The 70,766-nt window shown below is 51.1% G+C and overlaps 1 protein-coding gene and 1 non-coding gene across 2 annotated transcripts; one reads left to right on the top strand and one right to left on the bottom strand.

The window, feature by feature from the left end:
- Positions 1 to 16,575: 16,575 nt before the first annotated feature.
- On the bottom strand, positions 16,576 to 16,713 carry LOC114813460. Its single transcript, XR_003761179.1, has one exon. It is a non-coding gene; the product is annotated as a small nucleolar RNA SNORA7 (small nucleolar RNA).
- A 19,507-nt stretch (positions 16,714 to 36,220) lies between these two features.
- SLC45A3 (solute carrier family 45 member 3) lies at positions 36,221 to 64,237 on the top strand. The gene is made up of 5 exons (XM_029069591.2): positions 36,221 to 36,367; positions 55,374 to 55,776; positions 56,653 to 57,456; positions 59,266 to 59,531; positions 63,059 to 64,237. Exons 2-5 carry the CDS (start codon positions 55,605 to 55,607, stop codon positions 63,473 to 63,475), a joined length of 1,659 nt encoding a protein of 552 aa, XP_028925424.1. The 5' UTR covers positions 36,221 to 36,367; positions 55,374 to 55,604; the 3' UTR covers positions 63,476 to 64,237.
- Positions 64,238 to 70,766: the final 6,529 nt, after the last annotated feature.

Here is a 70,766-nt window from a genome sequence, read left to right as displayed (position 1 = left end):
CTGTGTCTCCTCCCCTCCTGAAGACAATCAATCCGTCAGTGGTATTTATAGGGAGGTTGTTTGGTGCAAAGCACTCTACTAAACACTTAGGGGACCTGAGTTCTTCCCAGCTCTGCCACCTGTCTGCTGTGTGACCTTGGGCAAGCCACTTAACTTCTCTTTGCCTCAGTTAACTCATCTGTAAAATGGGGATTTAAGACTGGGAGCCTCACGTGGAACAAAGACTGTGTCCAACCTAATCAGCTAGTATCCACCCCAGTGCTTAGTACAGTGTATAGTTTCTGACGCATAGTAAGCACTTAACAAAAAACCAAAAACAAAACAAAAACCTGATTAGCTTGAATCTACCCCCGTATTTAGTATAGTGTCTGGCACATAGTAAGCACTTAACAAATACCTTAAAAAATATCCCTACCTTAAAAGAATTTACAGTCTACTTACAATCTAGTGGGGGATTGGTAAAATGAAGATAAAGGGAGTAAGTAACAGGGTGATCGCTGTATGGGAAGAACCAGGAAAGGACAGTTGCTTTTGAAAGTGATAATAATTGTGGTATTTAAATGCTTACTACCTGCCAAGTGCTAGAGGAGATACAGTACAGTCAGATCAGACGCAGTCTCTGCATACATGGGACTCACAGTCTAAACCGGGGTGAGAACAGATATTTAATCCCTTTTTTGTAAGAAACAGAGGCACAATAATAATGGTCATATGTGTTAAGTGCTTACTGTGTGCCAGACACTATACTGAGCGCTGGGGTAGATACAAGACAATCAGGCCAGTCACAGTCCTTGGCTCACATGGGACTCCTAGTCCAAGTAGGAGGAAGAACAGCTATTCAATTCCTATTTTATAGATGAGAAGCTACCAAGAAATGAAGTGACCTGTCCGAGGTCACACAGCCGGTGAGGGGCAGAGCTGGGATTAAGGCCAGGTGTTCGGATTCCCAGTCCCATGTTCTATCCACTAGGCCAAGCTGCTGCAACATGGTCTAATAATGTTAATAATAATAATGTTGGTATTTGTTAAGCGCTTACTATGTGCCGAGCACTGTTCTAAGCGCTGGGGTAGACATAGGGGAATCAGGTTGTCCCACGTGGGGCTCACAGTCTTAATCCCCATTTTACAGATGAGGGAACTGAGGCACAGAGAAGTTAAGTGACTTGCCCACAGTCACACAGCCGACAAGTGGCAGAGCTGGGATTCGAACTCATGAGCCCTGACTCCAAAGCCCATGCTCTTTCCACTGAGCCATGGAGTGGATAGACAACACAAGACAGGGAGTCAGAAGGACCTGGGTTCTAATCCCAACCCCACCACTTGTCTGCTGTGTGACCGTGGGCAAGTCACTTCACTCTCTGGGTCTCAGTTACCTCATCTGTACAGTGGAGATTAAGACTGGGAGTCCCATCTGGGACAGGGACCGCGTCCACCCCGATTAGCTTGTATCTACCCCAGGGTTTGACACATAGTAAGCACTTAAGAAATACTATCATTATTATTAATTATTATGATTCTCAAGTTGCCGAAGGCAGAGGGAATCAAAAGCAATCATATCTAAGGCCAAGGCACCTTGGTATGGAGCCTGGGGGCTATTGCCCAGGACCACCGATGTCCTGCCCTGTAGTCCAGCAGCCCAGGCACAAGCCCCAGCCTGGAGGAAGCCATCCCAGTTCTTCCACAGTCTCTCTCGCTAGTCCAAATCTCTCCTTTTCCTCCCCCTGGCCCAGGTTGCCCCAGGACCCCCCACCATGCCGATCTCTGGGCTCCCCTGGGGCATGGAAGTCTAGGCTTCTGCTTGCACGGGATGAGCACTTGAGATTAAACACATTGAGAAAAATTTTAGCCATAGCTGGGTAAACAAGATTGTTTGCTTGAAGAAAATATCTTTTTATCTGTTTGTCGCTATGTGTTTTTTATTATTATTATTATTATTTTTGCAGTCTGACAGAGTTGGAGCTGATCCAGACCCACTGGTTGGATAACAGATTTCTTGTGTATAAAGATTTTCTGTATGAAAGTTAAGGAAATCACCCAAGTTGGACAGGGAACTCTTGACATTTTTTTGGCGACTCCAGTTGCCTGTTGGAAAGACCGTTCGAAGAGCCAGGAGAAGCTTGGCTTAGTCTGGGGGACCCTCATCACCCTTCAACCCAGCCTACCCTTCTGCCCCTGCTTCCCATTTCCCTCTCCAAGGAAGTTTATGGCAAACCCAGGGAAAGCTGCCCAACGTTTAGTGAATGATTCTGGAGTCAGGTGTCACAATCCCTAAGCTGCAGGGACCTACTACTAATCGATCGATCAGTGAAATTTATAGAGCACTTACTGTGCGCAGAGCACTGTACTAAGTGCTTGGGAGAGTGCACTATAACACATTTACTAGACATATGCCTCACCCATAAGGAGTTTAGACTCTAGAGGACTGTGGGAAAGCACTGGGATAGATAAAATCAGATTAGACTCAGTGGCTATCCCGCTTTGCAGGGGGGAGGGAGGCCAGGTATTTAATTCCCCCTCCATAGATGGGGAAACTGAGGCACCAAGAAGTCAAGCGGCACATCCAAGACTAAGAGCGGTGGAACCAAGATCAGAATCCAGGTCCTTTGACTCCCAATGTTGGGCTCTTTCCTGCTATGCTGCTCGCCAAGAGCAGGATCCATGATATTAGTAGGGGCCAAGCGCTTCACTAAGCACTTGGGTAGATATAATAATAATTTGTTAAGTGCTTACTATGTGCAGAGCACTGTTCTAAGCTCTGGGGTAGATACAGGCTCATCAGGTTGTCCCACGTGAGGCTCACAGTCTTAATCTCCATTTTTCAGATGAGGTAACTGAGGCGCAGAGAAGTTAAGTGACTTGCCCACAGTCACACAGCTGACAAGTGGCAGAGCGGGGATTCGAACCCATGACCTCTATAAAATCATCAGGTCAGTCCCTGTCCCACATCAATCAGTCAATCAATCAATAGTATTTGTTGAGCTCTTACTGTAATAATTAATGACAGTTATGGTACTTGTTAAGCGCTTACTATGTGCCAAGCACTGTTCTAAATGCTGAGGTAGATACAAGTTAATCAGGTAGGACACAGTCCCACACTCTAGGTAGGAGGGAGGAGGATTTAATCCTCATTTTACAGATAAGGTAACTGAGGCACGGAGAGGTTAAATGACTTGCCCGAGGTCACACAGCAGATAAGTGGCAGAACCGGGATCGGAAGCCAGGTCTCGCGCTCCCAGACCCGGGCTCTTCCCACTAGTCCACTTGCTTCTCACTAGGCCACACTGCTTCTCTTTACGCTGTTTCAGTACAGAACACTGTACTAAGCACTCGGTAGATTACAATGCAACTGACTGTAAACCCCTTAAGGGCAGAGAATACGTCTGCCAACAATGAGTTTATAGTTGAGAGCCCGCGTGGGGCTCACCGTCTAAAGGAGAGGGAGAGCAGGTATTGACTCATCTTACAGATGAGGAAACTGAGGCACAGAGAGTTGAAGTGGCCTGCCCAAGGTCACACAAGCAAGCACTTGGCAGAACTATGGCCTGCTCTTTCCCCATCTGAGAGCCAGGCCCTTCCTGTTAGTTGCAGGTGTGGCTGGGAGACATTGTCCTGCTCTTTGGCGGCTCATCTCCTTAAGGCAGCCTGCTCTGGGAAGTTTCCAGAGGTCAGAGCTTCAGGATTATTGCGTTTTCTTCTGTCATCTGCAGTCCAAACTCCTCCCCGGCTGTCCTGTGGAGATGTGGGCTGCCCTCATGCTCTTTCTCCAGCCTAATTCCATGCTGCATAATGAAAGGAAATCACTCTTCTAGAACTTCGCGGAGCATTTGGTGCCCCTGGCTGGAGTGTCAGGTGACAGGCCGGGCAGGAAGCAGCTGCATTCTCTCCTCCTGTTCATTACCCCATTGTCCCCAACTCTTTCCCAGGCTGGTGACTGACCATTTTCCCCTTGCAGCGGAAGTTGGTGAGGAATCCCAGGCGGACAACGTGGCTCTAGGGGAAGTTGGAGCAAAGGCAGGAGGGAGTCCTTTCCCCTCGCAGGCTGTGAGATCTGTGTTCCCCAGAGAGGCCCGGGTTTCCGTTCTACTTCTCCCACCGGGTCACGCTCGAGGGCTGCCGGGAAGGTCAAGGCAGCCGCCCCCGAGCGCATTGAGAGCTGGGCCTGGGAGGTGGCCAGGTCCCTTCCCTCGTGTCCAGCTGTCTGCGAGGGAGCTCGCTGCAGGGGCTGCTTGGAGCTGGGCTGGGAGTGTTGGCTCAAATCCCGAGCTGGGGATGACCACGGTTTCAGGGCCTCCCCAGGCAGCAGAGCCCTCCTTCCTCTTGGAGGCTGGGAGCTGGTAGCGGCCGGGAAAACCCTGGATGGCCTTAGACGGAGGGGAGGAAACAGCTGGGGTGCTCGGCTCTCCAGAGCAAGCATGTTGGCAAGGCAGAATCCAGGATGCGAGAGCTCAGGCGACTTCCCCACTTCCATTCGCTGGCAGTGGCTGAGACTCCCAGACTTGGTCCCTTGCCATTCATTCATTCATTCAGTCGTACTTATTGAGCGCTTACTGTTTGCAAAGCACTGTAGCGAGCTCTTGGGAGAGCACAATCTAACGACAAACAGACATATTCCTGCCCCTAATGAGCTCCCAGCCCTTGTGGTCTGTCTGTGGGCTCCCCCATGCCCACGGGCACCCTCTGAGGCCTGGCCACCCACTGAACTGGTCACCCAAAGGCTCATCCAGAGAAATTCTTGGTTGGCTCTCCCTCCCAGTTCCTGGTTACTCTCTTGGGGGCAGGGAGGGGGCTGTCAGACTGTAAGCTCCTAATTGGCATGGATCAAGGCTGCTCATCCTGTTGTATTCTCCCAAGTGCTTAGTATAGTGCTCTGAACATAGTAAGCACTCAATAAATACCATCGATTGACCGTCAGGATCCCCTACAGGGGGTCTGGGCTGGAGGGAGGTGTCAAGAGGAGGTCAAACTGAATCCTCCACCTTTACCAAACCCCCATTCCGCTGACCAGCTCCCTTGCCTTGATTTCTGCTCTTCCTCACCCAGTTATCTTGAAGGGACAAATCAAAGCTATAATTGTCTCCGGTGTTTCCGGACAACTTGGCGTGGGTCACGGCCTCCTGAGTCAAAAATACACAGCGTGGGCTCTTGGGAATCACACTGGCACTTCTGCCCCAGATTCGGAACTGGAACAGACCCCTTCACCCGCTCCGGACACCCCGCTTCCTCCCTTTCCGAGCAAGAGTTTGGGATGGTCAGGCAATGGGACCATAGGGAGAGCGAGGGTCTGGGATCAATCAATCAATTAATGTAAGCCTGTCACTGGGCAGGGATTGTCTCTATCTGTTGCCCGAATTGTACATTCCAAGCACTTAGTACAGTGCATTGCACATAGTAAGTGCTCAAAAAATGGTATTGAATGAATTAATGGTATTTATTGAGGAGAGTTTACGGAGGATTGCACTAAGTGCTCAGGAGAGCACCACAGAGTTCATTTGTTGCATTCATTCGATCTCATTTATTGAGCACTTACTGTGGACAGAGGACTGTACTAAGGCCTTGGGAGAGTTCGTTATAGCAATAAACAGATACGTTCCCTGTCCACAACGGTTTACAGTCTAGAGGGGAAGACAGGCATTAAAATGATTCCGGATATGTGCATAAGTGCTGTGGGACTGAGAGTGGGGTGAATACCAAATGCCCAAAGAGTACAGTTCTAAGTGCCTAGACACAGAAGGGAGAGGGAGTCGGGGAAAAGAGGGCTTAACTGGGGTCAGGAATCCTACGTTCTACATCCAGCTCTACCCCCTGCATTCTCTCCTTCTGTTCATTACCCCCATTGTTCCCAGCTCTTTCCCAGACTGGTGACTGACCATTTTCCCCTTGCAGCAGAAGCTGGTGGAGAATCCCAGGCAGACAGCATGTCTGCTTAACCTCTCGGTGCCTCAGGTTCCTCAGCTGTAAATGGGGATGCTTGCCTTTTCCTACCTCACAGGGATGTCGGGATGATAAAATTAGAGAGTTGATATGAATACGCTTTAGAATGATAGACGTGCACTGTGAATTCAAGGTAGTGTTGGCCGTAGCCTTCTCGCTAACCAAATTGTACCTAGGAGGCTTCTCCCCTTGGAGAGGGTGAGGAAGGAGAAAAGGAGGAGAGAGCCCAGGCAGCCTCTCCAGTGCCCTCAGCCTATCGATTCTGGCCGCCATTACATCTGAGGGCTGCCGGTAGTCATTTGAGTAGTGCCAGCAGCTCAGGAGTGAGGACCCCCACCTCACCAAACTCAACCCTTTTCAGCCCAGGCTCATCTCCAGCCCTGCCACATTTCAGCTGTCGACCCGTAATCCCCTGGACCAAAATGGTGGGAAGAGGTGTCCTGTTTATTCCGGTCTGGCCTGGCTCCACCAGCTGGGGTCTGTCAACAGGTCAGACCGTCCCTTGATGTTTTGGCAGAACCGGACCTTTTTTGGGACCTGTGGAGGGAAGTCACTGCCAAAGCAGTGTTTGTTCTCCCTACTTCCGGCTCCTGGTTGGCCCGGGATGGTTTACTGAGCTGGGGCCTCTTCTCCAAATCCTCAGGGCTGACCAACCCGAGAAAGGGCTGTTTGTCCTGGTCCTGATTACACATTAATCTCACCTCCACCTGTTTGATCATTAACTTCCTCCTGCTTGCTCTTTCAGGGGGGTTGAATCACAGCCTTACCTGGGCAGGAGAGAAGGGAAAGCTGGAGGGGGGAGTCATAGAAAAGGGACATCCTCTCCGTCAATCCTGGCTACCAAGGCAACTGACATCAGGTAGTTGGAATCACCATTTTTCATCAACCCTCTTCCCAACCCCACTCCCTGTGTCGCTCCTACTCCGACCCTCAGACCTGGATTTTTGAGAGCTATCCAACTCCTCCCCTTCCTGCTGGAAGACTACAGTGTGGTGAGCTCTCCTAGGCCTTGAGGCACAGGAAGCCAGGTTTCTGTGGGAATCCGAGGCTGTGACCCGGACTGGGCCGAACATGAGCCAACAGGAAGTGGGCTGAGGGGTGGGAGGGTGGGTGGAAATTAAGGTGGCCGTTTGCCCTGTTTCCCACCCAGGTAGGTCTGGTTTGAAACTGGCCCGACTCTCTGCCGGGTCCTGTGAATGAGGACAGAGTCAGAAAAAGGATGTGTGGTATTCTCGAGGGCTACCAACAATAATGATGATTATGCTTTTCGTTAAGCCCGTACTATGCGTCAAGCGTTGTTCAAAGCAGTGGGGTAGATATACAAAAAATCAGGTTGGACACCAACCCTTTCCCACGTGGAGCTCCTAATGTAAGTGGGAGGGAGAACAGGTACTGAATTCTCATTTACAGATGAGGCCCAGAGAAGGTAGGTGACTTGCCCAAGATCTTATAATTCGGCAAGTAACGGAGCCTGCAGATGAACCCAGATTGCCTGATTCCCAGGCCCAAGCTCTTTCTATTAGGCCCCGTTAGTGGAAAGAGCCATTCTCTTGTATTGTTCTCTCCTAAGCACTTAGTACAGTGCTCTGCACATAGTAAGTGTTCAATAAATTGGTTAAGAGAGTGGGAGGGGGAGGAAGCAACCCTCAACTCTTTCCCAGGGCAAGGGAAATCCTGAGATATCTGAGGATTAGGACCAGAGCAGGCTTCTCAGTACAACCGAGCAAAGGTCTTGTGAGAGCAGCCTGGCCTCAAAGGGAATCAGCAGTGGAAAGAGCACAGGCCTCGGAGACAGAGGATCTGGGTTCTAATTCCAGCTCTGCCACTCTTCTGCTGTGGGACCTTGGGCGAGTCGCTTAATTTTTCTGTGTCTCAGTTTCCTTAGGTGTAAAATGGGGATTCAACACCTGTTCTCCCTCTTATTTAGACTGTGATCCCCATGTGGTATGGGGGCTGCGTCTGGCCTGATTAACTTGTATAATAATAATAATAATAGTGCTCACTATGTGCCAAGCACTGTTCTAAGTGCCAGGGTAGATACAAGTTAATCAGGTTGGACCCAATTCCTGTCCCACAAGGGGCTCACAGTCTCAATCCCCTTTTTTACAGTGAGGTAACTGAGTCCCAGGGAAGAGAAGTGACTTGCCCAAGGTCACACAACAGACACGCAGCAGAACTGGAATTAGAACCCATGACCTTCTGACTCCCAGGCCGGAGCTCTACCCACTGCTTCTCAAGTCTGAGTGCTTGGTACCTGTGCGAGGGACACCCAGCAGTGCCCCAGACTGTCGACCAAGCAATCAGTGGTATTTACTGTGTGCAGACCACTGGTCTAAGCGTTTCAGAGAGTACAATACTTCACTGTTGGTAGTTGGCATAGAGTTGGAGACGCAGCATGGCCTAATGGATAAAGCACGGTCCTGGGGATCAGAAGGTCATGGGTTCTGTTCCCCGCTCCACCTCTTGTCTTTTGTGTGACTTGAGCAAGTCACTTAACTTCTCTGTGCCTCAGTTCCCTCCTCTGTAAAATGGAGATTATGTCTGTGAGCCCCAGGTGGGACAGAGAATGTGTCCAACCCAGTTATCTCGTACCAACTCCAGTGCTTAGAACAGTGCCTGGCACACAGTAACTGCTTAACAAATACCATAATTATCAGTGTTATTATTAGACACATCCCCTGCCCACAAGGAGCCAGGGCTTCTGGCTCTCTGGATGGCCTGGCAGTGGGAATGGGAACAAGGACAGGCAGAGGTGCAGGTGTTTTCCGGAAGAATATCGAGGGTTAAGCCCTAGGTATCCCGCCCTCGTACCCCTGTCCAAACCACATCATCCAGGCTGGTCCCACAAGCTCATTTTGTTTGCTCTGGTGGCTTCTCCTAAAAGGTACTTTGGACAGAATTGCCAAGCAGAGGAGGATATTCTGCTCTAAATGACAGGTCTTGGGGAAGAACTTGTAATCAGCTCGGCGACTCTAGGTTCTGGGGCTCTGAGGGACAGGTACTAAGCCGTTCTTAGAGAAGAGGAGTGTTGACTCGGGAGAGACGGCTCAAGTGGCTGAGAAAACCTGGCCTGGTGGGTTCAAATCTAAGGGTTTGGTCACTTCTCTGAGCCTGGAAAATGGGGAGAATCTGATCTTCTGGCCTTGTATCTAGTTATATTACAAAGACTCTGCCCAACAGAAGCACCCTGAAAGTCAATCCTTCAACAGCAGTTATTGAGAACTTACTGTGGTTGCTTAGGAAAGTATAGTGCAAGAGAATTGGTAGATGTGATCTTCATCCATAAGGAGCTTAGAGTCTGTAAGGGGAGACAGACATTAAAATAGATTGTAGATAGGGGAAATAGCAAAGTGTGAGAACTAACTCTCTTCCCCTCTTCAAAGCCCTACTGAGAACTCATCTCCTCCAGGAGGCCTTCCCAGACTGAGCCCCCCTTTCCCTCTGCTCCTCCTCCTCTCCCCACTGCCCCTACTCCCTCCCTCTTCTCTACCCCCTTCCCCTCCCCACAGCACCTGTGTATATTTGCACATATTTATTACTTTATTTTATTAATGATTTGTATATATCTATGATTCTATTTATCTATTTTGATGGTCTTGATGCCAGTCTACTTGTTTTGTTTTGTTGTCTGTCTCCCCCTTCTAGACTGTGAGCCCGTTGTTGGGGAGGGATTGTCTCCATCTGTTGCCGAATTGTACTTTCCAAGCGCTTAGTACAGTGCTCTGCACACAGTAACCTCTCAATAAATACGATTGAATGAGTGAATGTTTATAATAATGTTGGTATTTGTTAAGCGCTTACTACGTGCAGAGCACTGTTCTAAGCGCTGGGGTAGATGCAGGGTGATCAGGTTGTCCCACACGAGGCTCACAGTTAATCCCCCTTTTACAGATGAGGTCACTGAGGCACAGAGAAGTGAAGTGACTTGCCCACACTCACACAGCTGACAAGTGGCAGAGCCGGGGTTTGAACCCATGACCTCTGACTCCCAAGCCCGGGCTCTTTCCACTGAGCCACCCAAGTACCGTGGGGATGGGGTGAGTATCAAAATACTTAAGGGGTACACAGGTAGGCGCATGGATGACACAGAGGGGATGGTGGATAGGGGAACTGAAGGGCTTAGTCTGGGAAGGCCTCTTGGAGGAGATGTGATATTAGGAAGGTTTTGAAGGTGCCGAGAGCAGTGGACTGTCAGGGGGATGGAATTCCAAGTCTCATGGGAATAATTATGGTTATAATAATAATAATAATAATGTTGGTATTTGTTAAGCGCTTACTATGTGCCGAGCACTGTTCTAAGCGCTGGGGTAGACACAGAGGAATCAGGTTGTCCCACGTGGGGCTCACAGTCTTAATCCCCATTTTACAGACGAGGGAACTGAGGCACAGAGAAGTTAAGTGACTTGCCCACAGTCACACAGCTGACAAGTGGCAGAGCTGGGATTCGAACTCATGAGCCCTGACTCCAAAGCCCGTGCTCTTTCCACTGAGCCACGCTGCTTCTCCTTATTAAGCACCTATTACGTGCCAAGCACTCTTAAACGCTAGAGTAGATACAAGTTAACCAGGTTGGACACAGTCCCTGTCCCACGTGGGGCTCACAGTCTAAGTAAGAGGGAATAAGGATTTAATCCCCATTCTACATCTGGGATAACTGAGGCTCTGAGCAGTGAAGTGACTTGCCCCAAATCATGTAGCAGAGCTGACATTAGAACCCAGGTCCTTTAGTTCCTAAGCCTGTGCTCTTCCCACTAGGCCATACTGCTTCTCCCGGCTTCCATTCTCTGCAATCCCCCAACTACACAGTTATTTTTTTTAAACATATCTGTTAAGTGCTTATTATGCTCCAGTCACTGAACTAAGCTCTGGGGTAGATGCAAGCCAATCAGGTGGGGCACAGTCCATGTCCCACAGTCTTAATCTCCATTTTACAGATGAGGTAGCTGAGGCACAGAGAAGTTAAGTGACCTGCCCAAGGTTGCACAGCGGACAAGTGGAGGAGCCGGGATTAGAACCCAGGTCCTTCTGACTCCCAAGCCAGTGGTCTATCGGCCAGGCCACATGGTTATTGTGCTTTTTTTAATGGTATTACTTAAGTGCTTTCTATGAGCCACGGCCACTGAACTAAGCATTGGGGTAGGTACAAGCTACTCAAGTTGAACACAGTCCATGTCCCAGATGGGACTCACAATCTTAATCCCCATTTTGCAGATGAGCTAACTGAGGCACAGAGAGGTTATATGACTTGCCCGAGGTCACCCAGAAGACAAGTAGTTGAGTTGGGATTAGAACCCAGGTCCTTCTGACTCCTAGACTCATGCTCTATTCATTAGACCCCGCGGTTTCTGCCTTCTGGGGTAAATGTGGCGTTTGGGAATGGTGAGCCAGCACTTACAGCTGCTGAAGGTGAGTTCAGCCAGGTCAAGATTCCAGTTATAATAGGATCAACCCACACCTGTTCAAACTCTCCATCAGTGGTATTTATTGAGCACTTACCGTGTACCGAGTGCTGTATTAAGTGCTTGGGAGAGTACAGTGCGATAGGGTTGGTAGGCAGGATCCCTGCCCTCGGTGAGTTGACAACCTAAGTGGAAGGAAAGTGAAGTTTGTGGACATAGACAACATTGTAAAAGAATCGGAACAAGAGAGGAGGGAAGGGGGAAGTCGGAGAGAGCGCAGGAGGACCTGTGAGATGCAGAGGCCGTGTTAGTATAGAGTAGGTTAGATTATGAGTATCTTTGAAGACTGGGGGAAAGGGAGCAGCGAGCGTGGAAGCAAGTGTTTGTAAGGGATGAGAAGAGGTGGAGTCAGAGGGCAGGTGGAGGTGATCGAATGAGCCAGCCAAGTGGGAGATAGACTGGAATGGCAAGCAGGGTATTAGGTTGCAGACCAGAAGATATTCAGAGCTCAAGTGCCATCTAACCGTCTCTTATCGCTGAGACGGAGAAGTCTGTCTTCCCACACCCACTTCGCCTCATTCTTCGGGCAGTTCCATCAACATCAGTTAGGGGCTACCTCCTGGATTAGGAGCCCTCGTGTGGGGCAGAGACTATGTCCTATCTATTTAGTATCTACCTCAGTGTTTAGCAGAGAGCAGGCACTTGGTGCCATAAATACCCTCCCATCCTTTTCCAGGCTGGACTTCCTTCTGGCTCAAATCCTGGGAGATTGGGAGGAGTAGGGAAGAATAATAATAATAATGTTGGTATTTGTTAAGCGCTTACTATGTGCAGAGCATTGTTCTAAGGGCTGGGGTAGATACAGGGGAATCAGGTTGTCCCACGTGAGGCTCACAGTCTTCATCCCCATTTTCCAGATGAGGTCACTGAGGCCCAGAGAAGTGAAGTGACTTGCCCAACGTCACACAGCTGACAAGTGGCAGAGCCGGGATCTTTCCCCCAACGGAATGGGAAACAGCACTAATGTGCATATCTATAAACTGTATATATGTTATATTAAGTGCTTAGAACAGTGCTCTGCACAAAGTAAGTGCTCAGTAAATACCACTGCTATATTTATAGCATTCGTAAACACTTGCCATGTCCCAGGCACTCAACTAAGTGCTGGGGTAACTACAAGCTAATCAGGTTGGACCCAGTCCCTGTCCCACATGGGGTTCACAGTCTTAATCCCCATTTTCAGATGAGGTAAGTGAAGTGACTTGTCCAAGGTCACACAGTAAACAAGTAGAGGAGCCGGAATTAGAAACAACATCCTCCTGACACCCAGCCCGTGCTCGATTCACTGGACCATGCTGCCTCTCTTTCTATATGTATGTTCATTCATTCAGTCATATTTATTGAGCACATACTGTATTTTTATTAATGTCTATCTCCCTCATAGACTGTAAGCTTGTCGTAGGCAGGGGAGGGGCCTACTATGTTGACTTTGACTCTCCCAAGTGCTTAATACAGTGCTCAGCACACAGTAAACACTCAGTAAATATCACAGAGCACGGGCCTGGGAGTCAGAAGGTCATGGGTTCTAATCCCGGCTCTACCACTTGTCTGCTGTGTGGCCTTGGGCAAGTCATTTCACTTCTCTGTGCCTCAGTGACTTCATCTGTATAATGGGGATGGAGACTGTGAGCCCCATGTGGGACAGGGCCAGTATCCAACCCAATTTGCTCGTATCCACCACAGCGCTTATTTCATTGCCTGCCACAGAGTAAGTCCTTAACAAATACCATAATTAATTATTCCTTCATTCATTCAATAGTATTTATTCAGCACTTACTATGTGCAGAGCACTGTACTAAGCGCTAGGAATGTACAATTCGGCAACAGATAGAGATTGGCCTAAGGTCATCCAGTGCCCTGGGGACAGACCAGACCCTGCAAGCAGACCCTTCCAGCTCAAGGCCGGCCCTCTCCCGGCCCCCAGCCCCGTAAACTCTGCAACTTTTTTCCAAGCAGAGCTGCTCCAGCCTTGGCGCATCCAAGCGGCCTCCCGCCAATCTGTCCTAATCCCAGTTCAAGGATAATTAGCAGTTAGTTTTCCTGGGGGGCTCAGAGCTCTCTGCTCCTTCACCCTGACTCTGGCTCCACTCCAGATGACCCCCGGGATTTCCCCGACCCGTAAGGCCCAGGGGCAGGCCCCTCCGGTCCCACATCTTCTACTGCTAATGGCCGGCTCTGGCTCTGGCTCCGGTCTAGGGAGCTGGAGAGGAAACGTGGAGGGTTCAGGCTCGTGACTTCAGGCAAGGCCCCAAGGAGGATAGGCCTGAAGCCCTATCTCCCATCTAACTGCCACTGCACGAGACAGGAAGGCTGGGCCTCCTATCAGTTAGGTCTGTTGGGTAGGAGGTAGTGGGAAGGCGATTGGGGTAGGGTCTGGATAGCCAGGGAGATAGCGTCTTCTCGGGTTCTTCCTGTGAAGGGGCAGCCCTCCTCTCCCTTCCAGTTATCTGAACTAGGTTTTACTTAGTTCTTCAATATAGCCCCCCACTTCTACTGCTGGAAATCTTAGCCGAAGTTCTGACCGCCCCCACCTCTGCTCTGGGAAGCTGAGCTGCAGTCCCGACCACTGTCCCCCTCTTTTTGTTTAATGGTTGCATTAAGCACTTATTATTTGCCAGACAGTGTCCTGAGTGCTAGGGTAGATGCAAGCTAATCAGATTGGACACAGTCCATGTCCCACAAGGGGCTCACAGTCTTCATCCCCATTTTCCCCCCACTGGTGACCTTGGACCAGGTTCCTGACATCTCTGAGCCCCAGTTTCTTCAACCATCCCTGGGGCGATTCAGCCCCATCCCCTCCTGGTCTCTGTCAGCCAGGGGACCTCCACGGGGAAGGAATGGGGCTGGCTGCAAGATACATGGGGGTGGGAGTGGGAGAGAGTAGGGCAGTGGTAGAAGGTGGAGAAAGAGAGGAATGAAGGAGAGAGTCGGGGAGAGAGACAGGAAGGGGAGGGAAAGGGAATTGGGAGGAAAAGCGTGAGCGGGAGGTAGGGTGAGATAACAATGATGGCATTTGTTAAGCGTTTACGATTGTGTCAAGCACTGTTCTAAGCGCCGGTATAGACACAAGATAATCAGGTTGGACACAGTCCCTGTTCCACATGGGGCTCACTGTCTTGCTCCCTCCATTTTACAGATGAAGTAACTGAGGCACAGAGAAGTGAAGTGACTCGCCCACGGTCACACACCAGACGGGTGACAGAGCCGGTATTAAAACCCAGGTCCTTCTGACTCCCAGGCCCGTGCTCTACCACTTAGGCCATGCTGCTTCTCTGTGAGAGAGAGAAGGGGCAAGAAAGAAGGCAGCCAGAATGGTCCAGAGGAAAGACTGGAAGAGAGCCAGCCTTGATCCAGTGTGAGCAAGAGGCCTTTGGCTTCACAACTCAAATTTTAGCATAGTGTTTGGCACAGAGTTCATACTTAACAAATACCGCAATGATTGTTATTATTACTTCCATCTCACTCGCCCCTAGAAAATGGGTAAGACCGGGTTTCTGGAGAGAAGAGCCGGGGGTGGGGGTGATTTAGGGGAGCAGGGGAGGAGGGGAAACTGAGGCTTAGCTCCCACCACTGCGCCCTCCAGCTGCCAGGTCCCCCAGTGATCCAGGAGCCGCAGACACTGAGGCTCCGGCTCTGTCTCGCTCCTGCACCCAAAGCCCGGGCATTGTGGATTGCGCAAAGCCGGGTCTCCGCCCATGAGGTTGAGGTGTTAGCTCACAATCCAGATATTAATTACTCACTTGCTAATTGCCTTCTTACATTGCGTCAGGACCGTGAGAATGGCTCAGCCATCATTTTATCTCACTTTTCAGCCACCTTCTTTCTCCTTTATCTACCTTTCCCTCCCTCTTGCCCTCATCCCTGTTTCTAGCTGGCAGGAGTACGTTCCTTCGGCTTCCGGCCTCGCGCCCAGCCCGGGCGCCCAGCCAGCAGCTGAAGACAAACATCATCGTCATCATCATCTATTATCATCATCATCTTCGTCACTGTCTCCATGGAATTCTTGGGCCAGTACCGGCCTCCAGAGGCTACGGCTGCTTTCTCTAGCCTCCTATCCTTGCAGCTATCTTGGGAATGAGATTCTACACCTCTCGTCGTCTGTTTGGTGTTTTTAAATGGCATTTATTAAGCGCTTACCTAGTCAATCGTATTTATTGAGCGTTTACTGTGTGCGGAGCACTGAACCGTTTGAGAGAGTACAATGTAAAGCAGCGTGGCTCAGTGGAAAGAGCACGGGCTTTGGAGTCAGAGGTCATGGGTTCGAATCCCAGATCTGTCACTTGTCAGCTGTGTGACTGTGGGCAAGTCACTTAACTTCTCCGTGCCTCAGTTCCCTCATCTGTAAAATGGGGATTAAGACTGTGAGCCCCACGTGGGACAACCTGATTCCCCTGTGTCTACCCCAGCGCTTAGAACAGTGCTCTGCACATAGTAAGCGCTTAACAAATACCAACATTACTATTATTATTATTATTATAATAACAGACACATTCCCTCCCCACAGTGAGCTTACAATCCAGAGCTTACTATGGGCCAGACTCTGTACTAAGCACTGGGAGTACTGATGACTAAAAATCCTGATGGACAAGGTATTCTTCTAGAGGTTTAATCTCAATCCTTCATTAGTAATAATGAGTAGTATTTATTAAGTGCTTACCATGTGCCAAGCACTGTGCTAAGAGCAGGAGTAGACCCAAGATAATCCCTATCCCACATGGGGCTCACTGTTTAAGCAGGAGAGAGAAGGCTCGGACTCGTTCCACTAGGTCACACTGCTTCTCTTACCAGAAGAATTACATTCATTCTTCCCAGTTTCTTCTGCAAAGCCACTGCTTTATTCTGGCTCTGTGAGAGGGTAGGAAATGCGTCTAACGCTTCTACTGTACTTCTCAAGAGCTTAGCATGGTGCTCAGCACCCAGTGAGTAGTCGATAAACTGATTCCCATGAGCTTTTCACTCTAGTCTTGTCTATGCCGTTGAGTCGTTTCCAACACATAGCGACACCACGGACACATCTCTCCCAGAACACCCCGCTCTCCATCTGCAATCGTTCTGGTGGAGGATCCGTAGAGTTTTCTTGGTAAAAATCCAGAAGTGGTTTATCATTGCCGCCTTCCAAGCAGTAAACGAGTCTCTGCCCTCTATTCTCTCCCATGCCGCTGCTGCCCAGCATAGGGGAGTTTTGACTTGTAGGAGATGGCCTTCCACTCGCTAGCCACTGCCCAAGCTAGGAATGGAATGGGTAGGCCTCTGCTTGACTGTCCTTCCCGTAGCCAAGACTGGCAGAGTACTGGAAACTCTCCAGGCGCGACCTTGAGAGGGAACACTGCACTCAGGAGATGCTAAATAAATACCATTATTCCTATGTCTGAAGTGTTTATGGAATGCAGTATAATTTATTTATTATTAGTGTCTGCCTCCCCCTCTAGGCTTAAGGTCATTGTGAGCAGGAAGTCTGTTTACTAACTCTGTTGTACTGTACTCTCCCAAGAGCTTAATACAGTGCTCTGCAGACAATAATAACTGCTCTCCCGGCTCTGCCACGTACCTTTTCTGTGGCCTTGGATGAGTCACTTCATTTCTTTGGGTCTCAGTTCCCTCATCTGCAAAATGGGGATTCCTCCCTCCTATTTAGACTGTGAGCCCCATGTGACACCAGATTATCTTTGTATCCACCCCAGCACTTAGTATGGTGCTTGGTACATAGTAAGTACTGAACCAAAACCATTATTATTACTATTATCATTAATAATAAATATTATTGATGTTGATAATCAGAAACTCCCTTCTTAAGGTCCCCCTCCTACTCTTCTTTTTCCTTTCCTGTTCTGCCTCCTCCTAATTTCTGTTTTTCTCTATAAGCTTTGTGATCACCATATATTTTTGCAGTAGTATTTGTTAAGCACTTATCATGTGCCAGGAACTGAACATCACCAACATCCGCCCTTTCCTCTCCATCCAAACCGCTACCATGTTACTAAAAGCACTCACCCTATCCCAACTGGATTACCGCATCAGCCTCCTTTCTGACCTTCCAACCTCTGCCTCTCCCCACTTCAGTGCATTCTTCACTCTGCTGCCCGGATTACCTTTCTACTGCAACGTTGAGGGCATGTCATCCCTCTCCTCCAAAATCTCCAGTTGTTGCCTATCAACCTCCTTATCAAGCAAAAACTCCTTTCTATTGGCTTCAAAGTTCTCCATCGCCTTACTTCTTCTTACCTTACCTCTCTTCTCTCCTTCCACATCCCAGCCCACACACTCCGCTCCTCTGCTGCTAAGCTTCTCATTGGGCCTCAGTCTCGCCTGTCTCGCCGCCGACCCCTGGCTCACGTCCTATCTCTGGCCTGGAAAGCCCTCCCTCCTCAAATCCGCCAATCACTCATCCCCCCCTTCGAAGCCCTACTGAAGGCTCACCTCCTCCAAGAGGCCTTCCCAGACCAAGCCCCCTTTTCCTCTGCTCCCCCTCCCTCCCCATCACCTTGACTCGCTCCCTTTGCTCTACCCCCTCCCCGCCCCACAGCCCTTATGTACATCTTTATAATTATAATTCTATTTATTTTTATTAATGATGTGTATATATCTATAATTCTATTTATTTATAATGATGCTACAGATGCCCGTTTACTTGTTTTGAAGTCTGTCTCCCCCCTTCTAGGCTGTGAACCCAATGTGGGCAGAGAGTGTCTCTGTTGCTGATTTGTACTCTCCCAAGCATTTAGTATGTGTGCTCTGCACACAGTAAGCTCTCAATAAATACGATTGAAAGAGTTGAATGAATGAAAGGAAACGAGCTGACTGGAGAGGGGGCTGGGGTAGAGAGCACCCTCAGAACTGTAGAATCTGAGAGTCTGAGAAATCCTAAACTTTGAGAATCATCGGGTCCATCATCCCACTAAAAGCTTCTGGAGGGCAGGGATTGTGTCTCCTAACTCTTTTGTTCCATTCACTCCCAAGTGCTTAGTACAGTGCTCTACAGACAGGCGCTCAATAAATACCAATGATTGATTGATTAATCGATCCTGCCTCAGGCAGGAGTATAGGCAGTCAATAAATGCTATTGCAGTACCACTACTCTTAAATACTATTTCTACTATTGCTCCATTACAAACTCCAACATCTATTACTACTATCTCTGCTACCAAGATGAATGCCTAACCCTTCCAGAACAGAAATGTGGTTGTATGTGTTGGGGAGGGACCGGGGAAATTTTAAACTGAAAGTTGTTGTGGGCAGTGAACTTTTCTGCCAACTCTGTTGTATTGTACTCCCCTGAGGGCTTAGTACAGTGCTCTGCACATAGTAAGTGCTCAATAAATATCACCGATTCACTGTCATATTTATTGCACTATGTACTATGTGCACTAGGTACTAAGTGCTTGGGAGCGTGCAATATAACAATAAACAGACACATCCCCTGCCCACAATGAGCTTAGAGTCTAGAGGGGGAGACAGACATTAATATAAATAAATTACAGATATGTAAAAAAGTGCTGAAGGGCTGGGAGGGCGGATGAATAAAGGGAGCAAGTCAGGGCAGTGCAGAAGGGAGTGGGAGAAGAGGAAAGGAGGGCTTGGTCAGGAAAGGCCTCTTGGAGGAGATGTACCTTCAATAAGGCTTTGAATTGGGGGGAGAATAATTGTCAGATTTGAGGAGGGAGAGCGTCCCGGGCAGAGACAGGACGTGGGTGAGAGGTCAGTGGTGATATAGACGATACTGAGGTATGGCGAGAAGGTTAGCATTAGAGAAGCAAAGTGTGCGGGCTGGGCTGTAGTAGGAGAGTAGTGAGGTGAGGTAGGAGGGACCAAGGTGATTGACTGCTTCAAAGCCAAAGGTCAGGAATTTTTGCTTCACAAGGAGGTGGATGGGCAACCGCTGTAGTTTCCTGAGGAGTGGGGAAATGTGTCCTGAACGTTTTTGTTTAAAAATGATCTGGGCAGCAGAATGAAGTATGGACTGGAATTGGGAGAGACAAGAGGTTGGAAGGTCAGAAAGAAGGCTGACACAGTAATCAAGGCGGGATAGGATAAATGATTGTATTTACGTGGCAGCAGTTTGGATGGAGAGGAAAGGGCGGAATTTAGCAATGTTGTGAAGGTGGGACCGACAGGATTTATTGATGGATTGAATGTGTGGGATGAATGACAGAGAGGAGTCGAGGAAAATGCCAAGTTTAGAGGACTCGTGATACAAGAAGGATGGTGGTGCTGTCCACAGGGTTGGGAAAGTGAGAAGGAGGAGGACAGAGTTTGGGAGGGAAGATAAGGTGTTCCGTTTTGGACATGTTAAGCTTGAGGTGACGGGAGGATGGCCAAGTAGAGATGTCTTGAAGGCAGGAGGAAATGAGAGACTGCAGAGAGGCAGAGGGATTAGGGCTGGAGATGTTGATTTGGGTATCATCCTCTTAGATGAAGATGAGGTGGTAGTTAAAGCCATGGGGGTAAATGAGTTCTCCAAGGCAGTGGGTGTAGATGGAGATTAGAAGGGGGCCCAGAACTGAACCTTGAAGGACCCCTCAAGTTAGGGGGTGGGAGGCAGAGGAGGAGTCCTTGAAGGAGACCGAGAATGAGTGGCCAGAGAGATAAGAAGAGAACCAGGAGAGGACAGTGCCAGTGAAGCCAAGGTGTCCAGGAGAAGGGGCTGGTTGACAGTGTCAAATACAGGTGAGAGGTCAAGGAGGATTAGGATGCAGTAGAGGCCACTGGATTTGGCAAAAAGAAGATTACTAGTAACCTTTAAGGTGCAGTTTCTGTGCAGTGAAAGGGATGGAATCCAGATTGGAGGGGTCAAGGAGAGAGATGATGACGAGTCTACTCTTTCCTTAGACATCTCCAGAAATGTAGGCTCCCGCAAACTCATATCAGGGTTTAAGCACCCCGAAAGTTAAAAAGTTTGAGGTTTATAATCTCTTCTGCTTTAATTTAAACTTAATTTCTCCTGTTTGCTCTGAAGAAGAGCTGGTCAGAAGTGATGTTGCCCAGTGAACAGAGCCCGGGCCTGGAAGTCAGGGGACCTGAGTTCTAATCCTGACTCTGCCACTTGTGTGATGTGTGACCTGGGGCAAGTCACTTTACTTCTCTGTGCCTCTGTTTCCTCATCTGTAAAATGGGGATTCAGCATCTGAACTCCCTCCAACATACACTCTGAACTCCATGTGGGACAGGGACTGTATCCAACCTGATTGTCCTGTACCTATCTCGGGGCTTAATACAGAGCTTAAAAATAGTAATTGTTGTGGTCGCAACCTCCCGAAAAAGCCCTTCATAAACCTTGGAGACAGTTATGGCCTCCTTCTAGCCTTCTCTAGGCTCACCGGCCCCAATTCCCTTAAGCTTTCAGTCAATCACTGGTATTTACTGAGCACTTCCTGTGTACAGAACACCATACTCAGCACTTGGGAGAGTATAATACAATAGAGTTGGTAGACATACCTGACCCTTGGTCACAGAAAGCTTACAGTCTAGAAGGGGAGACAACTGAAACCAATTTTAGATAGGGAAAATGGCAGAGTGTGCTTAAGTGCTACGGCGTGGCAGGTGGTGGTGGAGTGAATATCAAATGCTTAGAGGCACAGATCCAAGTGCCTAGGGGACACACAAGGAAGGGTGAATAGGGAAAGTGTGGGATTAATCAAGGAAGGTCTCTTGGAAGAGATGTGATTTTATTAGGGCTTGGAGGGTGGGAGAGAGTGGTGGTCTGTCCCCTATGAAGGGAAAGAAAATTCAGGCCAGTGGAAGGATGGGAGCAAGTGGTCGGAAATGAGACAGATGAGATTGAGGTATATTGAGAAGTTTGGCATTAGAGGAAGTTTGGGTTGTGTTATAGTAGGAGATTAGTTAGGTAAAATGGGAGGGGGAGAGCTGATTGAGTGCCTTAAAGCCCATGGTTTGGAGTTTTGCAAAAGACCTCTTTTTCAATTCTTCAATATTTTTGTTGCTCTGCTTTTGACCTTCTCCAATATGTCCACATCCTTTTTCAGTGTGGTGACTGAAAGAGTCTGTGGTACTCTTACGAGGGTGTGACTAGGAAGGCTTAGAGCAGATGGATACTTTTCAACACTCAGTTCTCTCATCTGTTAAATGGAGATTAACACTGTGATCCCCATGTGGGACAAGAACAGTACCCCATCTGATTAACATGTACCTACCCCAGTGCTTAGTCCAGTGCCTGGCACATAGCAAGCATTTAACAAATACCATAAAACCACCAAAAAACAACAACCCCCCGCCCACTTCCGTAGATCCTGTTCTTGTACTCAATGCCATATGGTAATAACCGCAGTGCCCTGCTGACTCATATTCAGCTTCTGGTCATCCATAACTGCCAGGTATCAAACGAAAACTCCTCACCACTGGCTTTAAAGCACTTAGTCACCTTGCCCCCCTCCTACCTTGCCTGGCTACTTTCTTACTACAACCTAGCCTGCACACTGCATTTCTCAAATGCTATCCTTCTCACTGTACCTTGATCTCGTCTATCTCGCCGCCGACCTCTCGCCCACATCCTACCTCTGGTCTGGAACGTCCTCCCTCCTCATATCAGACAGATAATTGCTATCCCCCACTTCAAAGCCTTATTGAAGGTACACTCCTCCAAGAGGCCTTCCCTGACTAAACCCTCCTCTCTTCTTTTCCCACTCCCTTCTGCACCGCCCTGACTTGGTCCCTTCATTCCTCCTCTCTCCCTTCCCCACAGCACACATGTATTTATCTATAATTTATTTATTTATTTGCATATATTAATATCTGCTTCCCCCTCTAGACTGTGAACTCGCTGTAGGCAAGGAATGTTTCTGTTTGTTGATATATTGTATTCTCCCAAGTGCTTAGTAGGGTGCTTTGCATGACACGCAGTAAGTGCTCAGTAAATTCGATTGAATGAAGATAGCTGGGGGTTCTGCTGCCCTTTTGCTAGCTGATCTTTCCCCATGAGAAACAGTGTAGTCTAGTGAATACAGCATGGGTCTGGACGTCAGAAGATCTGGGTTCTAATCCCGACTTCGCTTCTTGTCTGCTGTGTAACCTTGGGCAAGTGACTTCACTTCTCTTGTGCCTCAGTTACCTCATGTGTAAGATGGGGATTAAGACTGTGAGTCCCATGTGGAAGATGGACTGTGTCCAACCTGATTAACTTGTATCTACACCAGTACTTAATACAATGCCTGGCACATAGTAAGCCCTTAACAAATACCATAAGAAAATACTGAATTGGTGGTGGTTGCTTTTCTTCACTAGTTGCGCCTCCTTGGATTTATCCCTTCCCTTGCAGGATCATTTTGTCATAATTAATTAAAGTTCTATTCCCAATTTCCAAAAGTTAATGATCTAGCCCAAGTCAGTCAGTTTTATGGCAAGGCCATCGATTCTTTGGTCTGGGTCGTTCGTAAAGATATACCGAATGACACTCATCCCAGAACCTTTCTCTGTGGAAGACAGCTCCATCTATCTCTCCTATTTGACCTTGAGATATTGACCTTCACCTTATGGGTAGGGCCCTCAAGCTAGCTAGACACCCACAAAAGAGCAATACCATCACTCTCTGAACTAATTGACGAGGATGTCCCAAGAGACAGAATCAACAGGGCTGCTGAAGTCTAATTTTTATGATATTTAAGTGCTTATTATGTGCCAGGCACAGTACTAAGCACTGGGGAGGATACAAGATAATCAGGTTAGACACCGTTCTTGTCCCAAATAGGGCTCCTTGTCTTAATCCTCATTTTATATTTGAGATAACTGAGGCACAGAGAAGTTAAGTGACTTGCCTAAGATCACACAGTACCTCTGACTTTCAGGCACATGCTCTTTCCACTAGGCTATGTTACTTCTATTGCTTCTCCCTTCTCCTCATGGTCCGTCACTGCATCCTAGGAGTCTGTTGGAGTCAACGGTTGAGGACAAAAGCTGTACCTCAGGCTTGAGACTTCAGGATCAGGGCCTGCCTGAACCAAAAACCTCCCCCAATTCCTCCTTGTGTCTCTGTCCCTCCCTCTACTCCGCTCCTCCCTGTGTCAATCAATCAATCAATCACATTTATCAAGTGCTTACTGTGTGCAGAGCAATCTACTAAGTGCTAAGGAGAGTACAGTATACCAGAGTCAGTAGAAATGTTCCCTGCCCACACTGAGCTTACAGTCTAGAGGGGGAGACAGACATTAATATGAATAAATAGATGATATTATGGATATGCACATAAGTGCTATGGGGCTGAGGGAGGGGTGAATAAAGCGTGGAAATCCTAGTGTAAGGGTGATGTAGAAGGGAGTGAGAGAAGAGGAAATGAGGGCTTGATAGGTCTCCCCCAACTCCTTCCTGTGTCTCTGTCCTTCCTTCTCCCCCTTGCCCCACAGTATCTCTGTCATTTCCACTCTCCTACCTTTCCCTGGGCAGTCTCTGTCCAGCTCTCCAACACTGCTGGGGTTAGGGCACTGTATTTTCCTCCCAGCCCTCAGGAGGTAGAAAAAACTCTTTAAATATCTTCCCTCTTCCCTAGAACCACAGAATCCTAGAGCTGGATGAAACCCAAAAAGGTCATCTGGTCCATCCCCCTGCTTACAGTCAAGAGAACGCATTTGGACACCCAGGGCAGAAAGGAGGTCTATGTATTTGTTAAGATCTCCAGGGATGGAAGTTTCATAACTTCCATTGACTTCCCTGATTCAAACCATCAGCCAATCAACTAGATTCACCCAAAGCTAACAGTGTGGAGAGTACAATATAACAGAGTTGGTTGGTAGAGAAGTTAAACTCTAGATAGAAAAAAAAGTCCTCCTTTTTGGAGAAACTTTTCTTTCAATGGCCAAAGGGAAAGTTTCAAGCTGTTCTTCTTATTTTATTTTCCCCTTCCCAAACAATACTATCACAAGATCTGGACTGGAGTCCCTGGCCAAACTCTCTGTGATTAAACCTCATTGAGACTGGATATAGCAAGAATCCTGGGGCTCTGGATCACAGGCTATCTATCAATCTATCGATCGGCTGGTCCGTAAGTGGGATTTATTGATTGCTTACTGTATGCAGAGCACTATACTAAGTGCTTGAGCACTGTACTAAAGCCTGAGTCTAGCTGAGGACCCCTGATCTTTCCCCAAGCCTGCCCTCCCCCACCCCTTCTCAGCACAGCAGTGATCTTGAGGACAGATACATCTGCATCCTTCATTTTCCCACACCTTCCTTCCTCTTCATAGCAGTGGGATTGGGGACTCTGGAACAATGACAGTGCTAGCCTGAGGTCGATTTAGTATGATCACTATTGTGTTATTATTAATAATTATGACTACCACTATCATTAATAGAAATGATAGTGATATTTGTTAAGCACTTTCTTTATCCCAAAGCACTATACTAAATGCTGGGGTAGATGTTTAGACTGTGAGACCGTTACTGGGCAGGGATTGTCTCCATCTGTTGCCGAATTGTACATTCCAAGTGCTTAGTAGAGTGCTCTGCACATAGTAAGCGCTCAATAAATACTATTGAATGAATGAATGAATGCAAGGTAAACAGGTCAGACACTGGTCCCAGACCCATATGGGGCTCACTGTCAGAAAGAATTGGTATTGAATCCCCATTTTACAGACAAGGAAACTGAGGCACAGAGGAGTGAAGTGACTTGCCCGAGGTCACACAGCGGATTAGTGGTGGATCTGGGATTAGAACCCAGGTCCTTCTCACTCTCAGGCCCGTGCTCTATCCACTCAGCCAATCTGTTCCTTTCAGGGCCTGAACCTGCTGCCTGGGAATCCAGGATCAGGGAGAAGAAGCATAAAAGAGGTAGGCCAGGATTCAGCCTCCCAAGGGAAACCCAGGATTTTCCAGTTTCTGACCTGTAGGCAGCCAGCCCCAGCTGTGGCGTTCCTTTGGCCATGTTATTCCCAAGTCCAAGCTTAGTACAGTGCTCTCCACTTAGTAAGCACTCAATAAATACCACTGATGAAGATGATATTGTGAAGCGGAGGAGGATGGGTGGGGCAGATATAAAGGAACCAGCCCACCAACTACTGTATTTTCCTCCCAGCCCTCAGGAGGTAGAAGAAGCTCTTTAAATATCTTCCCTTTTTCCCTTCTCCCGAGAACCACAGAATCCTAGAGCTGGATGAAACCCGAAAAGGTCATCTGGTCCATCCCCCTGCTTACAGTCAAGAGAATGCATTTAGACACCCAGGGCAGAAAGAGGATCTGTGTATTTGTTAAGATCTCCAGGGACGGAAGTTTCATAACTTCCACTGACTTCCCTGATTCAAACCATCAGTCAATCAACTATATTCACCCAAAGCTAACAGTGTGGAGAGTACAGTACAACAGAGTTGGTAGGCACATTCCAGGCTCACAAGGAGCTTACAATCTAGTGTTTAGGCAGTTTTAGAGTCAATAATCCCTTCCTTATAAGGGACTCGACTCCCTTTCAGTGCGTTCTCTAGACTCTAAGACTTAGCTCCCCGAATGTTAACCGTCTCACTTTGCCTCCATCTCGCCCATCTGGCCGCCAATCCCTCACCCACATCCTGTTTTTAGCCTGGAACGCCCTCTCTCCTCAAATCCGACACACAGTACTCTTCTCCACTTCAAAGCATTATTGAAAGCACATATCCTCCAGGAGGCCTTCCCAGATTAATCTCCTCCTTTCCTCTTCTCCTAGTCTCTTCTGTGTCACCCTGACTTGTTCCTTCTGTTCTTCCTCCCACCCAGCCCCACAGCACTTATGTATATATCTGTAATGTATTTTTTTAATATAAATGTCTATTTCCCCCGCTCAAGACTATAAACTCCTTTGGGGCAGGGAATGTGTCTCTTTATTGTTGTACTGAACTCTCCCAAACCATTAGTCCAGTGCTCTGCTCACAGTAAGCACTCAATAAATATGAATGAATGAATGAATGAATGAAGCTGTCAAATTTTTTTTATGGTATTTGTTAAGCCCTTACTCTGTACCAGGCACTATACTAAATGCTGGGGTAGATAATACATAATCAGGTTGGACCAATCCGTGCCCCACATGGGGCTCACAGTCTTAATCAGCATGAAAGCAGTATGGTAATAATAATAATAATAAGGTTGGTATTTGTTAAGCGCTTACTATGTGCAGAGCACTGTTCTAAACTCTGGGGGAGACACGGGGGAATCAGGTTGTCCCACATGGGGCTCACAGTCTTAATCCTCATTTTACAGATGAGGTAACTGAGGCCCAGAGAAGTTAAGTGACTTGCCCACAGTCACACAGCTGACAAGTGGCAGAGCTGGGATTCAAACTCATGACCTCTGACTCCAAAGCCCATGCTCTTTCCACTGAGCCACGCTGCTTCTCTATCTATTAAATGTTTAAATGTTTATGGTATAGTGAATAGAGCATGGGTCTGGCAGTAAGAAGGTCATGGGTTCTAGTCCTGGCTCCTCCACTTGTCTGCTCTGTGGCTTTGGGCAAGTCACATCACTTCTCTGTGCCTCAGTTAGCTCATCTGTAAAATGAGGATTAAGCCTGTGAGCTCCATGTGGGACAGGGACTGTGTCCGACCCGATTTGCTTGTGTCCACCCCAGTGCTTTGTACAATACCTGGCACATAGTAAGTGCTTAACAAGTACTATTATTGTTATTATTATTACCACTCCTAATAATAATCCCCATTTTACAGATGAGGTAACTGAAGCACAGAGAAGTGAAGTGACCTGTCCAAGGTCTCACAGCAGGCAAGTAGGAGAGCCAGGGCTAGAACCTAAGTCCTTCTATCAGGTCCTTCTATCCCCTAGGCCGTGCTGCTTCCTCTGTACCTTTGCACCCTTGCCTCCTCCCCTCTTTCCTGCATGAGAAATCTCCCCTTGCCAGTAACCCCTCAGGTCCGCCCAGAGGACTTGGACTTGATTTGTTGACATGCTGTTGTCATTTTGGGTCAGAACGGACCACGGCGACCTGGACTTTTGACCTCATGTGGGCAGGAGGCGGAGGCTAAATCTGAAATAGCTGGAAAGTTTACACACAGGCTTAGAGAGGGATGATATTGGGAGGGTTTGGGGTAGTAAGCTCCTTGTGGACAGACAACATATGGTCCAAATCGGTTATATTGTACTCTCCATTCATTCATTCATTCATTTTTACTTAATGAGCACTTACTATGTGCAGAGCACTGCGCTAAGCGCTTGAGAGAGTACAATTCAACAATAAACGGACACATTCCCTGCCCTCAAAGAGTTTACAGTCTAGCACTCCCCCAAGCATTTAGTGCAGTGCTCAGTAAATAAGACTGATAGATCGATTGATTGGGATTTTCCAGGCTCTGGGAGTTGGAGGGGGGATTCCACTGGGCTGCCTGATCCTTCACTCTAAGGGAGGGTTATATGTACATCTGCATACAAAAGTATGTGTCATACTGTATGTGTCCATTTATGCTCAGGCAGTTTTCAAGTTAAAACGTTATTACCACCCTCCCATGGGTCACCATGTCTTGATTTTTCTCTTCTCTGTTCTTGGTCATCCACCCAACCTCACTGACCCAAGTTCAGTACGACAAGAACATCTGGAATAAAAAAGGGGGAGATATTTAGAACCGAGAAGAGGTGAGGAAAGAAAAAGGCCTTGGGAGATTAAGGGAATAGGACCCCAGTAAACCCTGGACGTCTCTAATAGTTATAATGATAATTAGTCTGGTAATTGCTAAGGCCTTACTATGAGCCAAGCACTGTGCTAAGCACTGGAATAAGATATAATAAAATAATATCGAGACAGTCCCTGACCCGCTTGGAGTTCATGGTTTAAGGGAAAGGGGGAACAAGCATTTGATCCCCATTTTACACGTGATGAACCTGAAGCACAGAGAAGTTAAATGAATTGTTCAAGGTCACACAGCAGACCAATGGCAGAGCTGGGTTTAGAACCCTGGCCTCCTGACTCACAGTCTCGTGTACTTTTTCCACCAGTCCATGTTATGGTCATGTTCCTGCCGAGCTACGTCACATCTGCTCCAAGCCTAGCACTCTCTGATCCCAGAGTTTATCTTTTAACCCCTTTATTCCTGGCACATGCCCTCTCCCAGTTCTCTGAATTTCCCAGGGCAACTTTTTAGATTTCCCTAGCAATCGAATTTACCTCCCAGATACCCTGGTTCGATTGCCCTTCCTCTGATAAAGATAGTAGTCGGTAAACATTTACTCCATGCCACGTGCTAGAGTAGACACAAGATGATCGGATGTTACGCGGTCCCTGTCCCACACGGGGCTCACAGTCCAAGAAGAAAGGAGAACAAGTATTTTATCCCTATTTTACTTGGGGGAAACCGAGGCATGGAGAAGTTAAGTGACTCTCTCAGGGTCATGCAGCGGGCAAATGATGGAGCTGAAAATCCAGCTCTCAAACATAACATGTCCGAAACAGAACTCCCTATCTTCAATAGTATTTATTGAGCGCTTACTATGTGCAGAGCACTGTACTAAGCGCTTGGGATGAACAAGTCGGCAACAGATAGAGACAGTCCCTGCCGTTTGACGGGCTTACAGTCTAATCGGGGGAGACGGACAGACAAGAACAATGGCACTAAACAGCGTCAAGGGGAAGAACATTCCCACCCGAGCCCTGTCCTGCCCCTGACTTTCCCGTCACTGTGGACAGCACCACCACCCCCGCGTCTCACAAGCCCGTAACCTTGAAGTTGTCCTTGACTCATCTCTCTCATTCAACCCACATATTCAATCTGTCACTGGATCTTGTCGGCTCAACCATCACAACACCACTAAAATCCACCCACTCCTCTCCATCGAAATCGCTACCACGTTAATCTAAGCATTTATCCTGTTCCACTTTAATTACTGTATCGGCCTCCTTGCTTACCTGCCTGCCACCCGTCTCTCCCCATTCAGCCCATACTTCGGTCTCCTGCCTGGATCATTTTTCTGCAAAACCATTCAGGACATGTTTTTCTATCCCTCAAGAACCTCCAGTGGTTGCCCATCTACCTCCACATCAAACAGAAACTCCTTTCCGTCAACTTTAAAGCACTCAATGACCTCGCCCCCTCCTACCTAAGTCTCTGACTCCCTACGACAACCCAGACCGCACACTTCAGTCCATTAAGGCCAACCTACTCACTGTACCTCGATCTCGTCAATCTTGCCACCGACCTCTTGCCACGTCCTGCCTCTGGCCTAGAACTACCTCCCTCCTCATATCCGACAGGTGATCCCTCCCCACCTTCAAAACCTTATTAAAAACACAGATCCTCCAAGAGGACTTCCCCGACTAAGCCTTCGTTTCCGTTTCTCCCACTCCCTTCTGCGTCACCCTTACACTTGAATTTGCACCGTTGATTCACCCCTCCCTCGGTCCCACAGCATTATGTACGTATCCATAATTTATTTACTTATATTAACGTCTGTCTCCCCATCTGGACGGTAAACTCACGGTGGGCAGGGAATGTGTCTGTCAACTCGGTTATATTGTACTCTCTGGTGCTCGGTTCAGTGCTCTGTACACAGTTAGTGCTCAATAAATACGACTGATTGATAGATTGATCGATCCTGACTTCCAGTCCTTTGCTCTTTCTCTTAGTCCCCTCTGCCTCCCAGAAAATCTGACTCGAACATCCTTGGGAAGAAAGACAACTTGGGCTCTGAGTCAGGCCCGAGCCTGGAATCCTGGCCCCACCCATTCCTGTGGCAACAGAGATGTGCCCTGTGGGATCCTTTTCAACCATTAAGAAGCGAAGATAATTTCCTGGTGACTGATTATTCTTTTCATTCACCTTTAACAAGCATAGGTAAGAAGCTTACGCTATTGCCGGTGGGATTTTGGTTAGACATGACAACACAATAAGGAACAATATTTTTGTGTGCATCATGTGGGCAGGATTGTGGGTCTGGCATTGACCTTTTCAGATGCACACGCACTCCGAAGTGAATTTCCACATCCGTGGTGTCTTTTGTGAATACGGATAACTATAGGTAGAGCTCTTAATACGGTGTTCTGTGCCCAGTAAGTATCATCACTTTGAAAAAATGTTATTTGTTAAGTGTTAAGTATTTTTCTAAGTGTTTGGGCAGGTACAGGTCATTCAGGGGGGACACAATTCCTGTCCCACACTGGAGCTCACAATCTTGGTAGTCTTAAATTTCCTCCAGTTCCCTCCTTGGCCCTCTACAGTCTGGCTTCCGTCCCCTTCACTCCTCAGAAACTGTCCTCTCAAAGGTCACCAATGATCTCCTTCTTGCCAAAGCCAACGGCCTCTACTCCATTCTAATCCTCCTTGATGTCTCAGCTGCCTTTGACACTGTCGACCACCCCTTCTCCTAGAAACATTATCCAACCTGGACCATTACAAGACCTCTGACACCCAAGCCCGGGCTCTTTCCACTAAGCCACGCTGCTTCTCTGTGTCCAACCCGATTTGCTTGGCTCCACCCCAGCGCTTAGAACAGCTCCCGGCACACAGTAAGCGCTTAACAAATGCCATGACAAGGTTGTCGGTTCTGATCCCAGCTCTGCCACTTGTCTGTTGTGTGACTTTGGGCAAGTCGCTTCACTTCTCTGGGCCTCAGCTACCTCATTTGTAAAATGGGGATTCAGAATGTGAGTGTTTAGTACAGTGTCTGGCATATAGTAAGCCCTTAACAAATACCATAAAAAACGCACCACCAACACCAGCAACAAAAAAAGAGCCGTCTGAGCATTACTCCTGGCAGAGGCCTGAGCCAATGTGACTTGGGAGGATGGGTTATAGAATAGAGAGATTCCTGCTCTCAAGCAGCTCCTAGTTTAATAGGGAAAACAAGATAGACACCCAACAAACAATTCACCCACTAGCAATGCATATGGATAAGGTAGCAGAATGATAATAATAATAATGATGTTGGTATTTGTTAAGCGCTTACTCTGTGCAGAGCACTGTTCTAAGCACTGGGGTAGATACGGGTAATCAGGTCGTCCCACGTGAGGCTCACATTTAATTCCCATTTTCCAGATGAGGTAACTGAGGCACCGAGAAGCTAAGTGACTTGCCCACAGTCACACAGCTGACAAGTGGCAGAGCTGGGATTCGAACCCATGACCTCTGACTCCCAAGCCCGGCTCTTGCCACTGAGCCGTGCTGCTTCTCTGATCTGAGGGGAAGGGATAGATCATGGACTGTGCTGGAGAGCTTGGAGGCAATTGCCATTTACAAGAGGAGAGGGAAGAGAGACAGGATCGTAAGCTCCTTGAGTGCACGGATCAACTCTATCAATTCTGTTGTCCTCTCCCAAACACTTTGTACTGTGCTCCGCACTCAGTAGGTGCTCAATAAATGCTACTGATGGACTGAGTAGAGAGGCTATTCCGGGAATAAGGACCTGCTAGGCAATGGCTTGGAAATAGAAGGACGAGTTGTGGAATGACTGCAAGAACAGCTTGGCTAGAGTTGGGATGAGTCGGGAATTGAGGGACATGAGAATTTCCAGGCAGTGAGTGGATATCAGAATTGGGCGACCTAGGGGAATTTTATTTCCTGGACCAAATAAAACAAGAGAGATCCTCATCCAGCCAGCACCGCTTAAGGGTGATCCGGTCCAGAGGCAGGAGAAGAGAAGCAGTATGGCTTAGTGGATAGAGCACAGGCTTGGGAGTCAGAAGGACCTGGGTTCTAATCCAGGCTCTGCCACTCATCTGCTGTGTGACCTTGAGCAAATCGCTCAACTTCTCCGTGCCTCAGTTACCTCATCTGTAAAATGGGGATTAAGATTGTGAGCTCCATGTGATACATGGACTGTATCCAACTTGCATCTACCCCAGCTCTCAGTACAGTGCCTGGCTAATAATAAGCATTTAACATATACCATTAAAAAAATGGACGAGATGGCCCCCTCCAATTCAGGGGGTGGGGGGAAGTCTCACCTTTTGGGTTGAAGTCCTACAAAGTTAGTAGTTGTGCCTCGATCTCCCCTGTCTCGCCGCCGACCCCCGGCCTGTGACCTGCCTCTGGACTGGAACGCCCTCCCTCCTGAAATCCGCCAGACAATTACTCTCCCTCATTCAAAGCCTTACTGAAGGCCCATCTCCTCCAAGAGGCCTTCCCAGACTAAACCCCACTTTTCCTCATTTCCCACTCCCTCTGTGTCACTCTGACTTGCTCCCTTTGCTCTTCCCCTCCTCCCAGCCTCATAGTACTTATGTATATTCCTGTCATTTTATTTGTTTGTATCGATGCCTGTCTCCCCTTCACTAGACTGTGAACTCATTGTGGGCAGGGAATGTCACTGCTTATTGTTGTACTGTACTTTCCCAAGCGCTCAGTACAAGTGCTCTGCACACAGTAAACGCTTAGTAAGTATGATTGAATGAATGAATAATAATAGTACTTAATAATAATAATAATCAAGCTATTTGTTAAGCATTTACTATGTGCCAGGCACTGTTCTAAGCGCTGGGGTAGATAAAAGGTAATCAGGTTGGACACAGTCCGTGTCCCATGTGGGGCTCACAATCTCAATCCCCATTTTCCTGGGTGAGGGAACTGACGACCAGAGAATAATAATCATAAAAATCATGGTTTTTGTTAAGCGCTTACTATGTGCCAGGCACTGTTCTAAGCGCTGGGGTGGATCCAAGCAAATCGGGTTGGACCCACGTGGGACTTCTGGTCTAAATCCCATTTTCCAGATGAGGTAACTGAGGCCCAGAGAAGGGAAGGGACTTCTCTGTGAACTAGGGGAGACTTGGGGGAGGCAGAACTGGCGGGGAGGGGGTGTCCAGCAGACCAGAGAAAAAAACCGCCCCTTCTACATCCTTCTACACCCTGATACAGTCTGCTAGATTGTGAGACCGTTGTTGGGTAGGGATTGTCTCTCTCTGTTGCTGAATTGTACTTTCCACGCACTTAGTAATAATAATAATAATAATAATGATGATGGCATTTGTTAAGCGCTTACTATATGCCAAGCACTGTTCTAAGCGCTGGGGTAGATACAGGGTCATCAGGTTGTCCCATGTGAGGCTCACAGTCTTCACCCCCATTTTCCAGGTGAGGTAACTGAGGCACAGAGAAGTTAAATGATTTGCCCAAAGCCACACAGCAGATGAGTGGCGGAGCGAGGATTAGAACCCATGATCTCTGACTCCCAAGCCCGCGTTGAGCCACACTGCTTCTCTAGTACAGTGCTCTGCACCCATTCAGCCCTCAATAAATACGACGGAATGAATGAATGAATCCTGGTGACATCCCAGCTCCGCCACTTGTCAGCTGGGTGACTTTGGGCAAGTCGCTTCACTTCTCTAGGCCTCAGTTCCCTCATCTGTAAAATGGGGATGAAGACCAGGAGCCCCGCCATAGGACAGCCTGATGACCTTGTAATAATAATAATGGCGGTATTTGTTAAGCGCCTGCTATGTGCAAAGCACTGTTCTAAGTGCTGGGGGGCGGGGATGCTAAGTGACCAAGTTGTCCCATGTGGGGCTCCCAGTTTCCATTCCCATTTTTCAGATGAGGGAACTGAGGCCCAGGGAAGTGAAGTGACTGGCCAGAGGTGCAATTAGAACCCATGATCTCTGACTCCCCATAATAATAATAATGTTGTTTTTTGTTAAGCACTTACTATGTGCAGAGCACTGTTCTAAGTGCTGGGGTAGATACAGGGTAATGAGGTTGTCCCACGTGAGGCTCACAGTCTTCATCCCCATTTTACAGATGAGGTCACTTGAGGCACAGAGAAGTGAAGTGACTTGCTCACAGTCACACAGCTGACAAGTGGCAAGCCGGCATTGGAACCCATGACCTCTGACTCCCAAGCCTGGGCTCTTTCCACTAAGCCACACTGCTTCCCATAATGGGGGCTCTTGCCACTGAGCCTCGCTGCTTCTCTAGCTACCCCTCCCCAGCGCTCAGCACACAGCTTGGCACATAGTAAGTGCTTAACAAACACCATTATTATTATTATTACAATGATGATGCCCTTTCCCTCTGATTAATAATAATAATGTTGGTATTCGTTAAGTGCTTACTCTGTGCAAGAGCAGAGCACTGTTCTAAGCACTGGGGGAGATACAGGGTAATCAGGTTGGCCCACGTGAGGCTCACAGTTATTCCCCATTTTACAGATGAGGTAACTGAGGCCCAGAGACGTGAAGTGACTTGCCCACTCTCACCCAGCTGACAGGTGTCAGAGCAGGGATTCGAACCCATGAACTCTGATTCCCAAGCCCGGGCTCATTCCAAAGAGCCACACTGTCCATCATTGGGCAGGGATGGTCTCTATCGGTTTCCCAGTTGTTCATTCCAAGTGCTTAGTCCAAAAGTAAGTGCTCAATAAATACTGTTGAATAGATTCGAACCCATGAACTCTGATTCCCAAGCCCGAGCTCATTCCAATGAGCCACACTGTCCATCACTGGGCAGGGAGAGGGTCTCTATCTGTTTCCCAGTTTTCATTCCAAGTGCTTAGTCCAAGAGTAAGTGCTCAATAAATACTATTGAATAATAATAATAACGGGGGTATTTGTTAAGCGCTTACTCTGTGCAGAGCAATATTCTAAGCGTGATATAGGGTAGCATGGCTCAGTGGAAAGAGCACGGGCTTTGGAGTCATAGGTCATGGGTTCGAATCCCCGCTCGGCCACTTGTCAGCTGTGTGACTTTGGGCAAGTCACTTAACTTCTCAGTGCCTCAGTTCCCTCATCTGTAAAAAGGGGATTGAGACTGTGAGCCCCACGTGGGACAACCTGATTCCCCTGTGTCTACCCCAGCGCTTAGAACAGTGCTCGGCACATAGTAAGCGCTTAACAAATACCAACATTATTATTATTATTATTAATCAGAGTAATATAGGGTAATCAGATATAGGGTAAGGAGATATAGGGTAATCAGATTGTCCCACATAATGTTGGTATTTATTACTATGTGCTTACTATGTGCCGAGCACTGTTCTAAGCGCTGGGGTAGACACAAGGGAATCAGGTTGTCCCACGTGGGGCTCACAGTCTTAATCCCCATTTTACAGATGGGGTAACTGAGGCACAGAGAAGTTAAGTGGCTTGCCCAAGATCACACAGCAGACAGTGGAAGAGCTGGGATTCGAGCTCATGACCTCTGATTCCAAAGCCCGTGCTCTTCCCACTGAGCCACGCTGCTTCTCACATGAGGCTCACAGTCCCACATAAGTGCTTACTCTGTGCAGAGCACTGTTCTAAGCGTGATATAGGGTAATCAGAGTAATATAGGGTAATCAGATGTAGGGTAAGGAGATATAGGGTAATCAGATCGTCCCACATGAGAAGCAGCGTGGCTCAGTGGAAAGAGCATGGGCTTTGGAGTCAGGGCTCATGAGTTCGAATCCCACCTCTGCCACTTCCTGTGGGCAAGTCACTTAACTTCTCTGTACCTCATTTCCCTCATCTGTAAAATGGGGATGAAGACTGTGAGCCCCACGTGGGACAACCTGATTCCCCTATGTCTACCCCAGCGCTTAGAACAGTGCTCGGCACATAGTAAGCGCTTAACAAATACCAACATTATCATTATTATGAGGCTCACAGTCTTCATCCCCATTTTACAGATGAGGTCACAGAGAATAGGTCACCCAGCTGACAAGGCGGGATTCGAACCGATGACCTCTGCCTCCCCAGCCCGCGCTCTTGCCCCTGAGCCACGCCGCTTCCCATTGAATGGATGAATGAACGTCGGGGCCGGGGGGGCGGGGGGGAGGGGCGGGCAGGTGTAGCGCCACGAGCCCGCCCCGCCTCCACCAATCCGGAGAGCCGGCCCCGCCCGGCCCCGCCCCCTCCCCGCCCGGGCGCCCCCCGCGCATGCGCCCTCCGCTCCCCGGAGTAAACCTGGAGATTTAAAAGCCGCCGGCCGGCGCGCGCCGCGGAGGGAGGTGTGTGGCCGTGTGTGTGTGTGTTGGAGGGGGGCGGGCGCGCGCTCTGTGGGAGGGGGCGCGCGTGCATGCGGCCGGTGCGCGGTGACAGCGCGCGCGCGCAGCAGCGCAGCAGCAGCAGCAGCAGCAGCAGCAGCAGCAGCAGCAGCAGCCAGGTAGGACCGGCCGGCCGCGGCAGCCCCCACCTCCTCCACCCTCTCCTCCTCTTCCTCCTCCTCCTCCTCCTCCTCCTTTCCTTCCTTCATTCAATCGTATTGACTGAGCGCTTACTAGGTGCCCAGCACCGTGCTAAGCGCTCGGAATGGACCAATCGGTAACAGATAAGAGAGGGTGCCTGCCCTGCTCCTCCTGCCCCTGCAGCTCCCCGACCTCGGAGCCCGGCTTCCCTCCGCAGTCGTCCGCCCAAAGTTGGGCTCATTTTCTCCTCTGGTCCCGGAAAGGAGTCTGATGGCTCAGTGGTCTCCCCTCTTCCAAGCCCTCCTGAGAGCCCACCGCCTCCAGGAGGCCTTCCCAGCCTGAGCCCTCCCTTTCCCTCTGATTCGACTGTCAGCCCGATAGTGGGCAGGGATGGTCTCTGTCTGTGGCCGAATTGTCCATTCCAAGCGCTCAGTCCAGTGCTCTGCACATAGTAAGCGCTCAATAAATACTATTGAATGAATGCTCCCCCTCCCATCCTCTGCCCTTCCCCTCAGCACTGTGCTCATTTGTCTATAGTATTTGCTACCCTATTTATTTTGTTAATGAGGTGTACATCTCCTTGATTCCGTTGATCTCGATGATGTGGTCTTGTTTTTGTTTTGTACTGTTGGGCTTTGCTGTCTGTCTTCCCCGTTTAGACCGGGAGCCCGCCATCGGGCAGGGATGGTCTCTCTCTGTTGCCCAATTGTCCATTCCAAGCGCATAGTCCAGTGCTCTGCACATAGTAAGCGCTCAATAAATACTATTAAGTGAATGAATGAATTTATCTTGATGACGTTGTCTTGTTTTTGTTTTGTTCTGTTTTGGCTCTGCTGTCTGTCTCCCCCATTTAGACTGTGAACCCGTCATTGCGCAGGGATGGTCTCTGTTGCCGAATTGTCTATTCCAAGCGCTTAGCACAGTGCTCTGCACATAACAAGCACTCAATAAATACGACTGAATGAATGAAAAGAGCCCCGGGCTCGGGAGTCAGAGGTCGTCGGGTTCTCATGCTGCCTCCGGCACTGGTCAGCTGGGTGACCTTCATTTCTCTGGGCCTCAGTGGCCTCATCTGGAAAAGGGGGATGAAGACTGTGAGCCCCACGTGGGACAACCAGAGAACCATATGTGTACCCCAGTGTTTAGAACAGTGCTTGGCACATAGTAAGTGCTTAAAAGATACCAAAATTATGATTACTGTGAGACAGAAGCGGCACCCAAGGCTCCTGCCGGGGTAGGAGACTTGGGCCCAGGCATCCGAGTGGGAGACAGCCTGGGACTTGTCGGGGGGAGGGGGGAGGTTTGTTCAGAGGCGCAAGGCTCAAAGTTGCGCACCTGGCAGAGGGTCGGGGAGCCTGGTCCATTTGACATGCTGGGTGGCTCGGGGCCAGTCCCTCGCCCTCTCTGGGCCTCGGGGCTCAGTTTCTCCCCCCTACTTCTCTTTTTGCCCCCTTCCCCTTCTCTCCCGGCCCACCGCGGGCTTCATTTTGGGGGAAAAGGAGGTGACCGGAACCCTTCCCGGCCTCTTAGGGTGAGGGGGAGGTTGGAGGTATTTATTAAAGTATTTATAAGGATGGTATTTATTAAGCACCCGCTTGTGTTTTCAGCACTGGGCTAAGCGCTTGGGTAGATACAAGGTAATGAGGTTGTCCCACGAGGGGCTCATAGTCTTCATCCCCATTTTACAGATGAGGGAACTGAGGCACAGAGAATAATAATAATTATGGTGTTTGTTAAGCACTTACTATGTGCCAAGCACTGTTTGAAGCTCTGGGGTAGATACAAGGTGATCAGGTTGTCCCACGTGGGGCTCACAGTCTTAATCCCCATTTTACAGATGAGGTCACTGAGGCACAGAGAAGTGAAGTGACTTGCCCAAGGTCACACAGCAGACTGTGAGCCCATCGTTGGGCGGGGATTGTCTCTATCTGTTGCCGAAGTGTACATTCCAAGCCCTTAGTACAGTGCTCTGCACACTGTAAGCGCTCAGTAAATACGATTGAATGAGTGAAGTGGCCGAGTTGGGATTAGAATCCACGTCCTCTGGCTTCCAAGCCTGTACTCTTTCCACTTAGCTGTGGAAAGGAGTGCTTTGAGATCCTTAGATGCCTGGCAGTTCCAAACCCACTTTCCCCTAGGACTTAAACCACCTTAGGAAGCCACCCAGATCCTAATGTTTTGGATCCTATACTTTCACTGCCCCCCACCCCTCCGTTCCCAACCTTGCTTCCGGGGCCAGGTAGCCTAATAATGATCATAATCGTGGTATTTGTTAAGTGCTTACTATATGCCGGGCACTGTACTAAGTGCTGGGGTCGATACAAGCAAATCGGGTTGGACACAGCCCCTGTCCTATCCCTGTCCCTTATGGCGCTTGCAGTCTTAATCCCCATTTTACAGACAAGCCAACTGAGGCACAGAGAAGCGAAGTGACTTGCTCAAGGTCACACAGCAGACAGGTGGTGGAGTTGGAATTAAAACCCAGGTCCTTCTGACTCCCAGGCCATGTTCCGTTTTGTTAATTAAGAAAGCCAGCCCTGCCCTGTGTGCAAGGGTGTGTTTCGTGGGTTTCTGCGACTCGAGTGAGCTGAAGCCTTGGTTTTGACTACCCCTGTTGGGCTGCTGGCATCCCAAAATGCTTCATGGGCAGGGGTGAGGTGGAGGCTGTAAGCTGCTTGCGTTCTGGCGGTAGGTCCCTCTGGGGCTAGAGAGAGAGAGAGAGACCTGCTGAGATGTCTCCCCTGGCCTCTGGTGAAAGGAGAGAAAAGGAGGTCTTTGGGGACCCCCTCTCCCATCCCTGGAGGTATCCCTTAGAGCCACGTCCTCCTGCCTTTGACCAGGTTTGGATGCTGGATCACCAGGGAAGGTGGAACTCCTGTTGAGTGGCGGGGTGGGGGAGTGTGCTGAGAATTTGTAGGGAACGGAACTTGGCAGGTCACCTGGGACAGCCTCCTGCCTCCATGCAGGACAAAGAAAATAGCGGGCAGCCTTTCTCCGACTTTAAATGCTGGGTTCGGTGCATTGCCCTCAGGAGGTGCTCAATAAATGTCTGGCTACCACTCTGGGCTCCTGAGGGTAAAGGTGGAATGAATAATGGTGAGAGGGTCACTGAGGGTCAGGGCAGGGGTTCGCATATGAACAGAGGGTGGTCCCGGCTGGAGGGCCCGGTGGAGGGGCCAGGCTGCCCCTCGCCCCGCATCGTCGGCAGACCGATTTCGAAATGGGAGCGCCTTTCCTGCCCAGTTTGTGCCTTTCCTGGCCAGTTTCAGGCCATATCTGGGAGAGGCCCCTTGGAGAGAAGGAAGCTTCTGAGACGGTGATAGCAAGTGACTTGGAACCGGCCATTTCTAAGCCTGGGATCTTGGAGTTGCGTGATCTCTCTCAGACTTGGGCCTTCTTTCCCTGCCTCCCACCCAACTTGCACACCCAGTGCTGACTCTTCTTTCCTGAGTGGGACCTGGGAAAGTGAGGTTTGAATCACCAGTATGAGGCCGTGGATAAAAATAGCAGCCGGGTAATCATGGGCCCCGAGTTTAGGTCGGGTGTGGGGGTATTTTTATATGTACTTAGGCCACTTAGCCTGTGGATGTGTGGGTTCCACTACCATCTGACTCCTCTGACTAAGCAGCACAGCCAGTGGAGCGAGGAGCTGGAAAATCTTCCTTGTGGCATTGAATTCTCTTGGTGACCCATATGACTTGCCACGTTGGGGGAGGGAGTTTTAGGCACCTTGAAGAGGATAATAATAATAATAATACTAATGATAATGGTATTTAAGTGCTTACTATGTACCAAGCACTGTGCTAAGCGCTTGGGTAGGTACAAGGCAATCAGGTTGTCCCACGTGGGGCTCACAGTCTTAATCTCCATTTTACAGATGAGGAAACTGTGGCGCAGAGAACCGACTGTGGGGTTCCCCTTTCTCACTTATGTGAACAAACAACTCAATTTGACCGTGGAGAGAAAAACAATCCATTACTGTTGTTATCATCATTATTATGGCATTAAGCATTTATTACGTGTCCTGCCCTGGGGTAGATATAAATCGATCTGTCAGTCCCTGTCCTGCGGTAGTGGGGAAGGGGGATTTATAATCTAAGAGGAGGGAAAAGTGGCGATGGTATTCACATTTGCTCCTGAATGACTTTAAGAGACAACCCAGAATTTTTAGGGGCTTAATGAAGAATCCGTACCCCTACTCCTCAAGGAAGATTAACTTGTATTTACCCCAGTGCTTAGAACAGTGCTTGACGCATAGTAAGTAATTAACTAATATAATTGCTATAACGATAATGGTAATGATGATAATAAGAGGCTGGAGCTTCATCCTTGCTGGTGACTCCATGGGAAGCAAGTTAGACCTTGTATTGTAGTGACCTAAGTGACGGTCATTAGTAGTGTTTCTTCTTTCTCCCCAAACTGCTTCTTATGGGGTTGGAGGCCCATTAGATCAGAATGATCTCCTTCTGTAATTATGTTTGTAGCAAAAGAAATCGCACAGAAGGTGGGCCCGTTTTACAGATGGGCAAACAGGGGCCGGGACAGCCAGAATCCTGGAGACTGAGATTATGCATCCTTGGGGACCCTCTGCTGGTTTTTAGAGTCCATCGTCCACTAGCGTTCTAGTACTAATGATGATGGTATCTATTAAATCCTTCCTATATGCCTATGCGCTGGGGTAGGTACAGATCATCAGCTCAGACACAGTCCCTGTCCCACACAGGGCTCAGTAAAATGCATTTGATAAGTACTTTTATTTTTCCAAAGTGCTCTCATTCTAGTTATCTTACTTTATCCTCACAACACCTCAGGAATGCAGGGAGAGGCGAGTATTGTTATTATAATTGTTATTATTATTGTTATCGTCATTGTTATTATCCTCCTTATTTCACAGAGAAAATTGAGGCCACAGAGGTTAAGTGACTTCCCCGAGATCACCCAGCAGGCCAGTGGCAGAGTCTGGCCTAAAACTCAGGTATCCTGACCCCCAGGCCTGTGAGCTTTCCATTAGACCATTGCGGCAGGAAGATCAGTCAGGCTGTCCCAAGAGCCAGGAGTGTGGGTTGGTGCCACCTTCGGTGCCTGGAAGATCAGTGCCAGGTTGCTCCAGCAATGTAAATATGTTTGTGGATCTGTGTCCAATGTATTAAATGTCCCCAGCTGATGGGGGAGACCTGAGCCATCACGGGTTTGTCCTGGGGCTCGGCCAGGCACTCCGGGTCACATTCCGGCTCTCCTCTCTAGCCCTTCCCTCTGCCCTCTGGGGGACAACCCTGAGGAGCTTATGTCACCCAGCTTGGGGAACTCAGCATTCGTAAGAGGTAGATCATCCTACGCACCAACAGTACTGGGAGACTATTATTATTATTGTTATTATTGGTACTGTTGTTATATTTAAGTCTTTGCTCTGTGCCAAGAACTGTACTAAACACTGGAGCGGATGCAAGATAATCAGATTGGACAGCTGCTGTTCCACATGGAGCTCACTAGAGGAAAGGGAAACAAGTACTTAATCCCCATTTTACAGGTGAGGAAACTGGGGGACATTGAAGTTAAGTGGCTTGCCCAAGGGCACACAGCAGACTGGTAGTAGAGCCCGGATTATTAATATTATTATTAATAATAATGGTATTTTTTAAAGTACTTACTATGTGCCAAGCACTGTTTTAAGCACTGGGGTAGATACGAAGTAATCAGGTTGGACACAGTCGCTGTCCCACGTGAGGCTCACAGTCTTAATCCCCATTTTACGGATGAGGTAACTGAGGCATAGGGAAGTGAAGTGACTTGCCCAAAGTCACAAAGCAGACAATTGGTGGAGCCGGGAATAGAACCCATGATCTCTGACTCCCAAGCCCGGGCTCTTGCCACTAGGCCAGGTCCTCCCACTCCCAGACCTGTGTTCCTTCCATTAGGCCACAGTGCTTCTCCTGGGATGGCAAGGACTGGGAACCCATTTTACTGGGTGGCGGTGTATTTTACCACCGAAAGGTTTCCCAGTAGGAGAAAGAGACATGGCTTTTCGGGATCCCTTCCCTCATCCCTGTCTCCCACCCCTTCCCCTTCTATCTCAGCCTTTGTGCAACCCACAGTCCCTCCATTCCAAATCCAGCCCCAGAAGAGAGGAGTAGCACTGGAAAGTAGTCAGCCCTCCTCTCCTCAGCCCCTTATGTCTCTCTCCATTCTTGTCCCTTACTTTAAGCTGGTAAACAGTGCCAGGAAAATAGGAAGAGCTAGCCCCTATTGTCTTGCCAACCATGATGGGCAAGGAGATGTCAGGGAGTGTGCATCACAGAAGTAGTCAAAATAAATGCCCGCTCTGATCATGCCAGCTGGGTCTTTTTTTTTTTCCTTTGAAGAGAGGCAAAGTCATCTTTATTAAAAAAAAAAAAAGAGAGAGAGAGAGAGAGATTTCCACACCCACTGCCTCATTGGTGAGAGGAAGATAACCACCTGCTTACCTAGAGGTGCTTGTTTACGTGTTGTTGGCAACAGATGGGAGAAGGAGCCCCAGATAAAGCATTTCTGACCCCTGGAAGCCTGCCCTTTGTCCTCAGAGGCAGGGAGATTGCCCCAGGCAGTCAGCTAGGAGCCCAAATCTTCCTCCCAGCTGACTGCCACCTCCCAGGCTTCCTGAGCTGGAGTGCCCAAGTGGGGCAAGGGACAGGATCCTGGCACTGCGGGAGTCCCACGCTACCTCTGGCCCCTGCCCGGGCCCACCTTTTTCACTCTGGGAGAGGACTATTTTAGATTGTTCCAGGCAACCTTCCTCAGGCCCTCGAAGCTGCCGAACTTCATCCTCGATCAGTCCATTTGTGAGTAACCTCAAGTTGGCCCCTCATCCCTTGGCCACCCCCTTCAGCCTCTTCTCCCTTGGCCACCCCAAGCCCTGGTCATTCTTTCTGGACTTCTCGACTCCTGAAGACCCTTCTGTGATCTTGAGATCACAGGTTGTCAGTTCCTTAGACTGACTACCTTGGTGGATAAGCCAAAGTGCAGTGACTTTTCAGGGGTTTTCTCTGGGTCCCCTCGCCTAGAGTCTCATCAATCAATCACATTTATGGAGTGCTTTACTGCGCGTAGAACACTGTACTAAGTGCTTGGTAGAGTACAATATAGCAGAGTTAGTAGACATATATGCTGCCCACAATGAGCTTGAGACATATCCCCAGTCCATCCCTGAGGCTTGTTCACTGGGGATTGCTCTTTAGGGAGGAGGAGCTGAGATGGAATCTGGTGGATGTTTAAGACCTGCATTTTAGAGCCAGGCGGTCTGGCTTCTCAGAGATCAGGGGAGAGCAACGCTGAGAAGGTCACCGCCATGGTCACTGCTGGGACTTCTGCGCCTTTGGGTCTGAGGTGTGAGGTGCCTGAAATCTTGTTGCTCCTTTCGTGTTTATCATCATCCCCATCTCTCATATCTTCATTTTTTCTTATGAGTCTGTCATCTGCTCCCCCATCATTTAAGTCTCAGATCGTGAGCCCCTGGTGGGGGGAACAGGATGATGACCGTATCTCTTCTGGGGGTCTTCTTTCCCAGTGCTTAGCCCATATCGTCATCATCTTAATATTTATTGAGCATTTACGTGGTGTGCAGAGCACTGTACTAAGTGCTTGGGTGAGTACAACGCAACAGAGTTGGCAGAGACGTTCCCTGCCCGCAACGAACTTACAGTTTAGAGAGCTTACATAGAGAGCACTTTATGTAGACTGTTACTATGCTCACTACTGGAAACTGACCCAGCAGATTTAGCCTAAGGAAACTAGCCAACGCCCTCTCTTCTTCCCCCTTCCCCAGGGGGTTTGATGGGGCACTGGCTTTCAGGCCAGTCAAGCCCAGGGAGTTTCAATCTCAGGTTGACATGTGGCTTGCTGATTTTGGACTGAAGGGCAAAGCTAAGCCTTTGGATGGCCCTCAACTCTGAGGTCTTTTATTTTTTTATATGTCATTTAAGTGCTTACTATGTACCAGGCACTGTACTAAGCACTAGGGTAGATCCAAGATAATAATATAACTGTGGTATTTAAGTGCTTACTATGTGCCAGACACTAAGTACTGGGGTAGATATACGCAATAAGGTTGGACCCAGTCCCTGTCCCAGGTGGGGCTCACAGACTCAATCCCCATTTTTCAGATGAGGGACCTGTGGAGACAGAGAAGTGAAGTGTTTTGCTCAAGGTCACACACAGCAGACAAGTGGCAGAGCTGGGATTAGAACGCATGACCTTCTGATTCCCAGGCCCCTGCTCTAACCACTAGGCCATACTGCTTCTCTTGTACACAGTCCCTGTCTCACATTGGGACTCACATTTTTAATCCCCATTTTACAGGTGAAGTAACCGTGGCACAGAAAATTGATCTATCAATCGGAGAGTATAACACAGTAATATATCAGACACTCTCGCTGCCCACAACGAGACTTGCCCAAGGTCACACAGCAGCAAAGTGATGAATCTCTCTTCGCCCTCTAACTCTTCAGTACCTCCAGATTCACCCATGCATTTGGGTACCACTTGTCGTCCTTCATGTAGCAGTTATTTACGTGTCTTTAAACTGTGTTGCTTCCCCACACCTGTAATTGGTTTTGGTGTCTGTCTCCCCAACTAGATTTAGCTCCTTGAAGACAGGAATCGTGTCTACCAAAGCTGTTATTCCATTCTCCTAAGTGCTTAGTAGAGGGCTGTGTGCAGAGGGAATGCTCAGAAAATACTCTGAGTGATTGAAGTTCCCTCTAGCCGCTTGTCTCTGTCCACCCAGGCCTGTGAGGGAGGGCAGGGCTAGTGAGGGCGAGGGGCAGGTTGGGCTGGATTGCATGCTGACCGCTTGGACATCCAACACTCGGGGCACAGGGCACAGTGGACGGAGTTTAGAGGTCAGGAGAGGTAGAGTGAGGGGTGGTGAGGGTTGCCCTCCCTGCCTGATCTCCTGCGTGACACTCATCAGCTCTTTTACTGCCTCTGGGAGGATCGATCAGTTAGTGGTATTTGAGTGCTTACTGTGTGCAGAGCACTGTACTTGGGAGAGGACGATACAGCAGAGTTGGTGGACAGTAGCAGGTTGGGCTGCCATTTGCGCTCATGAGACAGGAATGCAGGGCTCCGCTCAGAGAGTTGCCATTCGCCAGGTGACGTTAACCACCTCGGTCCCTGCCCCTCTCCCCCACTTCCCCACCCCAGTGGGGTCAGGTCCCCACAGCGAGGCTGCCAGAGCCTGTCAGATCCCATTAGCCTCCTCGCCCCCGACTTATGTCTAGGGGAATCTGTCGCCCGACCCAAGGGCAGAGGTGCCCATGTTTGTCTGAATGTATTTGTGTCCCCACAGACTGTGTGTGCGTGTGTGCTTTTTTTTCGGGTGGGGGGGGGGACTCCTTTCTTCCATCATCCTGCAGGGAGGACAGATTGGTGGCCGGCAGGCAGCTCATGCCCAGAAATTGACTATTACTTGAGAAGCCACCTCCACATTTATTATTCAGAGAAAAGAGACCTTCCACTGCCTGGAGGAAAGAGGGAGAGAGAGAGAGCCAACTGAGCTGACCCTGATGTATGTGTTTATGTGTATATGGGCATAACTGAACTGGCTCTGATGTATGTGTGTATATATGTGGATTATGTGTATGATGATGGCCTTTGTCGAGCACTATTTTCAGTGCTGGGGTGATACAAGGTAATCAGGTTGTCCCCTGTGGGACTCACAGTCTTAATCCCTGTTTTACAGATGAGGTAACTGAGGCACAGAGAAGTCAAGTGACTTGCCCAAAGTCACATAGCTGAAAAGTGACAGAGCTAGGGTTAGAACACATGACCTGTGACTCCCAAGCCTGTGCTTTTTCCACTAAGCCATGCTGCTTCTTCTTAATAATAATAACAATAACAATAATGTTGGTATTTGTTTACTATGTGCCAAGCACTCTTCTAAGTGCTGGGGTAGATACAAGGTCATCAGGTTGTCCCATGTGGGGCTCATAGTCTTCATCCCCATTTTCCAGATGAGGTCACTGAGGCCCAGAGAAGTTGTGACTTGCCCAAAGTCACACAACTGACAAGTGGCGGAACTGGGATTAGAACCCACGACCTCTGACTCCCAAGCCCATGTTCTTTCCACTGAGCCACGCAGCTTCTCCGTGTGTGTGTGTGTGTGTGTGTGTGTATGTGTGCACACCTGAGCTGCATGGCATAGTGGATAGAGCACAGGCCTGGGAGTCAGAAGGTCATGGGTTCTAATTCCGGCTCCACCACTTGTCTGCTGTGACCTTGGGCTAGTCACTTCTCTGGGCCCCAGTTACCTCATCTGTAAAGTGGAGATTGAGCCTGTGAGCCCCACATGGGACAGGGACTGTGTCTAAACCGATTTGCTTGTATCCACTCTAGCACTTAGCCCAGTGTCTGGCACAGAATAAGTGCTTAACAAATACCATCAATAGTATATATATATGTATGTGTCCATATATGTGATGAACAGCTGAGTTGACCCTCATATATATGCGGGGGGGGAGTGGGGGGGATACGTATGTGTATACACACACCTGAGCTGGTCCTGATGTATGTATGTGTGTGTACACACTTTGAGTGCCGACCCCGACATAACTAGCCCTGTGGCAACTGCTGAGTTCAGTCTGGTTACCTGTTTCTAGCTTTGACCACATAATAATAATAATGTTGGTATTTGTTAAGCACTTACTATGTGCCAAGCACCGTTCTGAGCGCTGGGATAGATACAAGGTCATCAGGTCGTCCCACGTAGGGCTCACAGTCTTCATCCCCATTTTACAGATGAGGTAACTGAGGCACAGAGAAGTTAAATGACTTGCCCAAGGTCACAGACCTGACAAGTGGAGGAGCTGGGATTAGAACCCATGACCTCTGACTTCCAAGCCTGTGCTCTGTCCACTAAGCCACACTGCTTCTCTGGGGACGCAGCTAGCCGTGGTCGGGCTGGGTCAGTTCAAAGATCACTGTGAGCTTGGCCCAGGATCAGGGTGGAAGCCCGTGGGGTCCGGGGAGGTGCCCAGGGCAGTGCCCGGGGCAAGTGCGATGATGGTTCCCTTCTTTTCCTTCCTTCCTCCCCTCCCCTTCCCTGTCCCAAACCACCGCCTTCCCTTTGGGTATTCCTGGGGCTCAGGGCCTTCGGATGGCTAGAGGGAGCAACAAAAGCAGCTTTCCGCAAGCCCCCGCCACCTGTTAGCTTTTCCTCCTGGGGGGCCGGGAGGGGCCCGCCGCCCTCTGCCAGGGACTGCTTCTCCCCGGCCCCCGGCCCAGCCTGCAGCGGGGAGGAGGGGGAGCAGCTGGAAGGGGAGGATTCAGCCCGCGAGGCGGGCACGGGCAGCGGGGAGGGGAGAGTTTGATGGATTGCTGTGCAAGGCCGGGAGCCTTTTCCCTAATCCTCCTTTGTGTCCCCTGCCCACAGCCCCCTCGCTCCTCTTGACGAGGAGCCGCCCGGCAGAAGCCCCCATCCCCGGCGAAGAAAAGACCAGCTCAGCGGGGTGGGCGGCTTGCAGTGAACTCTAATCCGTGGCCTCAGAGCCCCGCGGGGCCCGGCGGGGGGTGGGGGGCTAGGGGAGGGTTGAAGGGCACCAGGGGAGGGGCATGGGGAGGATGGGGTGAGGTGTGTGGGGAGGCGGGTGGCTTCTCTTCCTTGCCCCTGGAAGCCTGGGGGCCGAGCTGTCCATGCCTGGGCCCTGTTTAGGTCCTGTGAGCAATCCTAGAGCGAGGGTTTGGGTAGGGAGTGGGGGGGTGATGTGCATCTTGGGGAGCAGGCCTGGACACGGATTGCAGAGGAGAGGGTGGAGAGCTGGTCGGATGGGGCGGGGGTCCTGTCATTCTCATTCCAGCCTCCTCCAACCCCCATCACCTTTCTGCATCCTCCTTTTCCTTGTCCTTCTCTCCTGGGGAGGGGGCTGCAGTTAATCTAATGCTGGCACCGGTGCATCCACCCACCCTCAGGGCGGAGTTGGAGAGCCGAGGGGTGTGGGGGGAGGCAACTTGTGTGTGTTTGTATGTGCACGTGTACTCCTTTCCCACACACGTGCTCCCGTCCCTTTCTCCCTGCACACACCTGACTGACTTGTGGAAACTGGAATGTGATTCTATTCCCCTTCTAGTAGTGTGGAAGCCTGCCCCACCCCCCACCTCTTTTTACTCGTTCCTGGGGTGAAAGATAGGCAATTTCTGGGCTGGAGAGGTCACCACAGGATGTGGAGGCTGGGATGCTTGGTAGGAGAGAAGGATGCTTGGGTCCTCTTCACAACTCTGGGCAAGTCCCTCCCTCCCTCTCCCCGCCGCTCCTCCCTCCCTCCCCTTCCCCAGCCCAGCCACGACAGTTCTCCTACTACCAACCCTCCCATCTCCCCCCTGCCCTCAACACTCCCAGGATCTTGGAATGAGGTTCCTGGGAGGAGAGATTTGCCCAGGGGAAAGCAGCAAGGGAGAGAGAGGGGGAGCGGGAGGCTGTGGCTTCCAGGCCTGTGAGAACGGGCCCCTCCATTGTGCTGCACACAGAAGGAGGGTCACAGGCTGGAGATTCTGGCTGTTTGATGTGTCTGCAGGGAAGGCCAGATAAAGAGGCTCTTACAGTCGCTGTCCTGACATCCCAGAGGGGCTCGCCCCTGGTTGTGGAGGGGGGGGTTGGGGCGGGCCCCTCTGCTTGTGGGTAAATGCAGGCCTTTATCCCCCCACAACTCTCACTAAAATGGAGAGTGTCTCTGGATTCCCCTCAAGCCCTGGGGTTAGAAAAGCTCTTAGGGAAGGCCAAAGCCTAAATGTCTCCTTTATGTTGGACAGAGACCTAGCCAGGGCCTTCAGGGGTCATGGGGCAACCAACCCTCAACCCGTCTCAAACTCTGACTTTGGAAGTTTGAGGAAAAAATGAAGCCCAAGTTGCCACTGTCTGGTTCTCCTTCCCGGCTATCAGGTTTAGGATTGGTAGGTGGGGGGAGCTATAAAGGGAGAAGGGGCTGATAAATCTGATAAAACTGATTTGGGCTTTCAGTAGGGGAGACCTTCTCCTGTAGGGTGGGGATAGAGGTGGGCACGCATGCCTAGAGTTTCTGGTCACCCAGCTGTCCTGGGTTGAGGCGATGAGAACCCAAAACTCAGCCTTAAGACGGAAGGTGGCCCCCTCTCAGCTCTAGTGCCTGTAGATGTCACTCAGAATGAATGGAGAATTGGGAAGGTGTTTGCCATTCACTTTCTTCTGCTCACCTTCTTCGTGGCCCAGAGTAAACTCTTCCAGATCGGCTTGCCTTTCCTACGCTTGCCTCTTGATGTGTCTGGGGCTGGAAATAAGAGGTGAGGAGAAAAGCCACCCTCTGATTCTGTTCTGCCTCTGGCTCCCACCCTGAGGAGAAATCTCTAGCTTCTCTACCTTGTGTTCCCTGGGGGTCCCAGAGTTGGTGGGCGTAGATAGGAGAGGAGGGAAATGCTCCAGAGGCACTTGAGGGGGGTCTTTTCTGAGCACCTCTCGCCACCCTTGTGACTTCAGAGGGACCTGAATCTGGAATCACCATCTTCTCTCTGGACAGTTTCTATCTGCCCTTCCTTCCTTCCCTCCGTCCTTCCTCACCAGATGAGAACTAAGCTGATCTTCTATTTGCTGATTGGGCTGAGAGCTGAAAAAAGGTGAAATTTTTTTTTAACGGCATTTGTAAAACACTATGTGTTAGGCGCTGTACTTAGCGCTGGGGTCGATACCAACCGATCCCACATGAGGCTCCCAGTCTTAATCCCCATTTTACGAATGAGGTAACTGAATGATAGAGAAGTTAAGTGACTTGCCCAAGGTCACCCAGCAGACGTGTGGCAGAGCCAGTTAGAACCCAGGTCATCATCATTAATGGTATTTGAGTGCTTACTGTGTGTAGAGCACAGTACTAAGCATATAGGAGAATCCCAATCCGATAGAGTTGGCAGACATGTTCCCTGCCCACAAGGAGCTTATAGTAGAGAGGGAGACAGGCATTAAGGTAAATAAATAATTTATGATGTATTATTTAAAAGATACATATGCAGGTCCTTCTAACTCCCAGGCCTTTGCTTTGCCCACAAGGCCACACTTCTCATTGCAAACAGAATGACTTCAGAGGGTAAGAAGGTCGAAGAGAGGACTTTTGGGAGGGTGGGGTTCCAGGATTTATTTATATTAAATAAATTTATAATATTCCCTGCCCACTGTCTCCCCCTCTAGGCTGCAAGCTCGTTGTGGGCAGGGAATGTGTCTGTTTATTGTTGCATTATACTCTCCCAAGTGCTTAGCACAGTGATGTGCACACAGTAAGCGCTCAATTAATACGAATGAATGAACGAAAGGATAGGGGACAATACGTCCTTGCTTGGAAATGGTGTTTCTTGAGGGCACACTGGGTGTAATGAGCTGCACTACTAGGCTCTCCTCTCTGTCTTGGTCCCCGCAGTCCCTGAACCGGACAGCTCTGAGGGCCCCGGACACTACAACCATGTCAGCCCTAGTTGGACCTCGGGGCGCCATTCCCGGCAAGACTGGGGACGAGTCCCTGAGCTCCCAGTCCCTGGGAGGAGCAATCCCCCTTGTTCAGGAAGGACAATGGAGGCAGGAGGGCGGCCTGGGTGTGGAGTCCCTGGGGCAGGATCTCTCGCTGCCCTCTCTCCCCCTCCAGCCCACAACTTGACCCCCAAAGAGGAGACCCAGCAACTCCAAACTTTGGTCATCCTTGCCCCTGGAGATGTATGAACCTGGGTGTCTCCTCCAACTTCTTTCCACTCCCTGGTTGGCGACCGAGGCTGAGGCGTGGCGGTCCCGGGTCCAGGCTCCGAGGGGCAGGTGGGTTTGGCAGGGGGCCGGAGGCTGCCCCGCTCATTGACTCAGGGTATACCAGCTGTGCTCCGGGGAAGTGGGGCTGCAAGGTGGCGAGGGAGTCTGGGGAGGGCCAAGGGTCTCTCGGGAGCCGTGGATTCCCCCAGACAGGACTGGGGAGGGTCTGTCTCAAGGTGACGGAGGGAGGGAGTTCCCCGGGAGCCATATAAGAGGCAAGCCAACTGTGGAACAGAGGGGTGCATCCCCAGGCAAGGGCTGAGCTGGCCCCATTGCCTTCTCTTGCCTTCCCATCTCTTTCCTTCCCATCCCTACTCTAGACTGTAAGCCCGTCAAACGGCAGGGACTGTCTCTATCTGTTGCCGACTTGTTCATCCCAAGCGCTTAGTACAGTGCTCTGCACATAGTAAGCGCTCAATAAATACTATTGAATTGAATACTCAGTTTATTGGGCTGCACCCTGAGGGAAAGAGGATCTGGCAGGGTAGTGGAGGGGAGGAGGAAGGGGGCCGAAAGCTCCCCCGCTATTTTCTCGGTTACCGGAGACCAGTTGGTCAGCCTGTCCGGGGAGGGCTGGGCTGGAGAGGGCCAGGTAAAGCAGGGTCCAGGTCGTTTCCATTTAGCCCGCCCTTTCCTGGGAGCCGGAGCTGTTTGCTGCCGTGGAGGCCGGAGAGGGAAGAGGCCTGCGGGCGGAGGGGGAGGAGAAGGGGCAGGGGAGGGGTGACCGGTGGGGACCGGGGAGCCGCGGGCTTCTTCTCCACGGCGGGTAGCTGCCGAGCAGCCAGCTGGCAGGGCTGGGGACTGGAACGGGGCCAGGCGGCGTTGAGGGTGTGGCCGGGGACCCAATGCTTGCTCAGGGAGGGTCGCCCCAAAGCCTGCTTCTCTCACCTCCGGGGGCTGGATCACCTGAGCTCCTGCTTCAGGTAACTTGGAGAAGCAGCATGGCCTAGTGGAAAGAGCCCGGGCTTGGGGCTCAGAGGACCTGCGTTCTAATCCCGGCTCCGCCACTTGTCTGCAGTGTGACCTTGGGCAGGTCTCTGGGCCTCAGTTACTTCATCTGTAAAATGGGGATTAAGACTGGGCTCCTTGGGGGAGATGGACTTTGTTGGACGTGATTAACTTGTATCTACCCCAGTGCCTGGCACGTAGTAAACATTTAACAAATACCACTGCACACAGTGGCCCCGGGCAGGATGAGGGGGAGGTGCGCCTGTTAATTGGTATGGGATGCATCAGCTGGGCTGGGTAGGAGAGGATGTGGGGTGGGGGGCGGTGGTGGTCCCTGTGCTGCTCACTTCCCTGATTTTGGGGCAATCCGAGTTCACTGGGATGGGCAAAGGGCAAGGGGTTAGCCCCTCTCTGCTCTTTGCCTTCCCACTTCCAACAAGAATGTCCCGTTCTCCTCCCAGCCCGACTACCCCACAGGGGGATTATAATAATAGTAATAATGATACTTTAGTGCTTACTATTTGCCAAACATTGTACTAAGTGCTGGGGTACATGCTGTAGTGGATAGAGCATGGGCCTGGGAGTTAGGTGATGCGTTCTAATCCCAGCTCTGCCACTTGTCTGCTGTGTGGCCTTGGGCAAGTCACTTCACTTCTCTGGGCCTCAGTTACCTCGTCTGTAAAATGGGGATTGAGACTGTGAGCCCCATGTAGGACAGAGACTGTCCAACCCGATTTGCATGTATCCACCTAGCACTTAGTACAGTGCCTGGTACATAGTAAGCACTTAACAAATACCATAATTATTATTACAAGATCATCAGATGCCACATGGAGCTTGCAGTCTAAGTAGGAGGGAGAACAGGTATTGATTCCCCGTTTTACAGCTGAGGAAACTGAGGCAAGAGACTTAACGTTGGTATTTGTTAAGCGCTTACTATGTGCCGAGCACTGTTCTAAGCGCTGGGTTAGATACAAGGTCATCAGGTTGTCCCACGTGGGGCTCACGGTCTTCATCCCCATTTTCCAGATGAGGTCACCGAGGGCCAGAGAAGTTAAGTGACTTGCCCGAGGTCACACAGCAGACAAGTGGCAGGGGCGGAATTAGAACCCACGACCTCTGACTCCCAAACCCGGGCTCTTTCCACTGAGCCACGCTGACTTGCCCAAGGTCACAGAGCAGACAAATTTAGCCAGGGACGGGCCCCCTACCCTCCAGCGCTTCAGAGTGGGAGGTGAGAAACCTGGGTTTCGAGTTCTCTCTCTAGACTGTAAACTCGTTATGGGGAGGGGATGTGTCTGCTAATTCTGTGGTACTCTCTCAAGTGCTTAGTACAGTGCTCTGCACATAGTAAGCGTTTAATAAATACCACTGATCGAGTGATCTCCCTCCTCCCTTACCTTCCCCGGAGAACTGGGTGGGGCTGGCTGATGGTCTCTCTCCAGCGATCATTCAGTCATTCAGTCGTATTTATTGAACACCAACTGGGAGCAGAGCACTGTATTAAGCGCTCGAGAGAGTACAGTTCAACAATAAACAGGCACATTCCCCGCCCACGACGAGCTTACGGTCTAGAGGAGCCGGGGAGGCCTGGGAGGAAAGGAGGGCAGCAGTGCCCGGTTTTGCCAGTCTTGGGGTTGCTTAACTCCTTCGGGTTTCTATGGTACCAGACTGTTCTCTCCCCATTCCTAGAGGACGGGAGGAGGAGGAGGAGTCTTTCCCATTTTACAGATGAGAACACTGAGATTCAGAGAGAGGTTCATCGGCTTGCCCCGGGCCTCCCGTGAGTCAGCTTGGGCCTCCGGCCTGGAGAGGGCCCAGGAAGTCCCGGGTGCGTGGGTTCTCGTGGGAGGGCGCATTGTTCCTTCAGGAGCCCAAAGGCGGATCTGACCCGGCCTCCCCCGCCCCACTCCCCCCGCCCCGACTTCACTTCCTGACTGTTTCTCCTGCCGTGCCGGTCTGAGCAGGTTGCAGTTGGCATCCGCTCCAGGAAGTGAGCCCCGTGGGGTCCTGGAGGCTGCTGCTGCTGACATGCAGCTCCCGGGCACCTGAGGAGGGAAGGAGGGGTTGAGGTGCCAAGGCTCCGTACGGGGAGGGCGGAGGGCTCCCCGTTCTGAGGGGGCAGAGTCGGCGGGCAGCCGTCCTCAGTCAGGCCGTCTCGTCTGCTCCCGGAGACTGGAACTCCAGAGGCTGGCCCGCTGCTCCCGGCCGCTCTGAGAGGAAGGGGCTCGTGGGTCCTGTCGTCAAGTCGCCGCTGCATCGTACTCTCCCAGGCGCTTAGGACGGCGCTTGCTTAGGACGGCGCTTGATAGTTCCGTCGATGGGGGAGGAGACGGCCTGCAAGGGTGGAGGCTTGGGCATAGAGGAGGAAGCTTTTTAAGCTGTTTGTTGACTTAAACTAAGACCCAGGAGAGCCACCCACGCTCCTTCCAGAAGCAGGAAGTGCCCTCCGCTGCGAACAAAGGGGAAGTGACCAGGCCGGCTTCATGGGAGAGTGCGAGGGGGAACAGTAAACAAAAGCCACCTCAGGCTCTTTTCACTGACAAGGTTGCCCCTGGAAGTGGCTGAGTGCCGGTGGCGGAGAATGGTCAAGTGACTCCCAAAGAAGCAGTTAATCGATCAGTGGTATTTAGTGAGCCTTTACTGGGTACCGAGAGCACTGTACTCTGTGCTTGGGAGAGCCCCATGTAATAAAGTCGGTAGACACGATCCCTGCCCTCAAGAATCTTAGACTTGACAGGGGAGACAGACGTTAAAGGAAATTTCAGACGAGGACAGAGAAGCAGCGTGGCTCAGTGGAAGGAGCCCGGGCTTGGGAGTCAGAGGTCATGGGTTCGAATCCTTGGCAGCTGTGTGACTGGGGGCAAGTCAGTTCACTTCCCTGTGCCTCAGTTACCTCATCTATAAAATGGGGATTAAGACGGTGAACCTCACATGGGACAACCTGATTACTCTGGATCCACCCCAGCGCTTAGAACAGTGCTCTGCACATAGCGCTTAACAAATACCAACATTATTATGTATGTGTACCTAAGTGCCGTAGGGCTGGGGCGCGGGTATCAAAGTGCTCCTCCATCAGAAGAGCCAACGGTTAATCAGTAGTATTTACTGAGTGCTTACCTTGCGCAGAACACTGCAGTAAGCGCTTGGGAAGGTAGAGTACAGTAGAGTTGGTAGACTTGGACAAGGAGTAGCGGGGAGCTCACAGTCCACGGTTTCCTGCCCACTGACACGGAGCTCCTCTTCTGTCCTAGGACCTCAAGCGCCCGGCACGTGCCCGCACCGAGGCACTCGGTAGCCCCGTGTCCCCCGGCGGAGCCCGAAGCCCAGTTGGGTGCAACGGAGAGCGGAAATGAGAGGTGACTGCTTGAAGCTGCGGCAGCCGGCATCCCCGGGCAGGAGGAGAACTCGGGACCCGGCCGCGGCCCGGTCCAACCCTGCCGTCTGATCCGTCCGCCCGTCCCCGCGTCCCGGTGCAACCGGCCATGGCCTCCAAGGTGTGGCTCAGCCGGATGCTCCGGCACCGCAAGGCCCAACTCCTGCTGGTCAACGCGCTGACTTTCGGCCTGGAGGTCTGCCTGGCGGCGGGCATCACCTACGTGCCTCCTCTGCTGCTGGAGGTGGGCGTGGAAGAGAAGTTTATGACCATGGTGCTGGGTGAGTCACGCCCCGGTTCAGGCTCCCCTGCACCCGTGACCTCCCCAGCCCGGGCAGTGTCAGGAGGAATCTTGAGGCGGGGGGCTTCTGGGAGGGGAAGGAAGGACCTGAGTTCTAATGTCGGTTTTGACACATCCACTGTGGGAGCTTGCGCAAGTCACTTCACTTCTCTGTGCCTCATTTATCTCATCTGTAAAATGCGGGTTAGCTGTGACCCTCATGTGGGACATGGATGGGCTCCAATCTGATCGCTCTGTATCTTCCCCAGTGCTTAGAACGGGGCCTGGAACGTAGCGCTGAAGCAGCGTGGCGTAGTAAATAGAGCACGGGCCCGGGAGTCAGAAGGTCATGGGTTTTAGTCCCGGCTCTGCCATTTGTCTGCCGTGTGACCTTGGGCAAGTCACTTCATTGCTCTGGGCCTCCATTCCCTCATCTGTAAAATGGGTTTTGAGACTGGGAGCCCCAAGTGGGACAGGGACTGCGTCTGACCTGATTTGCTTATATTCCCCGCCCAGCGCTCAGTACAGTGCCCAGCACACTGTAGACACTTTATCAATACCATGATTATTATTATTAATAATAATAAATACCATTTTAAAAAAAAAGTTGGGGGTGGGTCTCTCCCTCCCATTCCTAGCTGTAAGGATGAAGAGGGAACGAGCGTAGAAGTTCCTCTTTGCTGCTGACCTCTCACCCGCTCGCCCAGCCAAGGATCCCTCTGGCATCTTGTCCCGGGGAGGGGGAGGGGGCCAGAGATGGGGGGAGGGGAGTGTCTGGGCAGCGGGGTGGGGTCTCCGGGGTGAACCGTCCCCACCGCTGACTCCTTGTCCCCCTCCTTCCTTCCCGTCCCTCTGCCTCCCTCCCGCTCCACCGCAGGTATCGGCCCCGTGCTGGGTTTGGTCTCGGTGCCCCTGCTGGGCTCGGCCAGCGATCAGTGGCGGGGCCGCTACGGCCGGCGGCGGCCCTTCATCTGGACGCTGTCACTGGGCGTCCTGCTGAGCCTCTTCCTCATCCCCCGGGCCGGGCGGCTGGCGGGGCTGGCGGGGCCGGGGGCCCGCTCGCTGGAGCTGGCCCTGCTCATCCTGGGGGTGGGGCTGCTGGACTTCTGCGGCCAGGTGTGCTTCACCCCCCTGGAGGCCCTGCTCTCCGACCTGTTCCGCGAGCCGGACCACTGCCGCCAGGCCTTCTCCGTCTACGCCTTCATGATCAGCCTCGGAGGCTGCCTGGGCTACCTGCTCCCCGCCATCGACTGGGACGCCAGCGTCCTGGCCCCGTACCTGGGCAGCCAGGAGGAGTGCCTCTTCGGCCTGCTGACCCTCATCTTCCTCGCCTGCGTCCTGGCCACCTTCCTGGTGGCGGAGGAGTCGGCGTCGCCGGGCCCGGCCGAGGCGGGCGAGGGGCTCCCGGTGCCCGCGGCTCCGGCCGGCCGCTGCTGCTGCCCCTGCGGAGCCCGGCCCGTGGCCCTGGCGCTCCGGAACTTGGGGGCCCTGCTGCCGCGGCTGCACCGGCTCTGTTGCCGGGTGCCCCGGGCCCTGCGCCGCCTCTTTGTGGCCGAGCTCTGCAGCTGGATGGCTCTCATGAGCTTCACCCTCTTCTACACAGACTTTGTGGGCGAGGGGCTGTACCAGGGCGTGCCTCTGGCCGAGCCGGGCACCGAGGCCCGGCGCCACTACGATGAGGGTGAGAGGCCTTGGGATGAGGGGCTTGGGTCTGCAGCGTGGAAGGAAATGGGAGGAAGGGAGGACGGGCAGCCCAGAGGACTCTGACGAGCCTTGGTGACTCCTGGGTTTCCTCTCCAGCTTCTCCTGGATGATTTCCGGCGAGTCTCTCTTTTTTTCTCCAGTGGTATTGGTTAGGCACTTACTCTGTGCCAGGCACCGTACTAAGCGCTGGAGCAGATACAAGTTAATCGGGTCGGACACGGTCCCCGTCCCACACGGTGCTCACGGTCTTAATCCCCATTTTACAGATGAGGGAACTCAGGCTCCGAGAAGCGAAGCGACTTACCCAAGGTCACGCAGCAGACCTGTGGCGGAGCCGGGTTTAGAACCCAGGTCCTTCTGACTCCCAGACCCGTGCTCTATCCACTATGCCATGCTGCTTCTCAGTCTTGGCGGAGGAATCCTGACAGAATGAGCTCTGTCCTCACTACTTGGGGGTTCAAGGTCAGATCGACTGGGGCAGCTGGGGGGGGGGGGGGGACTGGACAGACCTAACCTAGCTGTAAGATCACTGTGGGCGGGAATAAGTCCGTTTATTGTTGTACTGTACTCTCCCAAGTGTGTACTACAGTGCTCGGCACGCAGTAAGTGCTCAATAAATACGACCGAATGAACGAATAGCTAGGGGTCTGCAGGCAGATGGATCCAGCAGGGAAATGAATGAGAGGAGGGTTCGGGAGGCGGGACCAGACCAGGGTCCTCTGGGGGCCGGATCAGAGGGCGGATTAGGCCGAGCCAGGCAACGGCGGAAGGCGGAGGAAGGCATTGGAGCTGAGTCTGCAGGTCGCTGGACGGCACCCCTGAAGCAAGGACTCCACTATGGGCCAACCTCCCCATTACCCCTAGGACCAGCACGGGCCTGGGAGTCAGAAACACCTGGCTTCTATTCCCAGCTCCACCACTAATCTGCTGTGTGACCTTGGGCAAATCACTTCACTTCCCTGTGCCTCAATTACCTCATCTGTAAAATGGGAATTAAGACGGCGAGCCTCATGCTGGACAGGGACTATGCCCAACCTGATTAATCTGCATTTACCCCGGCGCTTAGTACAGTGCCTGGCACATAGTAAGTGCTTAATAAATACCATATGGGGTGGGGGAAAGGTGGAGTTGTCCTCTGTTCCCAGAAATTGTGCCTTTCCATTCCCAGTTTGGCTGGCTCTTGGCTCCCGGGCCCAAGCTTCTTTCCCAAAGCGTGCTCCATTTCCAGAAAAGGAGTGACAGCCTGACAGCAACTCTGTTGTAGAAAGAGCAGCCGGGGCCTTGTCCATCTTGAAGGCCCTCCCAGGCTCTTAGAAGAATGGGATGGTGTGCTGGCGGGGGGAAGAAGGGGTGGTGCTAATCGGAGAATGCTCCCTGGAGGAGGAGGCGACTTGGAGCTGGGATTTGGAGGTGAGGGAAGAGGCCGCTGGGAACGAGGAGCAGAAAGGTTGGGGTTGCGGTTAGGGAGTAAGGCGATTAGGGGTGGGTAACGGGGCAGGAAGTTAGGGTTGGGGGTGGGGACCTGGGGAGGAAGGTTGGGGTTAAGTGTGGGGACTGGGAGCAGGAAGGTTGGGGTTAGGAGTGGGCCCGGGAGCGGGAAGTTTGGGGTTGGGGAATAAGGAGCGGGACGGGAAGGTTGGGGTTGAGGGTAAGGAGCGGGAGCAGGAAGTTTGGGGTTGGAGGTAAGGCCCCGAGGCAAGAAGGTTAGAGCCAGAAAAGGGTGGGTGTCCTCAGCCTGACCTGCTTTTCTTCTTTGTGTCACCCTCCCCTTCCTCCCACCTGGCAGGGGTGCGCATGGGCAGCCTGGGCCTGTTCCTTCAGTGTGCCATCTCCCTCCTCTTCTCCCTGGGCATGGACCGGTTGGTCCAGCGCTTCGGCACCCGGGCCGTCTACCTCGCCAGCGTGACTTCCTTCCCCGTGGCCGCGGGCATCACCTGCCTGTCCCGCAGCGTAGCTGTGGTCACCATCTCTGCCGCCCTCACCGGCTTCACCTTCTCCGCGCTGCAGATCCTGCCGTACACCTTGGCCTCCCTCTACCACCGTGAGAAGCAGGTACGGGGGCCAGGATGGGGAGTACAGGGGAAACGGGGAGCTCCGGGCTGAGCGGGGAAGGATTTGGGGTTAAGGAAGTGGAGTGTTGGGGGGGGGGGCGGGGACCCTCCCTCCCCGTGCCAGGGTGGCGTCCATATCTCTGGAGGTGATGTTGCTTTCGGGGCCTCCTGGCAGACACAGGTGGCTTCTTGCTCCCACCAATGAAGCAGCGTGGCTTAGTGGCGAGAGCCCGGGCTTGGGAGTCAGAGGTCACGGGTTCTAATCCCGGCTCCGCCACTTGTCAGTTGTGTGACTTTGGGCAAGTCACTTCACTTCTCTGGGCCTCAGTTTCCTCATCTGTAAAATGGGGATGAAGACTGTGAGCCCTACGTGGGACAACCTGATTACCTTGTGTCAACCCCAGTGCTTAGAACAGTGCTTGGCACATAGTAAGTGCTTAACAAATACCAACATTATTATTATTATTATTATTAGTGGGGTCCCCTGGGCCCCTGATGTGGGTGAGCTGAGGGAGGGGCCTGGTGGCTTGAAGGCAGGGGAATAGAGGAGATGAACTCTATGAACTCTCAGGCTGAAGAGTCTAAGCCCGGAGAGTGGTGAGCCGAGCCCGTAGACTGGGGCTGGTTAGAGCAGGCGGGGAGGGAGGGGGGAGAGGGGTCAGTGGCGGAGGCATCTCATTCATTCATTCATTCACTAGTATTTATTGAGCGCTTACTATGTGCAGAGCACTGTACTAAGCGCTTGGAATGTACAATTCGGCAACGGATGGACGCAATCCCTGCCCATTGACGGGCTTACAGTCTAATCGGGGGAGACAGACAAAAACAAGAGCAATAAATAGAAACAAGGGATGTACATCTCATTAACAAAATAAATAGCGTAATAAAAATATATACAAATGAGTGGACGAGCACAGTGCTGAGGGGAGGGGAAGGGAGGGGGGAGGAGCAGAGGGAAAGGGGGGGAAAAGGGGGCTTAGCTGAGGGGAGGTGAAGGGAGAGGAAGAGAGGGAGCAGAGGGAAAAGGGAAAGCGCAGTCTGGGAGGGCCTCTTGGAGGAGGTGAGCTCTCAGTAGGGCTTTGAAGAGGGGAAGAGAGTTAGTTCTCGAGACCCCCCCCTCCCCAGGCAGAGGGCAGTGGTCTTGTGCGTCCTGCTTTTGCAGCTTACTCTTGGTTTGTTTGAGGGGTAGATGATAGACTGGGGGACTGAGGATCCCTCTGAGCCCTGTAGCCTCAGTCCGGGGCTCCTTGGGGCTCTGCCTGTGTGGCCTAGACCAGGGGGTGGTAGGTTTCTGGTTTTCCAGCCTGGGTCAGTTATCCACTGCAGTCCTCCTTGATTCCTCTGGAGATGATGCTTCGCAATGTGGAAGGGGTTATGGGGTTTGACTGACAGGGGTAGAAGGAGAATGGTGGGGGAGGTCCATTTATTCATTCATTCATTCATTCATTCATTCATAGTATTTATTAATAATAATAATAACATTGGTATTTGTTAATCGCTTACTATGTGCAGAGCACTGTTCTAAGCGCTGGGGTAGATGCAGGGTAATCAGGTTGTCTCACGTGAGGCTCACAGTTAATCCCCATTTTCCAGAAGAGGAAACAGAGGCAGAGAGAAGTTTAGTGACTTGCCCATAGTCACACAGCTGACAAGTGTCAGAGCAGGGATTCGAATCCATGACCTCTGACTCCCAAGCCCGGGCTCTTTCCACTGAGCCATACTGTATTTACTCATTCAATAGTATTTATTGAGCACTTACTATGTGCAGAGGACTGTACTAAGCACTTCAGATGTACAATTCGGTACATAAGTGCCGTGAGGGCATCAAGACAGTCAATAACCAGCCACATTAAGAGTTCCACAGCCATTTCTTAATCCCTTTCTTTCCACGTTTTCCATTTTCACCTGGATCTTATGAACAGCCTTTTTCCTAAGCTTCCGAATGGTTATTGAGCGCTTACCACGTGCAGAGCACTGTATTAAGCGTTTGGAAAGTCCAGTTCGGCAACAGATAGAGACAATCCCTGCCCAATGACGGGCTCACAGTCTTATTAGTTGTAGTACCAGTGGCATCTATTATTGTTATTATTATTATTATTATTATTATTATTATTAGCATTGTATTAAGCACTTACTGTGTGCCAAGCCCTGTTCTAATTGCTGAGATAGATACAAGGTTATCGGGTTGCATACGGCCCCCGTCCCACAGTGGGGCTCACAGTCTAGATGGGAGGGAATAGGATTTAATCCCCATTTTGCAGATGAGGAAACTGAGGCCCAGAGAAGGTAAGTGACTTGCCTAAGGTCACACAGCAGACAAGTGGCAGAGCTCAGATTTAGAACCCAGGTCTTTCGACCCCCAGGCCCGTGCTCTTTCTACTAGGCTACGCTGCTTCTCATTTATGTGATTCTTACCCATTCCGTATCTCTCCAACTAAGATGAGAAAGTGTGTTGAACTCCCTTCCAGTAATTAGGTTTTCTGTGGCCCTGAGGCTGAGGCAGGGGCAATACCTAGCCCCCTCAGCCCCTCCCAATCTCTCCTCCTTGGTTTACGTGTGTTCCGTTTTCTCTGCTCTGACTGGTAGAGTTTCTGTGAAAATTAAACGTTTGAAGAAAATGCCCTCCGCGTCCTCAGGATATCCTTAGCCTGGACATCCTCCCTGTGTGGGCCGCAGGGCCCAGGCTTCTCCCGTCCCCGCCCCGGAGGCCGGCGTCTGTGCCCGGACCACGGGGCTTCCCGTTAGCCACATCTGAGGTCTGGCGGCTGGGGCGGCCCCTGCCATCTGGAGCCTGGTAGGGTGCCTGGCCCCTTGCTGGCAGAGGGGCGAGTGGGCCTAGAAACAACCCTCTTGGGTTGGAAGCTTCTTAGGGAGGACCTCAGCAGTAACCCCTGCCCCAAAGTTGCCGCTCTCTCTCGCCCTACAGGCCTCAGGGAAAGGTACCCCAAGTGCCTATATATATATATATATTAATTTTGGGGGGGGTTGTTTATGATATTTAAGCGCTTACTGAACTAACCGAGTAGATTCTAGCTAAGCAGGCTGGACGCAGTGGTTCATTCATTCATTCAGTCGTATTTATTAAGCACTTACTATGTGCAGAGCGCTGTACTAAGTGCTTGGGAAAATACGATACAGTAATAAAGAGTGACAGTCCCTGCCCACAGCGAACTCTGTCCCACATAGGGCTCACAGTCTTAACTCCTATTTTCCAGATGAGGTAATTGAGGCACTGAGAAGTTAAGTGACTTGCCCAGGGTCGCACAGCAGACGTAATTCCTCTCACTGCTGTAGCCTCTCTCAGGCCCAGTCACCTGCTAAAGCAGTCAGACCCTGGGGCAGAGCAAGGAAGGAAGATGGGAAAGCACTAACGGAGCGTGCCCAGTGGGTACCCCAGCAGCTCCCTTCCCTGTTCTTGGCCAAACCAGAGGAATAGCAGAGTTTGATCTGCCTCGTAGGTGCTCTCCCCTCCCTGGCTCTCCTTGGGATCTCATTCTAATCCCTCCCCCCACTCTCTGCCTCCCCCAGGTGTTCCTGCCCAAATACAAAGGGGACGGCAGCGAGGACAGCCCAGCGACCAGCTTCCTGAGTGTCCCCAAGGCCGGGAGTCCCTTCCCCAACGGACATCCCGGGGCCGTGGGCGGACTGTTCCCCTCGCCCCCGGGCCTGTGCGGAGGCTCCCCGTGCGACGTCTCGATGCGGGTGGTCGTGGGAGAACCGGAGTCCGGGGGGCTGGGCCGGGGCATCTGCCTGGACTTGGCCATCCTGGACAGTGCCTTCCTGCTCTCCCAGGTGGCTCCGTCCCTGCTCATGGGCTCCATTGTCCAGCTGACGCAGTCGGTCACCGCCTACATGGTGTCCGCCGCCGGCCTCGGGCTGCTGGCCATTTATTTTGCCACCCGGGTGGTGTTCGACAAGAGCGACTTGGCCAGGTACCCAGGGTAGGGACGGGAAGGAGGAGGGAGGCCTAACCTCCGCGCTCAAGTCCCCAGAGGGCTAAGGGCAGAGAGGCTGGGTAACTGGGGAGTCGGGCTCCCCGCTGCCTTCTAGCCTCCAGGCCCAGCTGCGGGAGCGAGCGGAACGGGGCCTTCCCCTCCACCTTCACACCCACACCCCGGTGGCTGCTTCCTCTCCCCCCCGACTCTCTCGCACTGGCTCAGGGGAGGGAGTAGAGGGGAGTGCAGGGGACTGGGCCTCACTGGACAACTCCGCCGGCTCAAATCACCCCCCAGGCCCCCGGTCTCCGCACCTTGTCTGCCCAAGCAGAGCCCCGACTGTTGGGAGAGTAGGTCCCATCTGCCCCCTGGTGTCCACGAGCCGTTTCCCGAGCCCAGAGAGGAGCCAGGGCCAGTCCTCGCTTCCGCCTCGGCCTCCTTTACCCCTTGTGCCCCTATTTCTGGAGGTGGGGAGCCCCAGGAAGGGGCGTGAAGGCTGGAGGAGACCTCTGACTGCTCTCCCGACAAGACCGAGGAGTTGCCTTTTGGTTGGAGGAGGTGGGGTTGGAGGAGGTATTCGGCGGGGGCGGGTGATTGCCCGCCCTGTGCTTGTGTGCAATTCTGGAGGGAGAAATTGGGGGATTGAGGTCCCGAGACGGGGGAGGAGGGGGTTCTGGAGGACAGGGGAGGTAGGTCGTCTTGATCCCCGCCTCCAGCTCAGAGCCAGGCCCTTGCTCTCCCCCTCCCCGCCGGGTACCCCTGCCCTCTTCCCCCCCCCTCTTCCCCCGGTGGCCAGAGGCTCCAGCGGGGATCAGAAGCCCCCTGACCTTTGATAGGATTGGGTGGAGAGAGAAAAGGGAGGTTCAGCCCCCCACCTTAGAGCCCTTCCCCTCAGCACTTAACCCCTTCCCCTCACCACCACCCATTGGAGCCAGACCCGGCCCTCCCATCTTAGGCGCCCAGGTAAGAAGCGAGCCGGCCGGGGGGATCGGAGGACCGCCTCCTTCCTTTTCTCCCTGCCCATCACCCTGCCTTCCCTTCCCTCTCCCTCGCCGATTTCTGAACCGACGGGCGCCTTTGAAGTCTGTAATTTATTTATTTAACCAAGAGGAAGGCGCTCTTCCCCATGGGATGGGGAGTCTCCCAGGTCCAAGGGGATTTCTGGTAGGGTCTGGCCATGTTCACTCACCGTCAATCAGTCATTAGTGCTTACTGAACGCTTCCTGTGTGCAGAGCAGGGTAGTAAGCGCTTAGCTGTGAACCAGGATCGCCTGCCCGGCTTACTCCGTCCCCCGGAGTCATGGCGGGAGCCGAAGGAATCGGAGCAGCGGCGGTCGCTGCCGGCTTCTCTCCCTGTCTGCCTGCCTATCCTACCTCTAGGTTTGGGGGTGGCAGGGTAGCCCCCTACCGCGCCGCCCCCGCTGCGGTCCCTAGTCTTGTGCAAGCCAGAAATCTTGACCCTTGTGTCCAGCCCAGAGCCTCGGCGGACCTCGACTGGTCCTACAGCTGGTATAATCTCAGGTTCCCTAAAGGGCTTCCTTCTCTGCCCAACCCCCCCCCCCCGCCCCCCAAATCTCCTCTCGCCCTCTCCGCCCCCACCTCTATTTTCAGCCTGGGCTGAAGCCTTGAAATGCCTGCTGCCTCCCCCCCGCCCCCAACTCTAATTGTACTGGAGCCGAAGGAGATTTGCTGGATCTGGGGGGGTCTCTACACCTGATCATCCTCAGACTGAAGCCCCCAGCCCCTGAGGGGGAGATAAGTGGTTGGTTACTAGGCCGGCTCCGTAGCTCCCACCCTTCGTGCCTCATCTCAGTTTTGGCCCTCGGCCCTTGCTGTGACCGGAGGAGGCGGGCGGATCAAGAAGTCCTCTAGGGGCCTGGGAATCTTATGCGGGGGTGGTGTCAGAAAGCCATTTAAAATGTTTGCCTTTTATTTATTTAGCAGAGTAAATATTTTGTACACTGTGCCTGAATCAGAGTATAAGGTTTATGAAGGTGAAATTAAAAAAAGATTCTTTTGAGGTTTTTGTTTCTGTTTGTGTGTGTGTGTATAGAGGGGCTGGAGATGACAGAATTGGTGGGCCCTAAACCCAGAAAGCAGAACAACCTTCTCCCTCTCTCTCCCTCTCTCTCCCTCTCTCTCCTTCTCTCTCCCTCTCTCTCTAATAATGTTGGTATTTATTAAGCGCTTACTATGTGCCAAGCACTGTTCTAACCGCTGGGGTAGACACAGGGGAATCAGGTTGTCCCATGTGGGGCTCACAGTCTTAATCCCCATTTTACAGATGAGTTAACTGAGGCGCCGAGAGGTTAAGTGACTTGCCCAAAGTCACACAGCTGACAAGTGGCCGGGCCGGGATTCGAACCCATGACCTCTGACTCCAAAGCCCGTGCTCTTTCCACTGAGCCACGCTGCTTCTCTCTCTCTCTCTCTCTCTCTCTCTCTCTCTCCCCCCCCCCCCCCCTTAACCCCTTCCCCTCCTTTCTTTTCCCTTGCTGTCAGTGACATCAGTTAATTGTATTGATTGAGCACTTAATTGTGTGCAGAGTACTGTACTAAATGCTTGGGACAGTGTGGTGTAACAGAGTCTACGCATTCCCTCCGCTTTCAGTCTAGAGTCCTGCCGCCTTAGGGGCGTGTCTCTTATCCCCTTTTTTGCTAAGCACTAGGGTAGGTACAAACTAATCCGGTTGGACCCGGTCCCTGTCCCACATGGGGCTCACAACCTTAATCCCCATTTTGCAGATGAGGTGACGGAGGCACAGAGAAGTTAAGTGACTTGGCCAAGGTCACAGCAGACAAGTGGCGGAGTCTGGATTAGAACCCAGATCCTTCTGACTCCCAGGCCCTTGCTCTATCCACTAGGCCACGCAGCTTCCCCCTCCACATTCCCTCCCACCTCCCGACCTACGCGGTGAGCCATTTTCTCAACTTGTTTCTGGAGAGTGGAGGTTTGGGAGGACTGTGTGGATGGGAGGGAAATTGTGGCTGCTTTCTGCCTTAGCAATTCCCAAATTTTCCCAGCAGGTGGTGCGGAATTCCCATATCCAGGGATGTCCCGGAGCTGGCTGGCCCTTTCGCCTTCGGTTCCCTGTCCGGCTCTGCCGCCTGCAGCTGCGGTCACTGAGGCGAATGTCCAGAGCGTCAGGCTGTAGGCAAGTGGGTGGACAAAGACCGAGGGGAGTCCGGTTGGTCTGGCCCCCAGCCCTCCTCAGACTTGAAGAAGCAGCGTAGTTTAGTGGAAAGAGCCCGGGGTTGGGAGTCAGAGGTCATGGGTTCTAATTCCGCTTCAGCCCCCTTCATTCATTCAATAGTATTGATTGAGCGGCTTACTAGGGCAGAGCACTGTACTAAGCGCTTGGAATGGACAAATCGGTAACAGAAGAGACAGTCCCCGCACTTTGACGGGCTCACGGTCTAATCGGGGAGACGGACAGACAAGAACAATGGCAATAAATAGAATCGAGGGGAAGAACAGCTCATTAAAACAATAGAATTAGGGGTGATGTACATCTCATATTAACAAAATAAATAGAGTAATGACAAAATAATAGGGTAATGACAAAATTAATAGGGTCAGCTGTGTGACTTTGGGCCAGTCACTTAAACTTCTCTGGGCCTCAGTTCCCTCATCTGTAAAATGGGGATGAAGTCTGTGAGCCCTACGTGGACACCCTAATACCTTGTACTACCCCAGTGCTTAGTACAGTGCTTTGTGCATAGTAAGTGCTTAACAAATGCCATCATTATTATTATTATTTATTATTATTACTTGTCTGGCATCTCAGGGCTGGGGAACCCGCAAACCCTAAGTGCCTCTCAATCGCATCTATTGAGTGCTTGCTGGATGCAGAGCACTGTACTAAATCCTCAGGAGTGTTCCCAGCCCACAGGGAGTTTGCAGTCCACAGTCTTTTTCTTTTTTTAGATCGTAAATTTAGAAGCAGCGTGGCTTAGTGGAAAGAGCCCGAGCTTGGGAGTCAGAGTCATGAGTTCTAGTCCCGGCTCCGCCGCTTGTCCGGGTGACCTTGGGCAAATCACTTAACTTCTCTGTGCCTCAGGTCCCTCATCTGGAAAATGGGGATTAAGTCTGTGAGCCCCATGTGGGACAACCTGACTACCTTGTATCTACCCCAGCGCTTAGAACAGTGCTTGGCACATAGTAAGCACAATAAATACCAATGTTATTATTATAATTATGGCCAGGGAGTGTGTCTGCTAATTCTCTTGTATTCTCCCAAGTGCTTAGCATATAGTAAGTGCTCAATAAATACCATTGATTGCTTCGTCCCCACCTCCTGCCAAGCTTTCAAGCTCAGGCTGAATTTTTTTTTAATGGTATTTGTTAAGTGCTTTCTATTGGCCAGGCATTGCATTGAGCACTGGGCTAGATACAGAATAATTAGGTTGGACAGAGGCCCTGCCCCATTTAGGGCTCACAGTCTTAATCCTCATTTTACAGATGAAGTAACTGAGACTCAGAGAAGTTAAGTCACTTGTCCGAGGTCAAAAAGCAGACAAGGGGCAGAGCCAGGATTAGAATCCAGCTCCTCTGACTCCCAGGCCTGTCTTCTCCATTAGATCACACTGCTTCTCTATTTGTTTCCTGCCTCAGGAGAGAAAGCCAAGTCAGAGGCCTTAAGGAAAGGAACTAGCCCTCTTTGATATACTGTGTCCCTTCTGGCCCCTTGAACCAGCCTCCTTCCTGCTCACTCCCTTTCAAGCCCAGCCCTTGGGTGTCTTTGCTCTCCTAAAATAGGTGGGTGACCTGAGGGTCCTACCTTGGTTTCATAATAAATTACTTCTATTTAGTGAGCACTTATTCTGTGCAAAGTGCTGTTGTAAATGCCTGGGAGAGGGCAAGAGAGTTAGTAGTCTTGATCCCTGTCCCCAAGGAGCTTACAGTCATACTCTGGGTGATCTTTCCTACCCGGGCTTTGGGCGGTCTGGGAACAAGATTTATATCCAATCTGGCCCTCTCCGTCCCCTTCTCTATCCTTCCACCTGTGACCAATGTGTAGCTCCAGCAATATGGAAAAAAAGGAAAAATTCAATGTCTCACCAACTTCCTTGGTTCCCTGCTGAGGTCACGAGCAGTACCAGTCCTAATTGAACCTGACTTACATGGCAGGTACCTGATTGATCTCATTAAAACAAGGTGGCGAGTCAGTGAGAGGGCTTCCTTGAGGTAAGCCCCCCCCACCCCACAGTGGGCACAGGAATTCATGCGATTGACATCTGCTGCCTGGAAGGCTGGTGGCCTGCAAGCCCCTGTCGGCTTGGATTCTGGAAATTCATTTGAGGCTGCCTAGGTCAGGGAAGAGGGAAAACTGAAATTCTGTCTGCCTCGCAGGGGTGAGTACTTTGGCTGGGCTGGGAAGGCGAGATTAATGGTTTGTGACTCTTCAAATGCTTGCACCTTCTGCCCAGGGCTAAGGGGTTAGGAGCTGGTCACGGGGAGGGAACAGAGAGCACAAATAATAATAATAACGGTATTTGTTACGCACTTACTTTGTGTCAAGCCCTGTACTCAGCTCTGGGGTAAGTACAAGACGATCAAGTCCTACATGGCGCTCCTAGTCTTAAATAAGCAGGAGAACTGGCATTGAATTCCCATTTTTGCAGATCAAGGAACTGAGGCACAAAGACTTGCCCAAGGTCACACAGCAGGCAAGTGGCAGAGCTGGGATTAGAACCCTGGTCCTTCTCACTTCCAGGCCTGGGTTCTATCCACTAAGCTGCTTCACTAAAGGATCAATCCATCTCTCCCCAAGAAAATGGAAGGAAAAAGGTTGGGGGCAGGTGGGTGAACCAGGCAGGGATGTTTTGTCCAGCTCAGAAACAGGGTTAGACTGGAGAGCAAGCAGTTCATCTCCCTTTCCCAGGGATGCACCTTTTCTCTGGCTCAGAGTGAGAGAGGAAGGTGAGTTCTGAGTCGGGGCCAGTTGGAGGAAAAGGCAGGACAAGGGTGGCCAGTGACCAGGTATTTCGGTGCCATCTCCACAATACCTCATCATCACTTCTTCTTGGCACCCAGCAGAAATCAGTCAGACCATTAATAGTGTTAATTGGGTTCTTACTGTGTGCAGTGAACTGTATTAAGCACTTGGGAGGGTATGATATAATAGAGTGGGTAGACATGTTCCCTGCCCACAGTCAATCGGAAGGTCATGGGTTCTAATCCCAGCTCCCTCACTTGTCTGCTGTGACCTTGGGCAAAATCACTTTACTTCTCTGTACCTCAGTTACCTCATCTCTAAAGTGGGGATTGAGATGGGGAACGCCACGTGGGACAGGGACTGCGTCCACCCCGGCACCTAGTATAGTGCCTGACCCACAGTAAGCACTTAACAAATACCATAACTATTTAATGAGCTTACAGTCTAGAGTGGGAAGAAAGTGGGGCTGCTTGGTGGGGTGTGAGTCCCAGGAGAAAGGGTAGGCAGGTAAGGGACACGATATATTGGCCTCGAAGGGAAATTTTCTCCAGGCGGTCTGTGGTCAAGGGCAACGGGCAAAGAAGCTGCCATGTCCAGCAGCAACTAGATGAAAGGGGGTGGTAATAATGTTGGTATTTGTTAAGCACTTACTACGTGCAGAGCATTCATTCATTCATTCAATAGTATTTATTGAACGCTTACTATGTGCAGAGCACTGGACTAAGCGCTTGGAATGAACAAGTCGGCAACAGATACAGTCCCTGCCGTTTGACGGGCTTACGGTCTAATCGGGGGAGACAGACAGACAAGAACAGTGGCAATAAATAGAGTCAAGGGGAAGAACATCTCGTAAAAACAATGGCGACTAAATAGAATCGAGGTGATGTACATTTCATTAACAAAATAAATAGGGTAATGGAAATACATACAGTCGAGCGGACGAGTACAGTGCTGAAGGGATGGGAAGGGAGAGGGGGAGGAGCAGAGGGAAAGGGGGAAAAGAGGGTTTAGCTGCGGAGAGGTGAAGGGGGGGTGGTAGAGGGAGTAGAGGGAGAAGAGGAGCTCAGTCTGGGAAGGCCTCTTGGAGGAGGTGAGTTTTAAGTAGGGTTTTGAAGAGGGGAAGAGAATCAGTTTGGCGGAGGTGAGGAGGGAGGGCGTTCCGGGACCGTGGGAGGACGTGGCCCAGGGGTCAACGGCGGGATGGGCGAGACCGAGGGACGGTGAGGAGTGGGCGGCGGAGGAGCGGAGCGTGCGGGGTGGGCGGTAGAAAGAGAGAAGGGAGGAGAGGTAGGAAGGGGCAAGGTGATGGAGAGCCTGGAAGCCTAGAGTGAGGAGTTTTTGTTTGGAGCGGAGGTCGATAGG

Source organism: Ornithorhynchus anatinus, chromosome 7 (genome assembly GCF_004115215.2).
Source record: "Ornithorhynchus anatinus isolate Pmale09 chromosome 7, mOrnAna1.pri.v4, whole genome shotgun sequence".
Taxonomy (NCBI): Eukaryota; Metazoa; Chordata; class Mammalia; order Monotremata; family Ornithorhynchidae; genus Ornithorhynchus; species Ornithorhynchus anatinus.
Note: the sequence above shows the minus strand (reverse complement) of the source record. Positions and strands in the feature narration are given on the sequence as shown.

Bases quoted from the DNA above. Each gene is read 5' to 3' on its own strand.
- SLC45A3 (XM_029069591.2), top strand. From the start codon at position 55,605: ATGGCCTCCAAGGTGTGGCTCAGCCGGATGCTCCGGCACCGCAAGGCC. The intron at 55,777-56,652 runs GTGAGTCACGCC...GCTCCACCGCAG, and splicing joins GTTTATGACCATGGTGCTGG to GTATCGGCCCCGTGCTGGGT. The intron at 57,457-59,265 runs GTGAGAGGCCTT...CCCACCTGGCAG, and splicing joins CCGGCGCCACTACGATGAGG to GGGTGCGCATGGGCAGCCTG.